Source organism: Erinaceus europaeus, chromosome X, assembly GCF_950295315.1.
Source record: "Erinaceus europaeus chromosome X, mEriEur2.1, whole genome shotgun sequence".
NCBI lineage: Eukaryota > Metazoa > Chordata > Mammalia > Eulipotyphla > Erinaceidae > Erinaceus > Erinaceus europaeus.
In genome coordinates, this window is record NC_080185.1 from 2,799,437 (window position 1) to 2,869,555 (window position 70,119).

Consider the following 70,119-nt stretch of genomic DNA (forward strand, 5'->3'; position numbering starts at 1 on the left):
GTCACGGCAGTCTGCATATAAATCACTAGTGGCCTCTCCGACTTTCTAGTGATAACTTGCATACTGCTTCTAGAACTACCTGACCCGCAGAGTTCCCCTGGAAGGCAAGAAGCCAGCACACTCTGACCCTCTTGCCCCAGTGAGCCCCCACAGAGACGCCGGCATAGCACCTCTCACCCAGGGAGAGCCTCCCCCTTCACAGGGTCACTCAGCACCCAGGCACTGGGGCCTGTGCGTGCCAAGTGCTAGCTCACGGTCAGTGGGGCATGGGGCCAAGTGAGCAAGCGTGGTGCACATCTGTGCAGTAAGGGCAGGGCTCGGCTCTGCAGGGCAGGCTAGCTGGGAGGACCAGTCCATAGACTGGTGCCTAGAGCCTGGAGCCTGGAGCCAGTAGCAGGAGAGTGCTGAGGCAATCAGCACAGGGTCCTGGGTGCCTGGGGACTTGGCTTCCTCCCCCCCCCCCCATTAGCACACACACAGGAGCTCTGGGCAGCCTGGGCGGTCAGCTCACGGTTTAGATGGGCTGTTTCTGCCCTGCCAGTCAATAGGACTCCACCTACCGAGCCCCTGGGGCCCCAGCCATTGCTCCCAGCTTCGGGAAGGCCTCTGTGCAGTAGAGTTGACAGAGCTCTCCCTGTGCTGATGAGGTCTTCTCTGGGAGGTGCTAGGAGTCACATCTTCCCAGCTGAGTGCATCCCAGTTCAGAAGCAGTCTCACACAAAGGGTGGGGGGTGCTGCTTGTTCATGGGGGTGTCCAGGGCACCCAGAGGAGGGTTTCCCAACTCCTCCTCTTCGTCAGAATGTGCCTGAGGGTGGCCAGAGCAGGGGGATGCCACCTGGCAGGGGTCAGGCGAGCTACACAAAGTAGCTACACAGGGTTCTGGGTACCCACTCACTGTAGACGTGTTCACTGTGCTGGTGGCTGTCACATGGAGTGTGTGGCCTCTGGAACAGTGATGACAGCTCTGTGCAAAGTGCTGACCATCTCTCTGCACCCCAGTGTCCTTGGCCATAAAGTGGGGACAAGAAAATCCTCTGCACACTTGATGCAAGGGTGAGCAGCTCAGCGCCGAAGGGCCCGGGGCGGAGCAAGAGCTCAAGGCCCTTCGCTGCTTCCTCACTTCTTGGTCTGCAGGAGCTACACAGCTCAGACTGCCAGAGAGGACTTCTAGGCAAGGCTCTGTGGCCCAGCAGGCAGGATGAGGGTGCGAGCCAGCCATCAGAACCCAGACACAGACCACTGTCTGCAGCGGTGGTCACAGTGGCACGCCAAGTTAAGAGTGTTTTCTGTCCAGAACGCACCCTCATACCTGCAGGAGAGGCACCGGCAGGTGCAAAGGGCTGGGGGGAGGCGTTCAAACCTCTCTGCAACTCAGTCAACAACAGCTAACTACACTAAAAGGAGCTGTGGGAAGTTGATGCTTATGGCAAATGGGTCAACTGAACATGAGCCTATGCCAGTCCCTAGCACCCAGTGTCCTCAGTTTACCCACCAGGGATCATCAGCAGTCTTCAAGCTGGCCCCCGAGAAACTGCAGGGGGTCTCCTGCCCCCAGGATCCCACATGGATTCTCAGCACTGAGAAACAGCGGGCAGGGTGTGCTGAGCCAGGCACAACAGCCACCCCACCTAGCAGGGCGCCCAGCCAGCCCACAGTCTTGCTGAGCTCCTGCTCTGGCTCACTCTGGCCAGAGTGCCTCTGAGGCAGTGTTTGCTACTCTACAGAAAGCCACACCGCCCGGGGGGGGTGGGGGGGCTGTCTGAGCCCCGGGCACACTACCGGGTGGGAGGAGGTGAGCTGCAGAGGGGTGGGAGCAGGGAGAAATAGGCCAGGAGAAGAGGGGGCAAGGGACCAGCCACTGGGGACTTGGGGAGCGCTGCACTCATCCAGACTCAGAAGCTTCTTCTCAGCCTGAGGGAGCTGAAAGGAAACAGACATTGCCGTGAGGCTGGAGACAGTGCAGCTGGTGGGTAGCTGGGGGAGGGCCCGACTGCTCCCCACCCCACTCCTTCAGGGGGGCATTATGTGCTTTGCTTACTCCAAGGACCTCGGGGCTCTGTCTTACTGGCTGTCAGCATGGATGCCTGCCCTAGCATCAGAGTCTCCCCACAACCTCACTACCCGCTGCCTTGAGCAGGGCCTGCCTGCATGGCCCCAGCTGCACTCGGCTCAGGGAAGCCCCTGGCTGCTGAGCACTGCCTGGAAGCCAGCGAGCACAGGGGAGGTGGCAGAGCCCACAGCTCAGTGCCCAGGCCAGCTTTCCGAGGCCCCAGCCCAGCCCCCACTCTGCCCTCAGAGGAAGCTAGAAGGTTCCCGGGCCCTCTTTCTACCTCCCTGGGGCTCCCGTCGTAAGAGGCTCACAGGCCTGGCTCACAACCATGAAAGGGCTTGACAGGGAGAGCCCAGAAGAGGCTGATTTGTCTGTGCCACCCAAGACTTGGGCATGTCATAGGCCATGGGGACACGAGATTCAGAGTCCCCACAACAAGGCTAAGGAGACAGTGTCACAGGCACATTCCCCTCCGGGCACATCCTCTGGCTACTCAGTATGCAGCTAGCCAGAACCCACCTAGAAGAGCTTCTCGTAGCATCTCCCACAGTGGACAGTGTCACGATGGACGAAGATCTGGTCCAGGAGCTCGCCCATGGGCTTGCTGCAAATCCCACACTGGAAGACAGAGAGCAGGCTGTGCCAGGGAAAGGAAAGAAGGCAGGCTGCACTAGGGCACAGGAGCTGGGTTATGGCGGGCAGGCAGCAGGCCCCGAGCTGGGGACCAAGGGCCTGGTGAAACTGATGCTGGAAACTGGCAGAAAACAGACCAGCCCATGCTAAAAACAGCTCCCAACTCAGGCAGGGCATGAGGCTGGTCACATTCTGGCCAAGAGCCCCGGGTCTGAGGTGGCGTGGGCTTGAACCCACCACACTGCCTCAACTGCCACTTCCTGGGCCTCTGTGAGCCCTGTCTTGGGCCTCCTCTTCCAGGTGGCTGCTGCTCTTTAGTCCTACTCCCTCTGCTTTGCCACTTGGGAAAGCACACCCTGTGTGCCCACTTCCTCTCCCACTCTGGACCCACCCCTACCCCACCTCAGTGCTGTGAGGCCTGATACCCTGAGCTGTGCCTGGCCTTCTGCCCATGTGTCACGCTCTGGCATTAAGCAACCATAAGTCCACTGTGTCTTCTAGCACTTTCCACCCATCAGGAAACCAAAGGACCCCTGTCATACCACTGCTGTGACTCTCGGTTTGAAAGACAAAGCTAAGGAGCCAGGCAGTGGCACCCATGCCACCATGCATGAGAACTTGGGCTAAGGCCCCGGCCCCCACCTGCAGTAGTGGGGGAAGCTTCATGATGAGCGGAGCAGTGCTGCAGGTGTTTTTTTTTTTCTCCTCTCTCCCTCTGCCCCACCTCTATTTCTCTCTGTCTTATCCTGGAACAAAAAGAAGAAAGAGTAGAAAAATGGCCTGAGAGAGCAGTGGAGTCATCCTGCTGGCAGGAAGAAGAAGAGGGAGAATAAGAGGAGGAGGGGGACAGACAGCTGGTCAGAATCCCAGGGACAAAGCTGGCCCTCACCTGACTCCCTGTCCCTGATTCTTCTTTACTGCGAAGGCCTGTCCCACCGCTGCCACCCAACTCTGCTGCTGGCCTGGCCAGTCACCACCCTGGGCTCCCCTCTGCCTCACCCGCTGCTCTGGCCAGACTCTAACTGGGGTCTCCAGACCACCAGCCTCTGCACGTATCAGGAACGTGCCGGAGAAGTCATCTCTCAGGTCCCATGCCAGGGGAGGCCACAGACACCACCATCACAGCAGTAAGGGTGCTGCACCCTAGATCTGCAAGTCAGATGGCCCACTCGGATCCCGGGTCTGCGTCACTACACACAGCTCCCTCTCACCGCTGCACTGGCAGTGGCCACACAGGCTCATTCCCTGGGGTGAGGCGGCCCCTCACTCTGGGACAGGTTCACACACCCTCCTCACACACTGACACTCACTGAGCACCATCCCTGTGCATTGTACCCCACCAAGGACAGCGTGCTCCCCATCTGCCTCTCTTCCCCAGGCTGCTAGCACCTTTATTCTCGAGCACCCTGTCCCATAAATCCTAGCGAGAGAGCATGACCTCTCCATGGCCCAGCCTGCCTGCCCCCACCCCCAGTCCTTTCCATCACCAGCTGCACCCCTGTCCTTCCACGGAGACCCTCAAACCTTGGAATTTCCCCAACCTGTTCTCTCAGAGCACCCCCACTGCCAGCTCCCCCCAACAAAGTGGCCATTTCTCCAGCCTTAGCTGCAGGTTCAGGTCTCCCCTTTCCACTCAAGGCCACCCCCAAACATCCCCCTGTACTAAAAAGCAGGGTACGCCCTAAAAGAGCTAGAGTTGGAACTGACAGTCCCCAGCCCAAAGCCTCTAGCACATTCTTGGTGGACTAAGGATCAAACCTGAAGTGTTTGTGTTTGCCAGGGCTTCCCTGATCTAGCCCCAGGTGTTTCCAGAACCTTCTCGCCACTCCTACTCCTGACTCAGGCCATTGCGTCACGTGGCCCTGCCCCATGGCCTTTTAACATGCCAGTTCTCAGCTGGGAAGACTCACAGATACTCAGATGGCCCCACTTCCAGCTCTTCAGAGCCCCTGGGATGGAGCCCAGCAGCAAGCAACTGGCCTTCTCCACCACACTGCACACCTCTGGGGCTCCTGTCTGTGGCACTGTCTGCCCTCACCTTGAAGCAATAGTCGTGGCAGCAGATGCCAAGGTGGTCCAGTGTGATCTTCGGACAGTCCCGGATAGCCCGGCCGCAGTAGGTGCATGTGTCTCCATTCATTCTGTGTGGACAATATCGAGAACCCCACATGAGTCGGGCAGGCCTGTGGACACCAAGGCGGCTGGGCTTTGGCGTCTGCTCTAATGCCCAGCCCTCAGCCCGACGCCTTCCTCCATGGTGTGTGATTAGCCCCCCAGCCCAGGCCATGCTGGGCCTTGGCCCTCAGAATGTCCCCATCATTTTTTCTCACCCTACTCTCAAGGGAATGCAGACATCCTGATGAGATTGTCTTTTTCAGTACTGATTTCTTTGTATATTTGTTTTCATGAGAGAGACCATGATTATCTCTGGCACAGGGTGATGGTAGGGATGGGACCTTTGGCCTCTGAGAATTCAGGCCTGCATGGCCTGTGCTCTAGCAGGCTGAGCTCTCTCCCTAGTCCTCTGAAGTGATTCTTTTATTATTACTTTTTTCCTAATTTATTGGATAGGACAGAGAGAACTTGAGATGGGAGGGGGAACGAGAGAGGGGGAGAGATGCCTGCAGAACTTCTTCATCACTCACGAAGTGTCCCCCTGCAGCTGGGGACCAGGGGTTCAAACCTGAGCTCCCTCCATGGATTTAAGTGGATGCACCATCACTTGCCCCTCCCATGATCTGATTCTCAGTCCCTGCAGCTGACTTCTCCCTGCCCCCCACCCAGCATACACGGAGGAGCTGTTCTCCCGGTGAAGAGCTAGACCAGAAACCTCTGACAGGAGAGATGGCACCAGATGTCCTAGTTACCTAATAGGCGGGCAATGTTGCCAGCCCCCACCTACCCATCTTGATGCCCCCTCTATGCCTGGGACCACTGTGCCCTGCTTCTCAGACACTACACTTCTGGAGCCGCCCTGTCACTCCTCAGTCAGGAACTCAGGGGACCGTGACCAAGTGGTCTGGTTCTAAAGTCTGCCGCACACTCCTGGGGCTGGGGTACCCCCAGTCCCCCAACTCCTGCTTTGTTCCCAAGACAGATCCTGCTCCAGGCGCTCGCCTGGCTCCTCCAGCTGACTGCAGAGACTCTGGGCCCTTTAAAAGAGCCCAGCAGGCCCCAGGTTGGTAACCTCCCCTAGGCTCTTGTCAGAAATAGACTGGGGGTGGAGAAAGCACCCCGGTTTAGGGCATCCTAGGGTCACAGAGAGCCATATCACCAGGCAGAGTCTCAGCAGGGTAGAGCAGGCGGCCCTAAGAGGAAGCCCTGACCACAGTACAGCTGACAAATGCCCTAGGGCTTGCCCTGGCCGCCGAACTGCAGCAAACTCATGTGTCTGACACAACTGTTCAGCTGCTGGACTTGGAGGAAGGAAAAGGGGTCTGTGAGGACACCTGCCGAAGCCTCATGTGTGCACAAGCACACGTCTGTGCAGAGACTAAGCCAGAGCTGGAAGTAGCGACAGTGCGGTGACCTCAGTACAGCTTCTGGGATGGTCCCTTTCTTTCCTCCAAGTCATGTGACACAGTGCAGGCAGGCAGGGGGGTGATCTGGGAGGAGCATCTTCACCTGGACTCTGGCATTTTTTTTGGCTGGCACCTGCCCAATATAGCCTTGGCCTCTGCAAGGCACTGCTGTGTCCATTCGCCTTTTAATGGCTGAGCCACCATTTCAAAGTTAGCCATCTTGAAAAAGCTCAAGTCAAAGGTCTGTGTCAGCTACTGGCTACTCAGATTGGTGGGTGCAGGCTTCCCCCACCCACAAGGCTGGCCTTTTAAGAAGCCTGGGGGGGCTGGATTCCTATCTGAGTGGCCCCACTTTTCCTCCCTGTGCCTTAACTCCCACTGCATTTTCGCTTCACTGAGGAAGAGGAAGACTGGGAAGCCCTGGCCTCAAGCCCAGCCCCAGAGAAGTCAGGACGCAGGCCCCTGCTCTCACCCATCCTTCTCACTGCCCGGTGCTGGGGGGAAGTGCACTTTTGGGGCCTGGAAGTCGCAGGCCTCATTCTTCTGGTGTCTGTAGCTACTGTGTGTCTAGTTATGGGAGCAAGGGCTAGGAGGGCTGGGCTGGGGGCTGGGCACACGAGGGCCTGTGTGTGGGGGGGAGGGGTCACCCAACACCACCTCCAGCTGACAGTGTTCCCACTGAGAGTCTGAGCCATTGGCTAGCAATGCCACCTCTACAGGCAGACAAGCTGCAGGAGGGCTGTGGTGGCTCTGGCTGTGTCACTCACTCACTCAGGCACCCTGCTTCCTTCCTGTCAGGACCTAAACAGATCCCAGCTCTGACACTGCCCAATCCGCGATTCCAAGAATCGAAGGCAGGGTTCTTTGTCACGAGGGCCTGCCTATGACAGGTGTCCTCTCCTGCGAGCTCTTGAAACCCCTCCTCCGGCTCCCAGGAGTGCCGGAGAGCTGCACTGCTCTCAGTCTCACAGCTGGCAGCCCACTGCCCTGCCTTCCCACCCTCCACTCAAGTGCCTCTGGTCATCAGTCCACTTCAGACCCCAAGGGCCTGCCCCACTGACAGAAGCCCCAGCTTTCACACTCCGTTTCTCTTCTTGGAGCTCCAAGGCTTCCATGGGACCAGGTGTGATGCCCCAAGGAGCAGTGCCCCTGCACCTTTGGAGAGTGGACGAGAAGCAGTATGGCGTCTGTAGGCAGGTGCGCACAGACCAGGCAGAGCTAGCCCCTGCCTAGCTCTCCCCTGCACCCGTGCACCCAGCGGGAGAGGGACTCACCTCTCTGGATACAGAGTGCTGGCACACACTTTCTTCTCCCTGCTGAGTGAGTTCCCAGTACTGCTGGTGCTGCACAGAGTGCTGGGGGGAGAGGGAGACAACGGAGCAGCTCAAACCCAGCCTGACCCAAGGTCCCAGCCCACATGCCCGACAAATGCCTTCTGTGACACTGAAAGAAGGGGCTTAGAAGTAGGGGTCGAGAAGGCCCACAGTGGAGAGCAAGGTGGCATGGGGCTGAGTAGGATTCCTGTCACTGGACACCAGAGCCCCCGGGCTCACGTGCCAGTAGAAAAGAGGGTGGCTCCCCTCCCACAGGTATCTGGGTTAAAGGCTACCGTCACGCACAGCCCGCTCAGCAGCACTTAGCTACGAGGAGCAGAAGCCGAGAAGGGTGAGACCGGCTGCAGCATGGCACTTGCACTGAGGCTTCAGGGCATGGCTGGGGGCAACAAGGCTTTCCCCTTCTTTTTGCATCTTCTTTTCGCACTATTTCTTTCCATGACAAAAACTGACTTCCACTCAGCACTAAGCTTCTGGAAGCCTCCTGGGAGGGGACGGTGCTTGGGGAAGGCACCTGGCACCCACAGGTGTCCCTTCCTGGTAGGGCACAGCTGGCTCGTCTTTCCACATCACACTCGACCTCAACGGTCACATCAACTTTAACATCAACAGCATAGTCACTGTGGAGGAACTAAGCGGAACAGAGCAGAGGGACGGGGCCGAGAGAAAGCAGGAAACAGACACTGTGGTGGCCAGCACCCCTCAGAATGGCAGAGACTGGGTGACAAGGGCAGTGTGCACATACCAGTTCCAGCCTCCTGGTATCCCTGAACAGAGCTCAGAGACATAGTCTATTATAGGGTGCCTGCATGGCTGGGGTGGTGTTGGCAAGGTCTTCCTTGCAGGTGGGGCAAGGAAAATGTTCTGGGAGCAGACAGAAGTGACAGCCCTACAACTCTGTGAGGAGAAGAAAGCCCACGCACTGGGCCTTAAAGCGTGATTGTGCACGCGGTGTGGATTAGACCTCCACAAAGCTGTTGAGCAAAGCCAGCCTGAGGAGTCACAGAGGAGGCTGAGGAAGGCTGAACAACTTGTCTAGGAAGAGCTGGAGCCCCACGCCAGTCTTTCACATTGCAGTTTCAGAGAAGCCAGCCAAGAAGTCCCAGAAGCCCAGTCTTGAAGTAACACTGCTCCTCTGTTCCTGAAACCCTCCCGCCAGCACTGGAATTGTAGCAGAGTGTAAAACACTCCCAGGGGACACTGTCCCAGTGAGGGGGCATAGTGGTCCCCCTCCACATGGCACTAGGAAGCAAGCAGATTCAGATGACAGTGAGTGACAAGCTGGACACATGTAGGCTCACAGAGGGGCATCTGCTCAGGTGTCACTGGCTGGTGTAGGTAAACAGTGGGCACTCGGGAGTCGGGTGCTGGGGCAGCAGGTTAAGCGCACATGGCACAAAGCACAAGGACTGGCGGAAGGATCCCAGTTCAAGCTCCCGGCTCCCTCCATTCAGGGCAGTCCCTTCCCAGGCGGTGAATCAGGTCTGCAGGTGTCTCTCTTTCTCTCCCCCTCTCTGTCTTCCCCACCTCTCTCCATTTCTCTCTGTCCTAGTCAACAACGACGACATCAACAACAGTAATAGTAACTACAATAATAAAACAAGGGCAACAAAAGGGAATAAGTAAATAAATAAGTATTTTTTTAAAAAAGTGGGCACTCAGGAGGAGAGTCCTATGTGCTGGAACCGGATGGAAGCAACTAGAAGACCCAGGAGGGTCCCACCATCTCTGGGAGGAGTGATGCTCTCAGTATTTGAAAGAGAAAGTTTGCCGTCCACTTAGAAGCAAAGACAGGCAGACAGGGGTGGTGGTGCTGGAAGTGGGGTGCAGAACAGACTAGCGCAAGGTGTACTCTAGGCAACGAGGCAGGTGAGGCAAGTACCTCTGCCATGTAGTCAGCAGGGAGTACCCAGAGCTGCTTCTGGGAACACAGGAAGGATGCTCACTCACCTGCCGTAGTGGGCAGACATCAGCTTCCCGGAAGACACCTCACTTACATTCGTGTACTCCTTGACGAACACAATCCCTTTGCTGTGGGAGGAGCAAGCAAGACAAGGGAGGGGTCAACTGGAGGGTTCCAGGACACAGGGTGTCACCCCCCCCCCCCGGGTTGGAGAAGAGAGCAGGGGAGAGTCTGGAGGGGGCCAGCCTCCCCAGTGCCCCCAGGGGAGCTCTGGGGTCCCAGGACTCTGACTGAGATCAGAGCCTGGAGGGCGGCTCACATAAAGGCTCCCTGCAGCCATGAGTGACAGGGCCCCACACCTCAGCCAGGAGGGCTCCTCTCCCTCTCTCCCTCCTGGGACCAGCATGCTTCTACACTGGGAACTGACCACTGTGAAGTGTCCCCTCTGCAGCCTCATCCCTGTCGCTCCTTCCCTCCCTCCTTCCCTCGAGGTCAGCTTGTATGGGCTTATGGTGCCCCAGACCTGGCCTATTTATCTCCATGCAGACCGTGCCAGCCCAAGGAGGCCCCTCTCTGTGTCCTCCCACCCTTCAGTTTCAGGTGGGAGGCCCCAGGACCCTTCCTGAGCTCTGGGGACATGGGGGAGGAAGGGGGATATAGGTACCAGCCTGTGGCATGAGGCTGTTACTAGGACTACACCCCAGGTTCTCAGCATGGGGAGCGTGAAAGCTCTGTGCTTGGGGGAGGGCCTGCAGCAAGCATCAGGAAAGTGGCCTGGGACAGCTCCCAGGCAACAGCCCTCACCTGGTCATGCTGCTGCAATCCAGCTTGCTCGGGGAGGCTGGGATGGAAGTGTGAGGCTTCTCCGCAGCCACTGTCACGGTAAGTATGCAGCTGGAGGGGCTTCTCCCCCTGCGGAATGAGGGGTGCTGACTGCTGTACACAGCACAAGGCCAGGGGCCCACCGTCCAGGCAGCGCTCCACATGTCCGCCCAGCCCTCAGCCTCTGTCTCCTCCGCTGGCCCCTGCTCAGAGCCCTACCTTGCCCTCACTCTGCCTGCCCCTGATCACCAGACTGTATCGAAGCTGTCACCAGAGCTGCCCCCACTGATGCCATCAGCTCACATCTGCCACTCTCCCCTAGCCTAAGGCCTGCTCGTGCTCTGCCTTGGGTACAGCAGTCTCCTCTCTGATGTGCTGCCTTTTGGAAGACGCTCACCTGAGCCAGCCTCCTGGGGAGCACCCCTTGCCAAACTCAACTGCCCAGGAATGCAGCTACCCTGAGAGTGTATGTGCGTGTGCGTGGGGGGGGGGGATCCCTATAGTCCTGGTCATCCCAATCCTTGTCAAAAGTGACTGAAGCTCTGAGCTCTCTTGTGCTACCCCCTCCTCCTCCTGGAAGCCTTCCAGGGTGCCTGCCCTGCCAGCCAGGGCCCAACAGGGTGTCCCTTCCATATGCACAGTCATCCAGGAGTCTGGGGGAAGATGGAATGGCTGAGAGGGAGGCCGCACAGAAAACCCAAACAGGTAGAGGGTGCAGAAAGGGAACAGAGAGACAGTGAGAAGGGAAGTCACAGCCTCTTGGGTGAATCCCACAACTGCCACAGTTACACCAGGAATGCCCCAGGCCACTTCCCAGCCACCAGCCCAGCCTAGCACTTCTAGCACAGTAGCCCTGGGGCTCAGAGAACCAGCCTGGGCCTGTAGTCCTTCCTAGTCTGGCCTCCTGCTCTCTAGGCACAGCGTCTTGCATTCAGGTCCTTGTCGCCCCTCCTCTCCCATTGGGGCCTCCAGACATGCTGTGCCCTCAACCAGAGTCTAGCACCTTCTTCAGCTCCAGTCTAAGCTCCAGAGGTGAAGAGGCCCCAGGCCACATGTAGCCTAGGGCCAGAAGAAGACCAAAGCAGCCTGCTGTCACCCAGGGAGACCAGACAAGCATCAGGCAAGTGGCAGGCCAGGAAGCAGCCTGGGGCGCAGCTCGAAAGCTGCTGTTGGAAGAGCTGTCTCCTCTCTACTATGAGGGCCACCTCGCTGAGCCTACAGTCTGTTTTCCTAAGGGACTTGTGCAACCACAGGTCACACCGTATGGAAGGGGTCACTGCACTTACACCATCGTGCAATATGGCGGGGGGGGGGGGAGAGAGTTGACAGTAGAAGGGCTATGCAAGTTGGGAGCCTGTGGCTCCACGTGGAGCGCAGCCACGTGGCTGTGCTTTTCCCAGAGTTTTTTCTGCAAGACTGGCAGCGGCAATCTCCCACCCTCAGGTCTTCCTGCCCCATGCTGCTGTCAGACCAGGGCTGTCTGCGCACTTTCCCTATACAGCTGACAGTCTGTATGTTGGGGTTGTAAGCCAAACCCCCTGAGTACTGACACTGAGATGCTTGGAGCTGGCTGTCCTCGCACTGGCCCTGAGTCACTTGCACTCAACAGGGTAATGGGCCTGTCTACTGCCCTAGGCTTTGTCTGGGGTCTAGACAAAGCTGCCTAGCACTCACCCCCAGCCTGGCCTCCACTGGAGCAGCAGAGCCCAGCCCCAGACGGTCCTCACCTGCTGGCCCTGCCACCCAGCTCCATCAGTTGTTCAGCTCCTCCAGGGCCACCAGGCTGCTCTGAAGTGTCACAGTCTTCTGGCTGCAGGACAGGTGCAGCTGCATCTCCATGGCTGCCCCTCAGGGCCCCAGGCTTCTCCTGCCAGGCCTCTTCCACCTTGGCAGACACGTCCTCTTCCTCTGGACCAATCAGGGTGCTGAGGATGAACAGACAGCCAGCACTGTGGACTGGGAACCCTGGGACCAGGGCTCACTGCCAGCACACTGCACATGGTGCCCTTGTCTGCTCAAACCTGGCTCCTGGAGGGGGCTAGTATGTGCACTCCACCTTGGTGGGGGGTGTCCTTCTCCTTGGAAGAAACCTCTCCCTCCAATTAATTACACCTGGTTACTTTAATGAGACTTAAAGGGCAGAGTCTTAGTCTACATAGAACAGTGACATTCCTTCCTCTCCTCAAGCTGCCATCTCTTCTTTCTCTAAATCTTCCCCTTCCTGGCTCAACTGTCATGACTAAAAATCCTTTCTGGTCCTTTTTCCAGCCATGACATCATCTCCCCAGACAATAACTTAGGTCCACCTGCATATCAGATGTCAGGCTCAGGAAAAATAATAATAAAAAAATAAAAACACTAGTATAGTCATGGGCCCTTTGGAATATAACTAAAATAAGACTACTACTACTGACTATCTACAAACCTTTATCTGCACTATTCCAGCCTTTAGGTTCATGATTAATCGACAATTTGTTAGGCTTCATATGTTAACTCTTTTTTCAGCCACCAGGTTCCACATACTACCATGTTGCAACCGGACCTCCCTGGGCAGACGAACCCACCAATTGTCCTGGAGCCCCAATTCCCTGGAGTCCTGCCCCACTAAGGAAAGAGAGAGACAGGCTGGGTGTATAGATCAACCTGTCAACGCTCATGTTCAGCGGGGAAGCAATTACAGAAACCAGACCTTCCACCTTCTGCACCCCATAATGGCCCTGGGTCCATACTCCCAGAGGGATAAAGAATAGGAAAGCTAGTGGTCCGGGAGGCAGTGTAGTGGCTAAAGCACTAGACTCTCAAGCATGAGGTCCTGAGTTCAATCCCCGGCAGCACATGTACCAGAGTAATGTCTAGTTCTTTCTCTCTCTCTCTCTCTCCTTTCTCATTAATAAATACATAAAATCTTTTTTTTTTAAAGAATAGGAAAGCTATCAGGGAAGAGGGTGGGATACGAAGTTCTGGTGGTGAGAACTGTGTGGAGTTGTACCCCTTTCATTCTATGGTTTTTGTCGGTGTTTCCTCCTTTATAAATAAAAATCATTTTAAAAAAAATCTTTTCCCAGGCCTCTGGGAAGTTTCCTCTTGTCCTGGCTGTTCTGGCGGGCCGGGTGTGACAGACACAGAACGACCTAGGTCGCCGAATTTCCAAATGGGCTGGCGAGTCTATCTTGGGGGGAAGGGAAGGAAAAACCCAGTTCTTAGGCGGGCCTGCAGTGGCCGGGCCCATTCGTGGTCCTCGCGCACCATCTAGCGGCAGACATGGGTGAGGATGCAGACTGAGCCCATCCAGGGCCCAGCGGCCCCCGGGGAGCCATTTTCTGCACCGGCATTTCCCGGCGGCCACCGCGGCCCGAGCCCGCGGTTGTAGGAAATGGCGGCATGCGCAGCCGCAGACACGCTAACTGGAAAGTGGCCTGAGCGCGCAGGCGCACACGTCTCGCCAGGCTTTTCGGTGCCCTGGCACCTTAGGGTACTCTCCTTTAGCAAGGCAGCAGCCTTTTCATTCCGTTTTCTACATATGAAAAGGCTGAGTGGGGGTCTGCTGGGGCTCCTGAGAGCAACTGGGATTGAAATTCGATCCCTCTCATTGGCTAGAGCTGATCACCTGTCTGTGCCTACACTCCCTTCCCCCCACTAAATCTACGGAGGGAGGGGGAGGAGAGTTGGAAGGGGGCGCTGCTCTCTGTTTCAAAGAAAAAGACCTCTCAAACCCTCTAGGCCACTACAGCGCCCTCTCTTTCTCCTAACAAGCCCAAATTTCCTGAAAGAGCTGACTGTATTCACTATTGCCTCTTCTTCATCCGCCACCCGTGTCCCAACTCTCCAGTGGAAGTGGTTCTACCGAATACATCAAAATAGCTGTGCTGAAGGGGCTCCCTTCTCCCTTGTGTCTAGGACCAAAATGTGGCCCCTGCCCACCCCCTCAAAGCCCTGCCCCCAATGGGAGCTCTCCAGGATCTCAGACTCCAAAAGCAACCAAGTGAGACCCCAAAACCCTAACTGGGCACGCTTTGTTACCCACGTATTTGAGCTTTGGAAATACTGATTATCTCCTTGGACCCTCAACCTACAGTTTCTGAAGCTTGCATACTCAACCAAAAACATTTTTCCCTTTAAAACCTCCTCCATAAATATCGGCGGTCTCTTCCCTTTAACAATAGGAGGTTTTACTCTTCTTATTCAGCAGGTGATTTCAATTTAACCCATCTACTAATACCAAAAGTATTAAGAATATAAACAGGATGGGGTGGGGTGGCGTATCTGCTAGAGCACACACAACATAGCGCACAAGGACCTGAGTTCAAGCCACCCTCCCCCAGTCCCCACCGGCAAGAGGGAAGCTCCACAAACCGTGGAATAAATGCTGCAGGTGTCTCTCAACCTATTTCCCCCTTCTCTCTCAATGCCTCTTTGTCCTATGAAATAAAATGTTTAAAAATGGGGTGTCGGCCCCTCCTACCCTATGGTTTTGTTAATTAATCCTTTCTTAAATAAAAAAAAAATTTACTTAAATAAATAAATATGGGGTGTCGGGCAGTAGTGCAGTGGGTTAAGCGCAGGTGGCGTGAAGCCCAAGGACCAAGGACCGGCGTAAGGATCCCGGTTCGAGCCCCCGGCTCCCCACCTGCAGGGGAGTCGCTTCCCAGACGGTGAAGCAGGTCTGCAGGTGTTTATCATTCTGTCTCCCTTTCTATCTTCCCCTCATCTCTCCATCTCTCTGTGTCCTATCCAACAATGACAACAACAGTAATAACTACAATAAAACAACAAGGGCAACAAAAAGGGAATAAATAAATATTTTTAAAAAACAATAAAATAAAAAAATTTAAATGAGGGTAGATAGCATCATGGTTATGCAAAGAGACTCTCCTGCCCGAGGTGCCAAGGTCCCAAGTACAATCCCCAGCATCACCATAAGATAGAGCTGAGCAGTGCTGTGGGGGGAAAATAGGAATAAAAAATGGTTGCCAAGAGCATTGGATTCATAGTGATAAACCTGACTGCAATAAAATAAAATAAAATAAAATAAAATAAAATAAAAATAGAAGAAAAGGATATAAAGTGGGGGAAGGAGAAGAGCCTGCTCTTATGTGAAACAGTTAAGAATTGTATTTCACTATTTATGCTTGGCTCACGCTAAACTTTAGAATTAGAGTGATAAGATTCATGTCTGTCTCTGTTTATGTAAATTATATATAGTCTAATTATTTTGTCACTAAATAAGCCTTTGCCTTCTATTCTACTTGACTTGGACATCAGTGAGCATTCATATAAATTGTTCCTAAAACTCTTGTAAATTAAGGAAATGATTTCTTATACTTACATGTAAAAACATATTCTAGTGAGAAAAAAAAAAACTCACCCAAATGTTTTAATGAATCAAATAATGTAGGTAGCTCTGTAGCAAACAATACTAGTTTAATAAGAACTGCTGTTCAATGAGGTGGGCATTCCACCTCATGAAAGTCCAAGTTCATTCTATTTGCATATAGTCTCCCTAAAGCTAAACAGATTGCTAGCTAGACATATTAGCATTACATCTACTAGGTGTTTAGGATTATCAAAGTAGAAAGTTTCCTTCAACCAGAGACTCTAATAAACCTTATTTCAAGTCCAGTTATATTGTATAGCATTACTTTCAAAATAGTAGCCAAGATCGCTTTGGTGATTTAAAATCTTATAATCATGCCAACTTATAGTAGGTATTCATTAAATATCCCTTCCTACTCGGAAGCTTCGCCACTGTTGGCCAACCTTTTCAGACAGAGACAGAGGAAGATGCCACAGCACTGAAGCTTTCTGCAGCATGGTGGGCATTGGGCTTGAACCTGGGTGCGTACACGGCAAGCAGGCACACCATCCAAACGGATTCTTTCACTGGCCCTTCATTATAAACCTAGGCCATTTATTTACTTTATAAATTTCTTTTTTATTTCGTTTGACAGGACACAGAAACTGAGAAGGGAGAGGGAGATAGAGAGGGAGACCAAGAGACACCTGCAGCGCTGCTCCACCACTCCTGAAGTTTCCCCCGTGCAAGTGGGTACCAAGAGTTTGAGCCTGAGTTTTTGTGCACTGTGATGTGTGCACTCAGACAGGTGCACCGCCACCTAGCACCTCTGGACCATTTCTAAGTTAGATAAAATACTGAATAGTAGTCCCTAAACCAAACGTAAATTTATATTCTCTGTTTCTTTTCCTATGTGGTAGAGACACTGTTTTTGTATATGTTTATAAATAAGCTCATTTAGCCATAGTGAAAGTTTCTACTATGAACATATGTGACTATAACACATCTAAGAAATCTATCTATAACCTAGATATACACCAGTTTCTGTGAGAGAGAGCATATGTTCACACGTATCCATAAACTACTGCAAAATATATACCTGAAAGCAGAAGTACACTAGAGTTTGCAGTGAGTACCCCCCTAACACTTCCTCTCCACTATTCCAAGCTTTGGGTCCATGAGTGCTCAACAAAAATTTGTTTGGCTTTGTATGTTAACTCTCTTTCCAGTCACCAGGTTCCAGATGCCATCAGGATGCCGGCCAGGCTTCCCTGGATTGAAGACCCCACCAATATGTCCTGGAGCTCCGCCTCCCCAGAGACCCACCCTACTAGGGAAAGAGAGAGGCAGACTGGGAGTATGGACCGACCAGTCAACGCCCATGTTCAGCGGGGAAGCAATTACAGAAGCCAGACCTTCTACCTTCTGCAACCTACAACGACCCTGGGTCCATGCTCCCAGAGGGATAGAGAATGGGAAAGCTATCAGGGGAGGGGGTGGTATATGGAGATTGGGTGGTGGGAATTGTGTGGAGTTGTACCCCTCCTACCCTATGGTTTTGTTAATTTATCCTTTCTTAAATAAAAGAAATAAAAGAAATCTATCTATAAACTCTTCTAGTCTCCCAAGTGGTGAAGCAGAGCTGCAGCCGTCTCTCTGTTTCTCTTCCTCTTTATATCCCCTTTCCCACTTGGTTTCTGGCTGTCTCTATGCAATAAATGAATAAAGATAATAAAATAATTGTTTAAAGTTATGATCAATATATACAAATGAGATGAAAAATAATAGCAAATGGGAAATCTGTATGCAAGGTGTGCAAATGTCTTTGTTAAGGAAAAAAAAGAATAGTTTTCTCCTTAATTTAAATAATGAGCGGTTACAAAATATATGTAAGAGGAAATGTAAATGAATATTTTAATAATTACAGAAGTTACACAGAAAGAAAAAATGTGACTGTCCAAACAGACTCAAATCCAGTGAGATCATATTATTTTCAGAAAGAGCTGAAGCAGAAAACCCCTTACAAGGAGCAGCAGGAGCTCAGGGCAACACTGCTTTGCTTCCACCTGGGGCTCTTCATTCCCTGCCAGCAGACTCCATGGGCCTCCCCGCCCAATGGAGCTTGGCTACTGGATGCCCTGCCAGTGGCCAGACACAAACACAGGAACTCGGAAGGCCTGGGGTCTGGGACGGGGAGGTGACTGGTCCAGAGCCACCTCAGGCATGTTGCAGGGCTTGGGCTACCAGCAGGCAGACAAGGCTGCCGCCACCCACCTTGAAGCACAGCCTAGTGTGCCAGGACCAGCCAGGCAAGCTGCTAGCTGGGAAAGCCAGGCCTGTGGAGCCTGCTGCCATGGCCTGGGTGAAGGGGCACTGGTACACTGGCCTGTGGACAAAGGTTGGCAGCTTGGAGCTCCTCCACCTGCCAGTCTGACCAGGAGGGTCACACAGTCCACCCAGTTCGTTCTGCTGCGAGTGGGACTTGCCGTGTCTCTCCGCCTTGCTGCCTCCCAACACCAACCAGTTCTGAGTGTAGCTGACTTATTCAACTTTTTTTTTTTTTTTTTTGCCTCCAGGGTTACTGCTGGGGCTCAGCGCCTGCACCACGAATCCACTGCTCTTGGAGGCTATTTTTCCCCTTTTGCTGCCCTTGTTTATCATTGTTGTTGTGATTATTATTGTTGTCATTGTTGTTGGATAGGACAGAGAGAAACTGAGAGAGGAGGGGAAGACAGAGAGGGGGAGAAAAAGACAGACACCTGCAGACCGGATCACCATTGTCTGGGAAATGGCTCAGTTCATAAAGCATCGAACTTGAGTGCTTGAGGTAACTGATTCAATCCCTGGTGTGACATGCACCAAGAGTTGTGTTCTGACTCCTTTGTCTCATATGGAACTCCTGATAAACAAGTAAATAACTAAATAATAAGGTGGGCAGACAGCATGGTGGCTCTGAAAAAGACTCTCCTGCCTGAGGCTCTGAGGTCCAAGATTCAATCCCCAGTACCACCATCATCCAGAGCTGAGCAGGGCTCTGGAGTCTCTATCTATCTATCCATCTATCTATCTATCTACCTATCTATGTGTATCTCTCTATCAACAAAATAAAACACATTTTATGTGGCTGAGGAGACAGCACAGTGATTCTGCAGCTCACCTTAGCATGTGCCTGCTTACAGCTCCTCTGGCTTTCTTCAGTGAGAGCATAAAAGGTACAGCTGTTGTGAACAGCAGCACACAGGTGCCACAAAACATTAAACGCAGATGCTGCATGATTCACCAACCCTGATTCTGTGTGCATAGCCCCAAGGAGGGAAAGCAGGGTCTCAGAGATATGGCTGCATACCCATGTTCAGAGCAGTAAGCTTCCTGATAGGCAGAAGGTGGAAGTGATGCAAGTAGCCCGACAGGCAAACACATGAGCAATGAGCCCAGTGCACATAAGGAGACCTACGCAGCATGATCCATGACGCCACTCAGTCCCAGAGGGACAAAGCTGCCTGAGGTCAGTCCCTCCTGTGGTCAGACTCATATTGAAAGAAGAGAAGAGGGTGACAAGGACTGAGGGTGAGGCCCTGGGGAGTTGTTCAATGAGGCAGCTCCAGTTTACATGCTGGAAAGCTCTGGGGAGTGGCTGCACAGCAGAAAGAATGTACTTAGTGCACATCTGGCAGTGGCCAAGATGCGGGCATTGAGAGCTCAACATCAAAATGAACACAGGACTTGCACACCACAGATCCCAGAGACCCTAGCTTCAATCAGGAATCTAGGCTCTGGCCATGAGAGGTAGGCCCCCTGGGGCAATGTGTGTGGGTGGCCGGGATATGTGTGACCCTAACTAGGACATGAGCCCCATCTCAGCCCCCGCTGGAGCAGCAGAGCCCAGACCTAGATGGTCCTCACCTGTTGGTCTGGCCACCCAGCTCCACCAGCTGTTCGGGTCCTCCAGGGCCGATGGGCTGCTCTGAGGTGTCACAGTCTTCCGGCTGCAGGGCAGGCGTAGCTGGATCTTTACAGCCACCCCTTATGCCCCCAGGCTTCTCCTGCCAGGCCTCTCCCACCTTGGCAGACACATCCTCCTCCTCCGGACCAGTCAGGATGCTGAGGACGAATAGACAGCCAGCGCTGTGGACTGGGCGCCCTGGGACCAGGGCTCACTGCCAGCACACAGTCCCCTCCTCTGCTCAAACCTGGCTCCTCAGGAGGCAGGAAGAGAAGTCCAATGACTATAACATAGCAGCGGCTGTCCATATTCTTGGTCCCCTCCCCTCCATCAAAGGCAGCCCCCACAGTGCCACTCCCTTAGCCAGCAAGATGCTGCCGTGTCCATCCCTCAGCCTGTGACACACACATGGGAGTCAAAGACAAACCTAGAAGGCCTACGGAGCTTGGCTGTGGACGCTGGGAACTCAGAGCCAACTGTAGCCTGAACTTTATCACAGGTCCTGCCCACCACAGTCCTCTAAAGAAACAGGCTAAAAGTGACTAGGAGGGGCAGGTGGTGACTCACCTGGTAGAATGTAGATGCTACCAATTGCAAGGACCTGGCTTCAAGCCCCTAGTCCCCACCTGCAGGGGGGAAGCTTTACAAGTAGTAGAACAGTGATGCAGGTGTCCTCTCTCTCCCTCTCTCTCTCTCTCTCCCTCTCTCTCTCTCTCTCTTTCTCCTCTATCACCCTCTACCAAAAAAATAATCACTGAGAATGGTGGAGTCATGCAGGCACCAGATCCCAGCAATAACCACAGTGATCAAAATGGAGCTAGAGATAAGCCATCAGGGAGAGCACTCTTTGTTGTGTGTGACTCTCTGGCTTGGAGTCCCCAAGCACCTATGTGGATGGCACGAGGGAGTTACATGGATGGTGGAGCAGTGTCGTGGTATATGTCCCTCTCCCTCTCCCTCTCTTCCTCTCTCTCCCTCTCCCTCTCTCTCAAATGAATAAAAGAATGAAATAAATGACCTCTCCAGAGCCCTACCCCATTAGGGAAAGATAGAAATACGCTGGGGGGATGGATCCACTTGCCAACACCCATGTCCAGTGGAGAAGTAATTACAGAAGCCAGAACTCCCATCTTCTGCTCCCCATAAGAATTTTGGTCCATACTCCCAGAGAGGTAGATAACCAGAGGGCTCTAAACTCCGATTCCATCAGGACCCAGAGAAAGAAGAGGAAAAAAAGCAAGGACATTCAGAAGTAGTAACAGATGTCAGTATGACTTAGAAAGTGATCGAGGTTGAGCACCCACAGTACGAAGCACAAGGACCTGTGCAAGATTCTCAGTTTGAGTCCCCGGCTCCCCACCTGCAGGAGGGGGGTCATTTCACAAGCAGTGAAGCAAGTCTGCAGGTGTCTATCTTTCTTTTTTTTTTAAGTCTAATTGTTTAAAGATTTTTTATATTTATTTATTCTCTTTTGTTGCCCTTGATGTTTTATTGTTGTAGTTATTATTACTGTTGTCGTCGTTGTTGGATAGGACAGAGAGAAATGGAGAGAGGAGGGGGAGACAGAGAGGGGGAGAGAAAGATAGACACCTGCAAACCTGCTTCACTGCTTGTGAAGCAACTCCCCTGTAGGTGTGGAGCTGGGGGCTCGAACCGGGATCCTTATGCTGGTCCTTGGGCTTTGCACCACCTGCGCTTAACCCGCTGTTCTACCATCTGACTCCCAATGTCTATCTTTCACTCACCCTCTCTAGCTTCCCCTCCCTTCTCAATTTCTCTCTGTTCTATTTTTAAAAAAATGAATAAAACGGCGACCAGGAGAAGTGGATTCATAATGCAGACACCAAGCCCCATCCATAACCCTGGAAGCAACAGCAACAACAACAACAACAAAAATCAATGGGAAAAAAAGGTGAAAGCAGGACCGTAGGGGAAAGTGGGCAAACATATATATAAATATAGTTACAGAAATAATATTCAATCCATATTTGTGATGCTGGGGAAACCACTGCAGTTTCCAGTGGAGGGTGGTGAGGACACAGAACTGTGGTGGTAGGAATGGTGTGAATTTTACCAACGATCACATAATTTTGTAAATAAATATTAAATCACTACTTTATTTAAGAGTGAAATAAATGGGTTTGGGAGACTGTTCAGGGGTGGTATTGCAATTGTGCAAAATCCTGGATTTAACCATGTGTGTGTGTGTGTGTGTGTGTGTGTGTGTGTGTGTATGTGTGTGTGTGTGTGTGAGAGAGAGAGAGAGAGAGAGAGAGAGAGAAGAGGCAGAAATCGTCTCGCCAAGTTTGTGAATACAGCCAAGATTCACTGCAAAGAGCAATTTGAAGGTCAACCGCACACAGAAGCAAGTGGATGAGTAAGGGGTCTCAGTCAGTCACTGGAAGCATGAGTGAGCAATGCAACATCCCAGAGGTTTTCCAGGCTCAGATGCCTGGGAGTGAATTGTTTATATTGAAGTCCTGTGCCTAAGAACAAACAAGGTAGCCTAGGAGGTGGTGCAGAGGATAAAGCACTGGACTCTCAAGCATGAGATCCTTAATGCAAAGCCCTAGAACTGCATGTGCCAGCGTGATATGTGTGCTCAGTCTCTCCGCCCACACCCCCACCTCTCCCTCTCCTTCCCTCTCCCTCTCTCTCTCACACACACACACACACACACACACACACACACACACACACACACACACGTAAATCTTAAAGAAAAAATGTGAACTGGGGGAGACAGCATAATGGCTACACAAATGACATTCCTGCCTGAGGCTCTGAGTTCCCAATTTCAATCCCCTGCACAATCAGCCAGAGCTGAGCAGTGCTCTGGTAGATTAGAAACATATTTTTTAAAAGTTAAAAGTAAATAAACATGTAAAAGCAAGTTCTGACTGAAATGAGATGAAGCCCCCAGTAACCTTAACAGAGACAATGGCAATCACTGATTCAGTCATAGCCTATATATGAAAGAGAATATCCCCTTCCATTCTCGCAACACCTCAAACTGACTTGCTCACACTGACAAATGTGTATCTGCTCCCTATGCATAAAGAACAGAAACCTGGAAAGCCAACATTAACATGACAGAGAAAATCAGCATCTGTTTCTAGTGGTAAAATAACAGTCCAGTGCGGGAAGGATGGGCTACTTGTCTGACATTGCCACAGCACTTTGTGCCACGACATGTGCAACACGCCTCCACATGCAAAGCCATGAAACCTTCATAACGGCCCCATGTGGAGGAACTATTACCGTCACTATTTGAGGAAAACTAGGCACAGGGGAGATGAATGAGGCACTCAAGGCCACAGAGCCATTAAGTGACAGAATCTGGTTTTGAACACAAGCAAGAGGTCCATGTCCTGGATCACTACACTCTGCAGCATCACCAAGGACTTATGATGAAGCAAAATCAGAGTAGGCAGAGTCCCTCCAGTCCTGGGTCCCCCCGCCCCCACCCAGCTCAGCAGATCCCTAGACCCAGCTGACCTGGGGCCCAGGGCCCGGTGTGCGGGGTGACCAGAGACTGGGCCCCTCCTCCCCCACCCCGGTGGGCGGGGTGCAGTGCCCAGAGCCCCCCCTCCCCCCAACCCAGGACACGCTTCCCGCCTCCCGTCGCTTGGGGGCCCCGATCCCACCCCCCGCCCGTGAGCCTGGGCGGGAGGGACAGGCGCGCTCCGAGGCGAGGACCCGGCCCGGCCAGCAGGCCCCAACCCGACAAGCGAGAGAGCGCCCCCCCCAGCCCGCCAGCCCCCTACCACCGCCGCCCGGCTCGGCTCGGCCCGGGACCTGCGGAGAGGGGGCGGGGAGGGAGCCCGGAGCCCGCCCGCAGGGCCAGAGGAGCTCCGCGCCTCATTCGCGATCCTCGCGCGCCCCCTGGAGGCCGGCGCCGGCGCCGCAGCACCACGGTCCCGCCGAGGATGCGCCGGCGCCGGCAGACATTTTGCTGTGCGGCCGGTCGCCCTTCCCGACGAGCATTGCGACCCCAGCTCGCGGCTCGAGCAAATGGCGGGGCGCGCAGGCGCACAGAGGCCGAGACCGCGCTCATTGTGGCGCGCGGGCCCGGGGGTATACTTTGCGCAAGTGCACACAGGACGGGCTCTCTGCCCCCTCTGGCGCAAGTGCACATGTGCATGTCACCTCTAGAAAAGCAGCGCGGAAGTTTTGCAGGCGCTTCTTTCTTGCTCGCCCAGACTTAGTAAACACTCTTGCGCAGGGTTGTGGCTCTCAGCATGATGGGCATTTAGGACCAGATAACTGATGAGGCCTCTGCATAGTCCTAGCATACTAGCAATCCAAATGCACTGCTTCTCAGTTGTGCCAATTAGAGAGGCCTTCAGGCAATGCCTCCTAGAAGGCGGGAAAGAGCCCCTGGGCCAGAACCACTGCCCTTGAATGTTAAATAATCTGGGCGCTTTTACAGTATCATGAACACTTCCTGGGTGATTCTCAAGTACAGTCAGTGTTGTGAAAAACTGATTGAGAAAGGTTGTAATAGTTTTGCAAGTTTTTAAACAACACAGAAAAGTAGTCCCATGTTTGGTCTTTACAATCACCTGGATCTGGGCTTTGCTTCTCACAAGGTTCCCTCAGTTGACTTCACTGTCCAGCTCAATAGTGAACACCCAGCTCTATCCCAGGGGATACTGTTAGAGACCAGGCAAATGGCTTTACTTTACATGTTGAGCAGCTGAGAGTTACTCTTTCTGTTCCAAAGAACAGATTTTACAAACAAGGGTTCCCCCCCGCCTCTTTAGAGTTCTTGGTCGGAACTTGGTTCTACCATTTGTAAGAATGGACAAGTCAGTTATTTTTTCTGTACTTCGGTTTCCACATCTTAACCAATTTCACAATGTGTCTGGGAAGACTGCAAAAAAAAAAAAAAAACCTATAGGGAACAGTTACTACTTTCACTCTTGTCAGTGAAATTAGAAACAGGGAAAGTGACATAATGGGCTCAGAAACCTAAGCTACAATTCCCACCCTCAGCCTCCATCCCCCAGCATACTGGTTTAAGTGATGGTGACAGGTGTTAAAGCAAACAAACAAACAAATTCAATGTGGTTTCAGTGTGCAAAGCAGCATCCACCTTCTACGCACCTGAATCAAATCATGTTCTTCTTTGGCTTAAAACTTAAAAAGAGATTCATATAAGTAAGATGCATAGCAAAGCTTCAAATAAGATGCAGAGTGCAGTTTAGGAAGGTCTTGCTCCAACTATCTCGTCATGTTCTAGGTGCTGACCACTATCACACTTTGGGACAAGCTAAGCATGCTCCTGCAGAAGGACTTTACGATTTGCACTTCCTTGTCTGCAGCCTTGTCCCCTTCATAGCTCTTGCTGGACTTGATTCTGCCTTTGAGGATTCCTTCTGTGAACTACCCTTTCACTCATCTGTGTCAGCTTGCTTTTCTGTCTCACACTTGGCTGTTTCTGAGGTCTAGCCTTTCCCAGAAGTACAGACAACTGCTCTCCAGGCCTTTAAGTGTCTACCTCATTTGGCACACACCTGGCAGACAGAACTGTGGGCTGACAGGGAGAGACTGAGAGTGGAGAGCTGCTGTGATCACTAGGTGTACCTGGACAATAGGCTAGTTAGCCCTTTACTGCCTCAACAAGTCATTCTCTCACAGGGACCCTTAGAGTCAGACACAGCGGGCTGCAGTGGGTGCCAGGACCCTGGGAATCTTCTGTTCCCTTTGCTTGAAGATAGGTTGTTGCAGCCCAGGCTGAGTGTTGCTCCTCATTAGCTGGGCCAGATTTGCCTGTGGAACCCACCCTCCAGGAGGTAGGGGCCAGGCAAGAATATCAACACAGGGCAGGAGTGGTGCTGACTGAACACCTGGGGGACTTCCTGGCTGGAGGCAATACAGAAAGCCCTATGGCCCCAGAGACAAAGGCCCCAGCTTGCAGGTGGGTTTCCAGCCCTGGCCACGAGCCTCCTACCAGCTCAGGGGCCTTGCTCATCTTTCTGTCCACCCCAGAGCTTCTCCATACCCCAGATCCCTTACCCCTTCTGGTCTGTATCTGCTGCCTCCAGATCTGTGGGGCTGTCACTCTTCCTGTCATCCAGGGTGGCAGAGGCCATAGTGGCACTGGAGCTGAGGGAGAAAGCACACAGGGCCATGGAGACCTCAGATGGAACCCCAAGACTTCCCCTGCCTGGCTGACTTCTTGAGGGGAAGGGGACCTAGCTGTGCCATCAGGTGTCTCTGTGTATAATAATATTCCACGATTCCTGATTCTGGCCTTAGCACCTGACTTCAAGGCCAGGTGTGATCCCTGACCAGCTCTGGGTCTTTGGGGAGGTCTCCTGGGTTGAGGATCCAGTATCTACAGGCATGAGCAGAAACAGGTGGGTGCAGCTCCAGGTCAGGAGTCTGACCAAGCCTGTGCTACCCCTCACAATCACCTGCTAGGAAAGTCCCATGGAGCTATGGAGCTCAAGGGTATCCTGGGGCACTGGAGCTGAGGCTGAGGCGGTAGGCTAAGCAGCCACCCACCCTTACCTGGCAGCCCCTGGTGCAGACTGGTGGGGCTGGGGGTCTGAGTCGTGTCCTTCTGGCTCTTCCGGGGCTGGGGTGACTGCCGCAGCTGAGCACAGCCTGTGGGAGGAGGCCATGTCAAGCCTGAGCTCAGGACTGTCCCTGTGTGCCCCTTCTCTCCCAGACAGGATGGCACTGAGAAGCTTTAAGCTCCTTGGAGGCACAGTACCTGCACTCTAGTCAGCTGTGCCACCTCCCTGGGGGAATCTGGGCATGGCTCCTGACCTATTTGAGCTTCAACATGATCACTGTGGGGAGTGGGGCTGGGGTGGAGGATATGGGCGAACAGTGTCATGGGAGACCACTATGAAAGGCACCAGGGCCTGCACCACGGATGGTGGAGAAGTGCTATGGAGACTCCCCTATTTCTCTCTCTATATATTTTTTTTTAATTTTTAATCTTTATTTATTTGATACAAACAGCCAGAAATTTAGAGGAATGGGGAGATAGTGAGAGGAGACAGAGACACCTGCATCACTGCTTCAACACTTATGAAGCCTTCCCTCTGCAGGTGAGGACCAGGGGCTCAAACCCAGGTCCTTACACACATATGTGAGCTCAACAAGGTGTGCCACCACCTAGCCCCCCCCCCCTTTATCAAAAGAAAGAAAAGGAGGGAAAAAAAAAAGGAGAGCCAAAGCAGTGGAGCGTCTGGCTGAGTGCACAGGTTGCTATGCAGGACCCAGGTTCAAGCCCCTGGCTCCTACCTACAAGGAAGAAGCTACTCCAGTAGTTAGGCAGGACTGCAAGTGTCTCTCTTTCTGTCTCCCTATCTCCCTCTTCCCTCTCAACTTCTATGTCTCTATAAAAAAAAAGGAAGGAAGGGAGGGAGGGAGGAAGAAAAAAGAATTGCCAGGAGTAGTGGTTCTGCCATGCAGCCACTGAGCCCCAATGATAACCTCAGTGGCAACAAAATAAAGAAAGCAAGAAGAAGGGATTGGGCAGTAGCACAGCAGGTTAAGCGCACATGGCACAAAACACAAGGACCGACGAAAGGATCCCGGTTCGAGCCCTGGCTCCCCACCTGCAGGGGAGTCACTTCACAGGCGGTGAAGCAGGTCTGCAGGTGTCTCTCTTTCTCTCCCCCTCTCTGTCTTTCCCTCCTCTCTCCATTTCTCTCTGTCCTATCCAACAATGATGACATCAACAATAACAACAATAATAACTACAACAACAATAAAACAACTAGGGAAATAAATAGTCTTTTTTAAAAAAGAAGGCAAGAACAGAGGAGAGAATGAGAAATGGGGCTGAGGCCAGGTGGTGGGAGACCTGGTTAAGTGCATGTATTACCATGCACAAGGACCCAGGTTCAAGCCCCTGCTCCCCACCTGCAGGGAGAAAGCTTCACAAGTGGTGAAGGAGTGTTGCAGGTCTCTCCCCCATTCCTCTATTTCTATGTCTCTGTCTCTCTCAATGTCTCTGTTCTGTCAAACAAAATAAATGATTAAAGTCTAAAGAAAATTGAGCCAGGGAGACATTGTGCAGCCCGAGACTGTGCTCATTCCTTGGTGCCAGGAAACAGCTTTTCCTCTGGGAAAGACAGTGCATCCATGTTTCCTGAGAACCACGGTCAAGGTCACTGTGAGCAAGACAACTGAAAGAGCAGAGCAAAGAGCACACAAATCATGTGCTGTGACAGCCCAGTCCCCAGTGCCTCTGGAGCTGCTGAGGTTCAATGCTTGGAGGCCGAGGCCTGTTGTCTCTTCTTGTGTGTCCCTGTGCCACTGGATGCAAAAGCTGTGAGTCTGGCTCCAGACCTCAGATGTGAAACAGTGATGGCAGGCAGGACGGGGCCTGGGTGGGCAGGGGGATGCAGGGGACAACAGCGGGTTGGGACTGGGTGGAAGCTGTTCTCAGGCCACTTGCCTGGCAAGACTGTGGCAGCTGGCAGCATACGTGTGGCCTCTAGCCACCTGCCTTTCCCCCAAGGATGACTTGGGTCTGCTTTGGAACCACTTGGGGACAGGTGGGACTGTGAAACTCGCTGTCTCCTGAGAAAGTGGCCCTGACTCCAGCCAGTGTGAAGTTGAGCCATTTCTTTCACTGCGCCTGGCACTGGCTCAGGGGGCCTCTGGAGGGGCAGGAGGGGCAGGGACGAAGCCCTCCCCTTCTGGCTTGTCCTAGGCACTCAGCCAGAAAGCAAGCACTGGTGTCATTAGTTGGGAGCCCTGGCCCCCCGGAGATCTTGGAGGGTAACGGCAGGAGAGGGATCCAGATTGGGGTACAGGGGAGGCCACACAGAAAGCCAGGGCCAGGGATGGCCACCAGGGATGAGAATGCCCGCAAACAGGAGAGGGGCCTGGCTCTCCACACACACCCTCAAATCCTGGGTCCTGCGCTCGGCCCTGTGACAGGAGGCAAATGCCTGTTGGCTCCACAGTTTCCATTCCTGGCCCAGAGTGGCTCCTGACTGGAGTCCAGGCCTCAGGCCTCCCTGACAGCTTCCATGGAATCTTCCCACCACAGAAGCAGAGGAGCAGAAGGGAAGCCCACACACAGCAAGGCGGCAGTGCCCAGCTGAACCCTACTGGGGGTTCACATGCAGAAGAGGGGCAGGCAGACCAGGCTGTGGGCTCTGATCCTTTGCGATCCCCCAACTGCCCCCCGCCCCGGCTCCAGATCTGGGCAGGTAGCACACAGATGAGTGGAGGGTAGTGGCTGGGTGTAGCCATAGACTCCCTGGGCCCCTCAATCCTTCTCATCTAACTGTGTCCTGAGCCCACAGCTGTTGATCCCTGACAGAGGGAGGAGGGGCTGGCTGGTGTCCCCCTCCTCCGTTCTGCCCCTCCCCCCCATGTGCTCAGGGCCTGGCATGCTGCAGCCCACCCCCACCCACTTTGGTTCCTTCTGCCCACAGCTGCGCTCTGGGAACTGCACTACCCCTCGTGGGGCCCTGCTCCAGTGCCATGTGCCCAGACAGCCCACCTGGCAGAATCGGACTCCACACCCGCCTTGCCAATCATGTCTTTCTTGGGATCTCCAAAGCTAGTGGTCTCCTTGTCTCTGGGACTCAAGGGAGACCTAGGAAGAAAAGAGACATTAGCAGAGCACCCCCACTTTTTCTTCTGAGGGCAGCCAGCTCCTCTGCAGGTGTCCGCTGAGCCCCAGAGACCCAAGAGCTGAAAGCCCCATGTATATCACCAGGAGCTGTCGACTCTGGAAAGCTGGCCTCTGCCAGTGCAGGCCAACTGTCCCCCAGACACCCACCCCAGGATCTGGCACTGCCATCTGCACCTACTCTAGGCTGCCACTCCTGTACTCCTGGTCTACCCACTGGGCACCGGCATGCCCACCTGCCCACACTCCTGGCCCCTCCGCCTCGTCTGCCACCCAGATGTGGGGGAGGCTCTGGGGCTGGTGGGGACGGTCACAGGCATCACGTAGGTGACAGAGGAGGCCTGGATGCAGGTGAGGGCACTGGGAACAGAGCAATCTCTGAAGCAATGACGCACAGAAGAATGAGGCTCATTGGCAACTGGGTAGAGGGTGGTCCTTCCCCCTCCAAGGAGCACAGTTGAGGAGTCTGCAGATTGCTCAGCACTTGCCTTGGATGTCAATTCCTCCAGGAAGCCTTCCCTTGCCATGTGTGTGCCCACAGTATAATGGGTCCTGCTGGATCTCCCACTGGCCCTGAGTGACCCCAGCCCAGTGGCTGTTGAGTGAATGACTGAATGGTCCATCCCTCCACTGGTTCAGACCCCCTGGATACCACCCCTCCCAGGCCCTGCTCCCAGCCCACAGTCCTGCCTCTGGCTGTCACCTGGCTGGTTATCCCCACCAGGGACATAGCATGCTGCCGGCAGACTAAGGGCTCATCACTTGTCTCCCTGGCACCAGGCACAGTGCTCCCTCTCACCAGAGGACAGCAGCCTTGGGCATTAGGCTGAACAGGGCACTCACTGTGCCTGCCCCAACCAGGGCATATCAGCACTTCTGGCTGGGGTGCTGCACAGGGGTTCCGGGCCAGGCTCCCACAGACTGAGCCCACAGTGTCGAGGAGCTGGTAGCCGGGACCCAGTGCAACTGAGCTTCTCTGGTGATGCAGCCACTCGGACGCCTCTCCACAATGTGGGGGATGGCTGGGATAGCCATAGGGCCCGTACCTCATTCCCTCCTGGTCGGGCGCCAGCAGGTGGAGTCCAGCTCCAGGGGTGCTGATCTGCAGGCGAACGATCTCCTCGCCTCTCGCACTGCAGAGAGAGGTCCGTGAATCCCTCCTGCCGACAGGCCAGACCTGTGTTCCCCTGTGCTCATGCCCCCTGACCTGCACACGCCTACAGCTGAGCCTGGACCCTGTCTAAGCCTGACCTGAGCTCCCTCCAACTTCTAACGTGGCGGGGGGGGGGGGTCTGAGTCCCTGGGCTCTGGGGGACTGAACACAGCCCAAAGGAGGAGCAAGCAAGCATGGTAGGCAGTACTGTGGAGAGAGCCAGAAGTGAAGGCCCGCAGCACTCTCAGACCACTAGGGATCACAGGGTCTCATGAATCCTCTGCTGCTTTCAGGCCCAGAGGTCCGAGCCACAGTGAGATCCTGGAACTCTATGGGCCACCCTTCACCCCAAGCCACACCTCTGGGATGCACAGAGTGAGGTTACAAGATGGCTATGCAGGCTTGCTCCCATGGCCAGGTACTGAAGGCCCCTCTAAGTGGGGACATGTGCAGCCAGTGGAAGGCCTGAGTGCTGACCCAGAGCACTGAGAAGCTTCCTGGAGGAGGAGCCAGGCCACAACCAGCTGTGGGTTGGGGTAGGCAGAGCCTGAAGTGCCACAAGAAGAGCTGATTTGGCCACAGAAACCAGGGTTCAGCCTGCAAGAGTGTGACACGAGCACACTGGCACTTCGAATGGCATGTCCACAGGCATACGGGTCTCTGAGGGACCAGAGGGGAGACAGGCAGGTGTCCTTGCCATGGGTGACTCAGCTGCTCTGTCTCTGTGAAGGTGACACTGGCATCTGGTGCTAGCCTAAGTCAAGTGGGCAGAGGGCTGCTGTGATACTTAGGCCCCGGTGTGCTCAGTGTACTGGCAGGGTTGCCAGAGGCAAGTGTTCCCCCAAAATGAAGCAGAAGGGGCTCTGATCTCTGCTTGTCTCCTCCCGGGCTTCAAGGACCAGGCCTGTTGTGTTCTATCTAATGCAGCACTTAGCACCAAGCCCGGGGATACACTCAATTCAGGAGCATTCTGGGTAAGTAAGCAGATGTCCTTATTGGAACTCCAGGTCATGTCACAGAGGAGAAATGGTGGTGGGAATTGTGTGGAGTTGTAAGCCTCCTATCCTATGGTTTTGTTAATGTCTCCTTTCTTAAATTAAAAAAAAGAAAAAAGGAAGGGAGGAAGGGAGGGAGGAAGGGAGGGAGGAAGAGTGTTGCCCTGGCCTGCCCAAGCTGCCCCCTTCCCACTCCTCTTAAGCAAGTCCTTCTTAATCACCCAGATCAGATGGCATCTCTTCCAGGGAGGAGTCTCTCTGCATTGCTTTATACCCGCCCCCCTACAAGCTACATGGCAGCCCTAGCCTCTGCTTTCCGTGAAAGTAGGCTCTTTGCGGATGGGAATAGTGCCAGTGAAGTGGCACTCTAGGGTTGGGGCCACAGGCACAGGGAAAAGGCCGTGGAGGACTGAGGAGTGCCAGTACACACAGTGGGAGGGAGCATGAGGTCCAGCCCACAGCTAGGTTAAACTCTGACCTCGAGACCTGGGTTTGAAGCTCCATTGCTGGGCCTCGTCCCGTCCCGGCAGCCTCAGCTCTTCACAACTGAGGCTCCTGCCACTCCCTGCCAGGCTCCCTTCCAGCCCCTCCTGGATCCTCAGAGCCCGAGAATTCCAGGCTCATCGGAATTTTGTCACTGCTAAAGACCAGGGACACTCGTTCACCAGGGTCCCAGTCACTGGGGACGGTGGGGTGCCTCCTCCTCAGGCAACCACAGCTGCATTTTCCTGGGTGGCCAGCAGGCGGCGATTGTGACCTCTCGGTATTTGAAGAGGAGTCCTGCTCATTCCAGAATCTACCAGGGTAGCATCACCCCAGTGAACTGCCTTCGATTTACTCATGGGGAAACTGAGGTACAGAGAAGCAACAACGCAGCCAGTAGGGCTTGGGTTTCTGCTTCATGCTCAAAGCTGCATTCTCACTCACTGTTCACTACCTGTTCTGCCTGCCAGCCAGCAAGGTGGGGGCAGCCTACAGAATCTGTCTTCATGTGGGGGTGGGGGGAGGTTGCTTGGGCGATCCTTTTGGTGGCCTGTGGTAGGAGCTGAGGAGCTTTCCTGCAGAATTGAGCCTACTAGTGTATGGGGCTAGGCGGGGGTGGGGACCAGCCTCCTTGAAGACCTCCTTCCTGCTGGAGGTTGCCCCATCAGGAGACATGGCTGACCTCTGGAACATTCCCTAACCTGGCCTCAGTTCTACCTCCTGGGGCCACACAAGCGAGATAAGCTTGATACAGGCTCGTAGCCTCTAGAACTGGGAGACAATACCTCTCTGTTGTTTGAGTCACAAGCCTGTGACACTGTTGCAGCAGCTCAGTAAACTGAGCTGGCCACCTCACTCTGACAGACAGGGGATGTGCAGTGACACCCCAAGAACATTCTGGAACAAATAATAAAATCACGTTCCACTCCATAATGTAGCACAACCAAATTCGTGTCATTTTCTCTTTCAACAGTATCAGAAACCATTGGCTCCTATTTTTTCAAAACAGAAAAACAGAAGTGAGGGATGTGTATTGTTTATGACTGAACTATGTCTCTTCCCAAGTTCATGTGTGGGGTCCCACCCCCAGGCCCTCAGAAAGACTTGATTTCAGAGAGAGGGTGGCTGCTGGTTGAAAAAGTCAGATGAGCACGTGCTGGATTTGGGGGTGGGGGTTACTCATCTGACTGGGCTCTCTGGAAAAAGAGAAGCAGATTCAGTTGCAAACAGGGTCACCGCTGTGAGAACACGGGGGTGCGGGGAAACATAGCTGTCTCCTTGCCCACATCAGAGGCCTCTGGAGAAAGCAGCCCTGGGACAAGTGCACCTTGACTTCTGGCCTCCCAGGCTGGGAGGGCATGCATTTCTGTCACTTGAGCCCTCTGGTTTGAGACTTGGTTACAGCACCCAGCTCCTATCAATGGCCATGTCTCATCTGGCGGTGTGTGTGGGGGGAGGAGCACTCAAGTCTGTCTTCTCCTTGCTAACTTCTCCTGGAGAGCAGTTTGGACAAGGAAAGGTGGCTGTCTTGCCATGAAGCCATAGGCTGGGGCCCACACCCACTCCCTCTGGACAGAAGCTCTGTATCCCTCCTGGCATCCAGGCCCACCACAGAGGAGATGGCCCCAAGAACTAGAGTCTTCAGGAGTCTGTAGCACTGACGTGGGGAGGGAAGGGGACTTGCAGTGACTTTGGGAACACTAGAACTGGCCCTAAGGCCCTCAAAAGTGACCTTCTGGGACAGATGCTTCACGCCTCTGGCCTCAGGGCCTCCCAGGGGGGTCACAGACACCCAGTGCTCAGCAGACCTGGCCTCTGGATTCAGGCCAAGCTGCCAGCCTGGCAAGCTGTGGAAACCACACCCGCTCTGGGGCGGCAGGGCGGTGGCCGATGGAGCGGTTCAGCAAAGGACAAGGAGGCATTGACGGTTTGACTGCCGACAAGAGAGCCCCATTCTCCGAGGGACAGCGGGCTCCGGCTCGGGGCAAACCAGGCCACACCTGGAGTGAGGTCACCAGCACTCACCTGCCCCTGTCCAGTCACCCCACAGACCGCCCTGCCCCCTGCCAGCTCGCAGCACCTACCTGGGCTCCCAGCTTGCAGAGGAGCTGGCCACACTGGGCATGCGTTCAATCCAGATGGCCCGAGACACCTTGGCTCGGCCTCCATCAACACTGGAAAGGAAAATGGCACTGAGCAGCACAGGGGGCCACGGAGGGGCATGCAGGGCAGCACTGGCACTGCAAACTGGACCACCTTCCAGGAGGGCCACAGAGAAGCTTGAATGTGGCAGGACTGGTGCCCGAGAAACACAGCCATCAGACCCCCTGGCTGACACTGTGGCTGCCACTAGGCTGAACAGATGAGAGAGGCACCCCTCCCCAGAGCAGAGGCTGTGTGGCTCCTTTCAGCACTGCGGCATCTAGCCAGGTTGCCCTTAGCAACTGCTATACTGCATCCTGCCACTGAGTACTTGAGGACACTGATCCTGAGACCCAGTAGAAAGGTGGCCTGGCAAAAGTTCCACAGTGCCAGGCCAAGATGGGCAGCAGTTACCTGCCCGAGCCTGAGGAAGGTCTTGCCAGAGCAGGTGACTCCTGGTTCTTCTCCATAGGCCCTTCCTCTTCCACCACCTCCACCCTTTGGGAAAGAAGAGAAAGAGATGCACCATCTGTGATGCCCCTGCCTGCTGGGTTGCCCTCAACAGATACACTTGCTTTCAATGCTCTGTGGGCCATGAGGTGGCCCATGTCTGGGGGTTCAGTGGCTCCAGCTTGGAATTGGGACAGCCTACTGGGTTGAATAGTGCCTCCTCCCTTAACTCATATCCCCCTCAGTCCCATGACTGTGAGCTCATCTGGGAATAGGGTCTTTGCAGATGTGAGCAGGAGGAGGGAGGTCCTAACTTGACAAGGATACAGAGAGGTCCACACAGACACAGTGACTGGTCATGTGAGAATGCATATGGAGATGGAGTGATGTGGCCACAAGCCAAGGACACCAAGAGCTGTCTGCAATCCCCAAAGGCCAGAACAGAGGACCACGACAGACTGTCCTGTGGTTTCCAGAAGGAACCAGTCTTATCTTACTCTTAGACTTGAAGCCTCTAAGACTTTGTTGCTGATTGTGACACCCATTTATGGTGTCTTGTTATATTGGCCAGTCAGACTACACTGTCATCTGTCCCGTCCTCCATGCTGCTGGAGATATGCCAGCTGGGTTCTCTGTCCTGAGCCCCTGGCATGCTGGCCCTCATTCTCCCAGTTCCTCAGGGCCCGGCCTTCCAGAAATGCCCTCCTTGTCCCCTAAGTACTCTCCTCTTCCAGAGCACTCCTGTCTCAGCTGATATTGACACCCTTGCCTTGCTTTAAAGGGATTCCCTCATCATCCCCCGTTAAACCATGTCATCTCTTTGAGGCCCACTGCCAATGCCATGGTCACTCCCCAGGTCCAGGCCAGGTTAGGGCTCTCAATGGCAAGGCTCTTGATCCCAGCCCACACAGAGCAAGCACCACAGCCATACAGGAGCCTTCCCGGCCTCCAGACAGAAGCTGCGCCTGTCCCCTGCCCCTCCAGCCCTGTGGCCAGTGGCTTTCTCCGTGACCTCTCCTCAGACAGACACGCACCTCTTAGCAATGAACGGGGCCTGCGCCTCCTGAGTTGGGCTGCTGGAAAGAGCAGAAAGGGGTGTGGGCAGTAGGCTCCCAGGGCCAGCAATGTCATGGCCACTGAGTCCCCAGGCTCCTGTGGCCCTCTCTCTTCTCCCCCCACACCACAGCCCTGCGGGCAGCAACCAGGCACCAGTGTTCCAGAAAGTGCATCTGACAAGCCCGGAAGGCTCAAATCTGATGCAAGGCAGGGGATGCGCAGTGTTCCTGGGTGTGGGCCTGGTGGGCAGCCCTGCTGACAACTCACCTGCTGCTCTTCTTGGCTGCCGACAGCACATACGAGTGTTCCCTTGGTGCCGACCTCCTCAGCACGCTGCTGGCAGCCTCCGACCTGGGGTGATATAGGGTGGGGGCCTGCTGGGCGGCCGGTGGGACTTGTGGCTGCCCGCGGAGGCAGAGGGGAAAAGCAAGGCACATGCCCACTCCCAAGACAAGCCAAGGGCTGCCCTGGAGGATGCCCACTCATGTGGTCTCTCTGGAGCCTGACTTCCCAGGAATGTGGGTGTGGAATGCCCCGTCATGACAGAAGAGGAAACTGAGGCACAGAGAGCTGGTGGTACAGTGACTGGTGGTACAGTGGACAGTCTGCCACCATAGACTCTGCCTTTAGGACGGGCAGGAAGTTGGCCTGGCACTGGATGGGTGGCTCTGGGAATAAAGAAGTGACGCTTGCTGCAGACAGCCCACAGACCAGCACCAGCATCCTCCCACGGGGCACAATCCCTCTCATTGGTCTACAGGGAACTTGCCAGTCTGTGTGCGTAGTGGTGAGGGGAGGAGCTGTTACCTCCGTTTCTGCTCATCGGAAGAGAAAGGCACTTCCTCCTCTTTAATGTCCCCAGAGGCTGAGCTGCGCCTAATGTTGTAGGGTGCCCTGGAGGTGGCAGGCAGCAGAGTAAGGTGCTGGTCCCCAGCCCCACTTCAGGGCACAGACTACCATCCTCAGTCACCAAGCTTTCTGCTCATGACTCCTCTCCCCGCTTCCCTCAAGCCCACCCTAACTGCCCCCTAACACCTGGTATGAACTTTACCCCTTCTGCAGAATGCCCTAGCTGCTCCTTGTCACTGAGTGATGGTGACAAGGAACAAAGTATATCAAGATGTGGAAGGGTCAAGAGAGCCAGCATAATGGTTCTGCAAGAAGACTCTCGTGCATAGGGGTCAAGTGGTAGCACAGCGGGTTAAGCGCACGTGGCACAAAGCGCAAGGACAGGTGTAAGAATCCCGGTTCGAGCCCCCGGCTCCCCACCTGCAGGGGAGTCGCTTCACAGGCGGTGAAGCAGATCTATCTTCCTCTCCCCCTCTGTCTTCCCCTCCTCTCTCCCTTTCTCTCTGTCCTATCCAACAACCAACAACATCAACAACAACAATGATAACCACAGCAAGGCTACAACAACAAGGGCAACAAAAGGGGGAAAAATGTCCTCCAGGAGCAGTGGATTCATGGTGCAGACACCAAGCCCCAGCAATAACCCTGGAGGCAAAAAAAAGAGGAAGAAGAAGGAGGAGAAGGAGAAGGAAGAGGAGGAGGAGGAGGAGGAGGAGGAGGAGAAGGAGAAGGAGAAGGAGAAGGAGAAGGAGAAGGAGAAGGAGAAGGAGAAGAAGAAGAAGAAGAAGAAGAAGAAGAAGAAGAAGAAGAAGAAGAAGACTCTCATGCCTGAGGCTTCACGGTCCCAGATTCAATCCCCAGCACCACCATCAGACAAAGCTGAGTAGGGCTCTGGTAAAAATAAAACAATAATAATAAATAAATAAATAAATATATATATATGTTGGGCCATGCCTAGGACCCTGGGAAGATCCCACACTTCTACCCAGACACTTTCATCAGGACTACAAGGGGAGTTCCACCAGGAACCCTAAGGATTTGCATGTCGATTGTGTTGGGGATCCAGCAGCAGGTTCAGGTTCAGCCTTAGGATCATCAGATCCTGTTGCAGGGGGAGGGGGCATTTTTAGGAGTCACCGTGGCTGCCAGCCTGAGGCCCAAGCCCATCTGCAAGCCCATAAGCCCCTTGCAGGAGCTCCCGCAGCCCCCTGTGTCAAGATACGAAGTGGAGTACACAGTCATCTGACTCGCTGCCTCTTGTCAGCACAGGGACACCCCAGGCCATGCTGGGAACAGAAAGGTGAGCGGTGATACTCACAGCTTCTTGTAGTCCTCCGTGGTCATCTTGTAGCCGGAGGAGGACAGTCGGGGGCCCCCAGCCAAGGCTCCTCTCAATCCCAAACTGCTGGAGAAGCAACAAGTTTCCATGTGCCCTGCCCCTCAGTGCCCGGCTCCTCTAGCCACCAGGTGGTCCACGCAGCCCAGAAGCAGGTGGCAGGTGGCCTCTCCCCTTTGCTCTCAGACCCTCAGTTGCCCCAAACAGTGGTCAGTGGTCAAGCAGCCCTCACTCCCCATGTCCCCTTCATTCTGATGCAGCCCCAGTCCCACCAGATGCCAAGCTCCCTCTCCTAGTCCCTCCCCATTCCTGGCGACCAGGGCAAGTCACCACTGGGGAACCTTCAACTCTGAGTCCCCAGGATAGGCCATACACTCACCCAGAAGCTTCTTCCCAGCTCCCAGTTTCTGATGAGTCCTGCTCCCACAGTCACCTTGTGTGGCCCCCTAGTGTTGTTGCCCAGGGCAAGCCCCCTCATATACACACAGGACAAAAGCTTTCACCTACAACCCTCTTGGGTGGCAGCCTTGAGTCTGGCCAGGACCCACCCCACCCCATTGGCTTGCCTACACCTGAGAGACAGACATACCTCTTGGGAGCTCCATTGGTCTTAGGGAGCTGCTGCTGGGGCTGGCATGAGCTGTCTATGGGCTTGGTGAACACCCCCCTAGAAGAGACCCCAAAGAAATAGGTGAGACTCCCCTGGAGAAGCAGTGTGTGTGCAGAGGGGAGGAAGGGGGAGGGCAGCACAGAGCTGTGGCCAAGGTCACCTACCGAATGATGTAGCCTGTGGGGGCCCGGATGCTCGTTCTATGGTGGAGAAAGAGGCAAAGGCCCAGCGTGAGGGAGGCCTCCTGGGGGCTGCCTGGAGGAGGACCCAGAGCTCTCCCAGGGGGAGCTACCCCCTGACTGGGACCTGGTAACAATCCCATCCAGGACTGCTGATGCATCGCACCCCCTCCCCTAAGTTGACCCAGCTCGGTCCCTAACCCAGAAAGGCTCACAGAGGGCGAGGGGCAGAGCCTGGCACCTCACTCCCTTCCTGCTGCTCTGAGGCCCCCCAGCTCTAGCCAGGGCAGGACATACTGGTGGCACATGTTGAGGCAAGGAGGACTGAGAGGGGCAAGGTGAGTGCTGAGGACAAGGGTGTCAAAGCTGCAGGAGAGGAGCATGGCGGCGCAGTCCCTCTGTCCAGGAACAGATGGGCTGGTCACATACTGAACTTGGGATGCCAGGAGTGAATGCAATGTCTTGCTGACTGCCAAGTGCACTCAGCACTCAGGCTCAGCTAAGGTGGGGTGAAGGGTGCCCCCTAATTTCCTTCCAGGCTGGCAGTGGAGGCCTGAAGACCCAGTGGAGGGCAATGCCAGGGCCACACAGGGGTGGGGGAGCTGGCCTTCTCTGGCTTGAGTCCTTCCCTGTCCCAGAAGCACCAGCCCCTGCTACCACTTACCTGGTTTTTGGGACATCCCCCACTGATGAGAAGGATGTGGTCCTGCTGCGGCCAGGGCCTGGGGGGGGCAGCTCTCTGCAGAAAGATGGGGAGCTGATGAGTGAATCCTAGTCTCCAGGCCACCCACCCGGCTGAAGATCCCAGCCCAGAGACTGCCTGCCCCTCCAGAAGTGGGGGATTCCAGTCTTGCACTTGGGTGGGTCGTGCCATGGACTGAAATTGTCCCGCCCGCCCCCCCATCCCACCCCGCAGCGCAGTCCTGGCTGCCATCTTGGCCAAGGTGGCCTCTTGCTTACAGTGTGCGGCCCTCCGAGTCAGCCTGCTTGGTGATCCAGCTGTTGTCGCCCTTGAGTGTGGTGCGTACCTTCATCTGCTTCAGGACATTTTTACGCTCCTCCTCAGCTTGTGGGAGGGCCTTTCCTGGGGGCAAGGCCAGAACCTCAGCAGGGATCAGCCTGGGATCCCAGGACATGCCCTGCAGCCCCGCATGACTCTGGGCTCACCTTTGGTACTACCTCCGAGAGCTGATATGCTCATGGTGCTGGCTCTGCAGCTGCTGTTCCAGGGGGTCCAACAAGGGTCCTGCAGTGAGCACACGCCTGTTATCATTCGGATGCCATCATTCGGACCCAGGCCAAGACCAACCTGGGGCACCTCCTGTCTGTCCAGTACACTCTTCAGCCCACAGGCTGAGTGCTGGAGAAGGCCCTCCATGAGAACACTAATGGACCAAGTGACAGCCATGGCAGGGAAGTGGCTGGAGGCCTCAGGCCATGGGCAGTCAGCTAGCTGTCTGTTCTGGGTTGCCTCAGTTTCTCATTTGTGAAATGGTACTGCAAATAGCCACTCAGGATCTCGGTGAAGACAGCACTTGCCCTGGTCTTGGGGGGAGAGGGAGGAGCTCCTGTTGGCACAGCCAAGAGGGGAGCCCGCAGGACAAGGCACCAGCCTAGTATTTGATTCCTGCAGGTTGGTGGGGTGGGGTGGGGTATTGTAGCTTGGCTCCAGCTCATGTAGAAAGTCTCTGGTCCCCTCACTGGCAGCCCTGAGGAAAGCAGGAGACTCCTGCAAACAGCACTTCCCTGTGCTCTGGTCTTTGCCTGGGAGCCAGAGGAGGCCCACCCAGGTAAGCCAGTGAGGGCTGAGTGCCTGCCCAGAGTTAGGGGGCTGCAGGCCTGAGGGGCTGTGGTGTGGTAGCCAGGGCCAATCAGCCCAGACACAGAGCAGCCTCCCTATCCTCCTCAGGGGCCAGCACCATTGGGGCTCCTGTGAGGCCTGCCAGCTGGCAAGGCTAGGCATGTTTCCATGGAGGTCAGGGGCACGCTCCAGCCGGCAGGGCACAGAGCCAACAGCAAGCTAAACCCACCACGTCAGCAGAAGCTGGCTTTCCCATCAACGGCAGAGACGCGCAGCCCGGGAGGCCCCGCCGGCAGAGGGCCAGGACCGGCGCCTCTCCACTGAGCCTGGGGCAGCCCATGTGTGGCCCTGCCTGCCACCATGTCAGAGGCCAGTGACAGCACCTCCACAGGCGACTCTCAGGCACTGCTGCCCCATACCTGGGTGCTGGGCCCCTTGAGTGACCCCGAGCCCCGTGGCCTTCCAACCTTAGGCTCCTCAGGAACTCAGCCATTTGCCTGTGACAATCTCTCTGGCCTCTCCACCCCTAGCACAGTTGAGAGGGATTCAGCACACACAGTGACAGAAGCAGAATCCTTGGAGGTGACTCTCTGGCCATGCACAAGAGCCCGTAGCTCTTGTGGAGGAGGGCAGAGCTGGGGTGCAGTGCCACTGGCCCTGACTTAACAGCTTAGGACCCCCCACACCCCCACCCAGCCAGGAAGTTCTGGCCAGGCATGTCAGCCCCGCTAGACACTACTGCAGTGGGACCTGAAATCTGATGGAGGCAGGAGTAATTCTTCACAGGGAAATCAAGAATAGAGTACATAAAAGATGAACTGCAAAAGTTGAGGGAGCTGGAGTGAAGAGTAGAGGGTCAGCTGGGGTCTGGGGCTCATGAGGCGAGACGTCACAGCCTGAAGAATGGACAGACGAAGAGAAGTGAATCCTTCACCCTCCCTCCTCCCTGCTGGCACACAGCGCAGGCAGACCCGGTCCCCACACATTGCTCACCCACCCCACCTGGGATGTTCTGCCCCTTTTCTTGGGGAGCTGAGCAGAGTAGCTTTCAAAGTCAGCAAAAGCCTTCAGATGGCATGTTCCCCACATCCCCCTTGCATGGCTTCACACACACCCATGGCCCTAACACCCAGGGCCCCCTGTGTACCCACGGCCTCCCAGAAGGCAAGGCTATTATTGTGAAACCATGGTCCCTAATCACCCACAGTCCCTGTTGCACCCACTGTCCCTAAGTGCCGGAGGTCCTCATGCACCAAGGCCTCCCTGCATGCATCCAGGGCAGGGCCCCAGCTGCTGGTTTGCACCTGTTAGAGGCAAGGGACTCCTGGTATCAGGTCAGCCCTCCACAGGCAACCTGTCTGGTGCTCAGTCAGTTCCAGTCGGCAGACATCCAGGCCCAGCAGCCCAGAATCTTAGGGGGAGGGAGCTGCCAGCACCCCTGTAGACACAGCTTCGAGGCCTCTGTGTCCACCACCAGGCTCTCCCACAGTCCAGTGCCGAGGGGATGAGCCACTGAGGTTCCTGTAGTTCCAGGGTCACATCTCTCACATGTCATTGAGCCACTAATGGGATTTTGGTGATGAGGACTTGTGTGACAGGGGATATCCAGTTAAGTAACTAGCCTTTTCCCAGCCTGGGTACAGGAGAGCAGGGGGTGCTGGGCACCAGGCAGGGGCTTCTGAGGAAGGGACAGTACACTATGGGCCCAGCCCATGGGAAGGGGTGGGGCATGAGTGTCGGGGGCAGGGAGTTTTCCCCAGATGCAACCTGTGACACTGACCTTCTGCAGGCCTGATCCCTGCCTGTTTAGCCCCAGGGTCCCCAGAGCAAGGGACTGGCAGCGATGACATGCAGACCCACCTCTAGACCCGCAGCCCAGTCCTGGGTGTGGACCCATTAGAGGTGGGTGAGCAGCTGGCATGAGGAAGCAGTGGGACAGGCCAGTCGGGCACAGCCCAGGGCACTGCCCATGAAGCCAAGCCCAGACCAAATATGGCTGAGTCAAGTGACATCTAGATGTCACTCGGAAGTGTGAGGCTGGCTGACATCTGGGTTAAGCTCAGGCCAAGTGTTGTGAACATTTTTGTGGGGCTCAGGACTGGGGAGCCCCAGGAAAGCCCCCAACATGAACAAGCAGAAGCCAGCTGCTTCAGGCCCCACTGTGAGCACAGAGCACTAGACTCAGAGACTTGGTGATGGGCCAGCGAGAAGCAGATCACTGGCCTCATGGCGTGTTCTGACCATGATGTACCATGCCCGCCAAAAAAGCAGTGCCTTTCAGGAAGCCCCGTTCTTGTGATCTGGGCAGTGGCTTGGAGGACAGACTAGTAGCATCTCCAGCATGAGGTCCTGAGTGTGATCCCTGGCATCAAATGTAGCTGAGGTGGTGCAGTGCAGTGGAAAAGGTGTTGGATTCTCAGGCATGAGGTCCTGAGTTCCATCCCTGGCAGGATCACATGTGCTGGTTCATTCTCTCTCCCTCTCCCTCTCCCTCTCCCTCTCCCTCAACCTCACCCTCTCCCTCCCTCTCTCTCTCTCCCTCTCCCTTTCTCATTAGTAAGTAAATCTTTTTTTAACTTTTTAATATTTACTTATTCCCTTTTGTTTCCCTTGTTGTTTTTTATTGTTGTAGTTATTGTTACTGTCATTGTTGTTGGATAGAACAGAGAGAAATGAAGAGAGGAGGAGAAGACAGAGAGGGGGAGAGAAAGAGAGACACCTGCAGACTTGCTTCACCGCAAGAAGTGAAGCGACTCACCTGCAAGTGGAGAGCCGGGGGCTTGAACCGGGATCCTTTCATCGGTCCTTGTGTTTTGCGCCACCTGTGCTTAACCCACTGCTACCACCTGACTCCCAATAAATAAATCTTAAAAGAAATGGAAGAAGGAAACCCTGTTCTCCATGAGCACCCTGAGCCCTGCATCTGGCAGGGGTGGGGCAGGCTTGGGCCTCAGGTGCCACAGGACTATGGTACCATTTTCAGAACTTCCCTGTCCTGTCCACCCTCTGGATACCCCCTCAGGTCTAAGGCCCAGACAATGAGAGTATCAGGCTGAGGGGCAGCCACCCCCAGGAGGCTAGAGGAGGACCCTTAAGGGGTGGGGGCTGGGAAGCTCCCATCCCCGGCTAAGACAGAAGTGGACAAGGATGAAAGGCCCTGGTCCAGCCCCAGGCAGGGCATGCTAAGACACATGAAGGGGCCAGGGGACCTAAATAAGGGGCACCCCTCCGCTCCTGTGGGGGCCCTGATCTAGTCCTTACAGTGCATACTTGGCAGCTGTCCACCCTAGGACCCAGACAGACTGAAACCAAGCCCATCTGGTGGGGCAGTATCGTGTGGTCAGGCCACCAGGATGGGAACACCCTGCTTCCCGCTGTTGGTGCTGAAGCCTGCGGGGGCAGTGGGGGCCAGGCTGCTTCCTTCTGCAGAAGGGCTGGAGCCCTCGCTGCTGGTGCTCCAGGGGGCCCTTGAGATCCAGAAGGTCTCCAGCACAGTGGAGGCGGTGGGGGCGCCAGAGACAGGGCCCAGCAGCCGGCTCCTGTCCCGGCTCCTGTCCCGTCCCGGCCAGCTGCTCAGAATGCAGCCCCCCGGGGGGGGGGCATCTTTGGCATGGGCTGCCGGGAGGCTCCGACCTGCCCTGGATGCTCCACGGCCAGGGGCAGGAAGGAGGCGCAGCAAGTGGAAAAAAGCACTGGAGAAGACTTGAGTTGCAAAGGGGAAAAATGTCATATGGAAAAGAACGCACGCGGGGGGTGGGGGGGGGAGAAGGATTTGTAAATGTGCTTTACAGGTAAATGACTTCTGCATGAAGGTCTGGAATTCCCCCTCCTTCCATCCACCCTCCCCAACACCCCAGAATCTAGACTTCTCGGCATCAGTGTTGGAGGGGCCCTGGGAAGCCATCTTCTGAGGCCGGCCAGCAGCCTACTGAGACTGGGGGTGGGGGGTGTAGTTCTATATCCGGATCAAGGAGGATCAAGGCCACCCATCCCTCCTGAATGAACAGATCCCGCCCAGCTCTCTTGTGCCCATTTTCTATTGCATGGGGGGGGGCGTGTTTGGGCACCTAGGTCTTTCAGAGGTAGCTTCTGGGTAGGGATTCTGGAGCATCTCTCTGGCACCCTGGGGCTGGGCAGAGCCAACAGGCTAGGGACTATGAACCTGCACCATAAAGGGAACTCCATGCCAGAGTCACCCATGAGCTGTTCCTATTATTCTCAGGCTTCCACTGTACCTGATTTCCTGAGGAAATTGGGGCAGGGGGTGCTGCATATCAGACACCCCGAGGAACTACAAAGCCTTGGGCTTGTGGGGCACACACCCCCACCGACTTTCCCTCCCAGGAGGACCCCTGTATTATCCCTGATGCCCACTTAGCCTTTGCCAAGCAGGTGGCCTCTTCCCTGACCCGAGCTAGCACTGGCCAAGACGACGCCATCTTGTTTTGGTTCTGGCTGCTCACACCCGTGAATAAAGATGCTGAGGACCACGCCAGGCTCTCTCCCTAACTGCACCCACCTGACTTCCAGTCAACAGGCTTCCTCCCTGCTTCACCCTCCCTCTCAGGCCTCCCAGCTTCCTCCCTTCTCACCTGCTGGATCCAGATACTGTCCCGTGAGCACCAGTGTCACTTATCCCTGGCCCCAAAGGAGATCAAAACAAGAGAGAAATGCTTGCCCAAGGCCACGTGTTCCATAAGCACTTATCTAGACTGGCTGCTGGGGAGACAGACAGACTGACAGGAACCAGCACTTCCCCCCTCCCCAACCCTTCGACAAGAATTAGAGGGAGCACTCTGGGCAAGTTACACTTGGATATTAAAACATAGGTATGCATGAGGTACATAAGAAAATGATTAGGGCTGGGGCAACAGCATAATGATTATGCAAAAACATTCATGCCTGAGGTACCAAACACCCCAGGTTCAATCCCCAGCACCACCATAAGCCAGAATTGAGTATCTCTTTGTATCTCTCTCATTAAAATAAAATAAAATAAAATTTCTGTTTTATCTCTTATAAAAATACATGTTTAAAAATAATTAAAAGGGGGATGGGTGGTGGCACACCTGGTTAAGTGCGCATGTTACAGCGCACAAGGACCTGAGTTCAAGCCCCCAGTCCCTACCTGCATGGAGGAAAGCTTTGCAAGTGGTGAAGCAGGTCTTTAAGTGTTTCTCTGTCTCTCTTCTTCTTTATCTCCCTGTTCCCTCTCAATATCTGGCTATCTCTATAAAATAAATATAATAATAAAATAATAATTTAAAAAGGAAATGATGAGCATGGTTATTTGCACAAGTCCCTTGCCGCCTCAAGCTCTAAACTGTATGTGGATGTGTAATGTCATCTCAGAAGCCCCCTCCTCAAGGAAGACTGTGCATAGCAGCTTGTACAAGGCCTAACCACAGGGTCACACAGTACAGCTGATAGACTGGCTGTGGACGTGGCTCAGTGGATAGAGCAAGGGACTTGCATGCTTGAAGCCCCACATCCCACATTGGGGACCATATGTGCCAGAGATGAACTCTCTTTGAGAGAATAAATATGTCCTGGAAAAAAAAATATATTTCAAGCCTAAGCCCACATGACCCACACCTGTCACTGAGTGGCCGCACACACTTGGATGCAACCTGGCATATGCCCCTCGACAGCAGCAGCTCGCCCAGCCCACAGCCCTAGCTCTTGGCTGCAGTCAGCACTTTTCCGCGGGATCTCTGCCCTCCCTCTCCATAGCAACCCTCTGCCACATCTAACTGCCTGGGAAAGTGACCCAGTCATCAGAAAGTAGCAGCTGAGCCAACAAGCACAGGGACCCAACAAGGAGTCCAGGTGGAGCAGTGCACGGGTACCTGCAGGCAGGACCATGGCCAGGAATCACCAGGGACAGGCTCCCCAGTGCCCCCCACCCTCTCCTTTCATGACTCCCTGTGGAAATAAAGTGATCCCACTGCCCCACCCTGCAGCCACTCCACTGTGCTCCTGAAAGGGACTCTTGGGTCCCCTTTGACTTGTCAGTCCACCTTCTCCTCCCGGAACTGCCTTCCCACTCAGACAGAGCCTGCCTGCATGTCTGTGAGTTACTCTCTGTGCCCTGGGAGTAAAGGCTCCTCTGAGCCTCAGTGTCCCTGGGGAAGAGTGCCCTGGCCCCAGCCTGCCCACCTCCTGACCCATAGCCACAGAAAACAATCCAAAGCAAAGCCTGTCAGTCAGTGCTGGTGGGCACCAGACATACCACATATTCGGGCTAGCAGCGACTCCAGTTGACACCTTCTCCAGTGATGGACACACATCCCCCACAGTCTGGGGATGCTGCTATCACAGACCCACTGGCAGCTCCACAGCAATTGCCGCCAGCTTTGAACCCCACCTGTCCTAGCCCTGGGCAGGAAGATGCTGCCCTCGACCATCACACACCATGCTACCAACAACATCTGTGCCCCTCTGCCAGCCACCTGCCACTCTCTGACCCTCTGAAGCAATGACGCCAAGCTCCTCTCAGCAGCACTCTGGGTGGCTGGGTCCCCAAGGCTGCTGCCCTTGTTCTGGCACAGCCAGCACATGCTGGCACAGTGGGCATTTGTGCAGTCCCCAGGGGGAAGCCAAGCAGAGGGACCTGAAGATATCCCCACTTCCCTAGCCACCACTCTATCCCAAACCACCATGCTATAAGGCCTGGTGCTGGGTGCAGCCCTGGGCCAGCAAACAGAAAGCAAGCTGATATCACCCAGTAGTCAGCACCTTCTAGGCTGTTACCTCGAGCAGGTGCTGACAAAAGTGCCGTCTGGGGCTGGAAGGAGACAGTCCTACAGCCCCAGAGTACCCAGGCCAGCTCTGCTGGTGAGGAAAGCTCAGAAAAGGGGGGTGGGGAGGGTGGGCAGGGGGTAGGCCGAGGGCCAAGTTTCATGGATTTGCTGGGGACAGTAGTAAGCCCAGGGCCTCTAGGCAGGCATTCCACCCCTGGGATCGCTGCTCCTCTCAGCCAGGGTGCTCTCTGGGCCTGAGGAGAGAGAGGAGGCCAACTGTTGAGCAACTGTGCCCCCACCCCCCAACAGATGGTGAGGCAACAGCTGATTTCTCTGCCCCCACCCCACCCTCAGCTCTGGGTGGCACACAGTGTCCATGGAAGACCTGATTTTGGCCTTCCAGGGCCAAGGGGGAGGCCAGATTTGAGCATCTCCAAAACGTGTGCAGGCTTTGAATTGGTCGCTGTGGAGCTCCCCTCCTGCTTCCCAGTCTTCCTCCTCCAGGAAGCATACCCAGATAATCTCAGCCAGTGTTGCTCCCCTGCTCCTGTCCTTGTGTTGACAACATTTAGAACCAAAGCACCTGATACAGTCACTAGACACCTCTACCACTGATGTGTGAGTGTCCAGAGGGGCATGACCCACATGAGCAGCTGCCATGTGGCCAACAAATCATCTTCTTCCAGCAGCTACCCCCAGTGGGCTCCAGAAATGCCCACTGCCCCCTCCAGCCTCTTGACTTCCAGAGCCCATGTGGAATGGATGGGAGAAGAGCCAGAACTTTCTGTGCCTACCTAGCTGAGGCCATGCGGGCTCTCACCACTCTGTAATAGCCCAGCCTCCGGCCCCACGAGTCCTGGGGCCAGAGGCACCCAACACTGGCCCTCAGGCTGGACTGGAGATGCTAAGTGCGCTCACTTCCCACACACCTCTCATGTCCCACAGCATGGACACACCCACCCCCAGCCCCGACTCCCAGCAACCTCCAAAGGCCTTGGGTGGGGCAGCCTGCTGGGTGCCCCCCTAACGAGGTGCACATGCTGCCCGGGTGTCCCCAGCTCAGAAGTAGCAGGTATCACCCTGCCTCCCCACCCCCAGCCAGGCGGGAACAATCCAGCCACAGAGCCCGCTGGCTGCGGATGGAAGTGAGCGCACCCGCACCCGCGGACACTTGATTCGTTGCCTTCGGTCTGAGCAGCTCCCTGCCGGGTCAGGAGACACCGGTTGCCTGTTCTCCGCTGTCCCATGCCCCAGAAAGCCGGGTTCGCTTGAGGGGCTCACCGTACTCCTCTATAAAATAGACGCCGAGACCCCTGCTTCCCAGCAGCCAGGTGGGTAACCATCCCCGTGCCCACCTGGCCCCAGGCCATCGTCACCTCTGGGAGTCTCTGTGGTGGCGGGGACCCGGGGAGCCCAGCGCGCTGCCTCCGTCGGACGCACAAGCAGGATGCTCTCGGGCGAAGCCCGCACCTGGGAAAACTGAGGCCCCTAGTCGTCCGCGGCACCCGCGAGCACCCTCAGCCAACGCGCCGGCCGCGGCGGCGGGGACCCGCAGCCCTACCTGGCAGGAGGCAGCTCGAGGGACGCGGGCTCCGTGGGTGCAGCGCCCGGCTGGCGGGGCGCGGGCTCGGCAGGCGGTGCGGCTGTGGAGGACCGACTGGCTCTGCCCTCGGGAGAACAAACAGGTTTTCTCACTGCGCCCGGAGCCTCGCCCCTCGCCCCTCCCCTCGGCCGGCCCCTTCCCCTGCCCTCTCCTGGGGTAGGTAGATGCGGCTGGCACATTCCGCACATTCCCCCGCCAGTGTCCCCGGCGCCGCCCCTGCGCGCCCCGCCCCCGCCCGGGGCTGCTGGAGAAATCAAGGCCGGCCGGCTAGCTGCAGAGGCTGTGGCCCGCTTCCAGGCGAATTCCTCGGGGCTCGCGCCCCCGGCCGCCGCCGCCGCCACGTGAAGGGCCGGGCTGCCTGCGCCCCTGCCCGCCCGCCGACGGCCAATGACTTCCACAGATGCCGTCGGCGGCGAGGAGGGAGCTGCTAGATCCATTCTACAGATGGAGCTCCAGACAGGCAGGAGGCCCGGCCCAACAGCGTGCCCCATGCCTCCGGGCTGGGGAGCCTGGGGTTTCTGGCAGCCAGCACCCCGCCAGGCAAGGGACACACACCGCCCCCAGGGCCACCGCACTGCGATGACCCCCCGGCCCTGTGCCCTGAGCCGCTGCACCGTTCTTTCGCTCCTGTTCTTTGAGCCTCTATCCCAACATCCGGGCATCAGGGCAAGGCCCTCGAATGGGGGAGCAGGAACAGAAGGGCCCTCCCTATACTTGTAGAGCCCTCCAAGGGCCCACTGGCAGGTCAAGACCTAGCTCCTTTGGCCCCAAATGACTCTCGGGTCCAAGGCACCGATGCCTTCACAGCCAGACCTCCTGGTGCAGCTCTGCACACTGGCGCCACACTGCTCCCAGGCTGGACACTCAGCTCTGTAAGGGGACCCTGGTCTGTCCCCTGGTCTGGCTACTGAGCAACTATTTAGTCATTCTTCAAGAACCCCCTGAAGTCAGAAGACCGATGGTTTCCTTCTGCAGGCTTGCTACTTCCCCCTGGTGAAACTGACCTGCAGAAGCTAAGGGTGGGTACCCTTTGCTGCCACCTCTGGGAGAGTCTGGTCATCTCTGAGTCATCCCTGGGAAGCCTGTACAGGGAGTCGGGGGTCGTCTGTAGAAGAAGACTTTGGGCTTCATCACTTGGGGATAAGCCGAGTGCTGGGGAGGGGGGGAGGGTGGTACACAAAGTCACATCAGGTTGGGGGGAAGTTTCACCAACAGTGGAGCCGAGCTGCAGGTGTGTCTCCCTGCCCATCCCCCCTTTCTCAGTGTATCCAGCTAATAAATAAATACGTAAAACCACGTCACATCCAGTACTCCTGGTCTCTGGCCAGCAAAGATGTCTTTGCTTCCAGACTGGTGGCCAAATCTAACACCTCCCCCTGCGCCACACCCCCACCACCCCAGTTTATGTGCCCATAGATTTGACATGATAGCTCTGAAGCATACTCATGACTGCGAGGAAGCGTCCCCTTCCTCTCCAGGTCCCCATCCATGTCAATGGCCCTAGCTTAGAGAGGTTGGATGCAAGGAACAGGGTGACAGATGACACACAGGTTGAACAAGGTGGCTTTTGCCTGCCAAGGTGCCACTGGGAAAGACAGTTGGCTCCAGGGCACTGGGCATGGAGAATGAGGAGTAGCGACGATAGTCACCAGTGCCCAGTCAACTGCCACTGCTCTGGGCTGGACTGCCCCAGGGCCCGGGCATCTTCCCAGGGCCCAGGTGATTCAGCCCCTGCTCAGGCCAGACCCGCCACAATAGCGCCAGCCAAAGGGACCGGCCAGCCTCAACTCCTCCCTCCCCGCCAGGCCCTGCAGCTGATATTCGTCTCCAAACGGGTTTGACTCGAACAGTAAGTGCCCTGCCTTGCCTTGCCCTGCCTTGCCCTACCCTTCCCTGCCCACCTGTTCACTGCCCCCACAGGATCCCCCACCCGCCCCCTTCCAGGGCCACCCTCAACCACCTCAGCCAGGCCTCAGGGCCCCTGCTGCCTCTGGAAGACACATGTGCCAAGTGCTCACACACCAGCGGCCTACACATGCCAGACCCCTGGGTTTGCAATGATGGCTGTGCCCACTGGCCTATTTGGTCACCTTCTTCTTGGACTCCCTCAGGCTCTAGACCTAGTTCCTGGTGGACTGACTGAAGCCCTCCCTCCTCCCTCCTAGCCTCTCTCAGGGTCTCAGCCCCATTCCCCTCCTCCCAAGCAGGCTCCAGCTGTGGGTGCAGGTGTTGCCTGACTAGGGTGGGACCAGGCTGGGCAGCTGGGTGCTGGGGGCCCTATGCTGTGGGGCTGCAGCTCACAGAGACTCCCTGGGAGGTCGGCCTGCCATGTAGGTGGGGTTCCCCAGCAGCTGTGGAGAAGAAGTAACCAGCCACAGCACCCCTGAGCACCCAGGGAGGCCCTTCCTGTCTCCAGGATGGCAGCACATAAGGTTGAGCAGGAGTAGGCCCACTTCCCAGACCAGGGAGGGAAGCAGAGGGTAGAACCTCAAACTGAGTGCCCCCACCTGAGAGGGATGGGAACCACTGACCCCAAACACTGTCACTGTCCCAATGGAGAAACAAAGACCCCGAGGGTGATGGCATCCCAGAAGAGACAGAGTAGGCACTAAAACCTTTAGCACAGCTGCTCTGGATGGGCCTCAGCTGGCCTGGGTGCTGGAGTTCACTTGTGGGGAGGGTTGGGCTCCTCTTCTCACCCTAATCCCCCTCCTTCACTCCCCCTTCCAGGCCCGCCCTGCTGCCTCAGCCTCATAAGTTCTTCAACCAGTTTCCACTTGCTGGGTGACTGCACTGGCTCTAGGCAGGGTGAATCCTTGGCGGGAAGGGGTCTCTAGCCCTGGCTGTACCCAAGGGGGCTCCAGGGGCTCCACAGCTGCCAGGAACCTAGGCTCCTGCTCAGCCAGCACCACATCGCTGGTGAGTCTTATGTCTGCATGTTCCAACCACACCACCTGCAGACTGCACACCTGTGAGGGGCTGGCTCCCTCCCACTACCTGTTCTCACTGTCCAAATGCCCCCTGGGCCCCCTGTCCCTCACCCAGCAAGGACACCAATCAGCTCTTATCCTGGCTTGGCGCTGCTCTTAGCTTAGTGCTAGGGGCCAATTCTATAGCAACCCCCCCAACAGGGAGGTCCCCACTACATGGGCCTCTCCCAGCCCTGCAACCTGGCCCCCGCTGCCTCCTGATTGCAGCGCTGTGAAGAAGCCCAGCAGAGGCTGGGCCGCAGCCTGGCCTGCGTGACCCAACGCCCCAGAATGCAGACTGTGCACCAGGCTCTGTGCCCCGTGGGCCAGGCCTCTGAGCACGAGTGCATTGGGCGGGCCAAGGCCGAGCTGGCAGCGCATCCCGTGTGCCCTGCAGAATCATCCCCAGATTGGAAAAAGAATGTTCTAATTGGAAAACCTCCCCGCCATGGTTTTCCGGAGTTTTAGTACAGTTGGCCGGCAAGAAGACTCCTGGGATGAGGAGGAAGGGAAGTCAGGAGCAGCAGACAGTGGGCTCCCTGCCCAGCACCCCTCGGCCCCCAGCCCCGCCGCTGCTGGCCAGGGAATCCAGAGGCAGCTGGTCTTGTAGGAACCCCTCCACCAGGAGGCCCCACACCTGCCCCCCACCCCACCCCCGCCAGCAGCCCAGGCTCAGGAGACTCTCCAATGACATGGTGGACAGGTCCAGAGGGGGAAGTCAGAGAAGGTGCTGGGGCTGTGGGGACCAGGGCTTTGGAGCAGATGGGCCCTCTGGGCCTGGCTGCACTCCACCCAGGCCAAGGAGCCCAGGACACTGTACCCTGGGAGCACCCGGCTCTAAGAGTTGTGACACTTTATCCGCGGCAGAGCAGGTGTTGGGATTCGTGTGTGGAATGACTAATTCTGGGCTTCTTTTTCCTTTCTTTCTTTCTTCCTCTCTCTTTCCTCCTCCTCCCCCTTCTTCTCTCTTCTTTCTTCTCCTTCTCTTTCTGTAAACATCCCTGAGTGCTTAGCTGCCTTAGTTTCCCCAGGGGGAGCAGCCTTTGACAGAGTAGTTGTGGGGATAGCACTTAAGGGCTACCTCCTGGTCTGCCTGAACATATCCCCTTCCGGGGGGTGGGGTGGGGATAAAGCTCATGTCTTCTTGGTGTGGAGCCAAGGGACTGGCTGTCATCACTAGGCAATCAGGGATAGAGGTGGGGGCTCAACTGTCCACTGCACCCAGGTCCTGGCAACCTGGGTGTGGGGACTGAAAACTAGGTCAAATGGTTGTAGGCTCCATGGCATCATGCCATGCCCCCCCCCCCCGACTGAGCAGAGGCAGTGTGTCCCACCCACCCTGCATGGGTCTCAGAACTGAGCAACACATGTAACTGCTGAAATTTCAGTGAATCACAATTCACTTCAATGGAAGCAAACTCCTCAGTAACAGGACCCACACTGCAGGTGTCAGTGGTCCTATATGCCTGGGGGCTCCAGGAATGGACAGCAGAGAGGCCATCCTCCTTCCTGCCTGCAAACCAGGGCCTCCCTCCACCATGCACCCCCCCCAACACACACACACACACATACACACACACACACACACACACACACACACACACACACACACACACACACCCCGCTATCCTGCTTTTTCCTCTGGCTGGAGCCTTTCCTTCTCCTACGAAGATCAGGCCAACTGGTCAACCCACCATCATCCACCATCACTGAGTCTGCCTGGAGCTCCATACTCAGCCCAGGCCTCACCGGAAGTGAGTGAGCAAAGAGCTTGAGGGAGGTGAAACTCAAAACTAAGCCATGGAGGGCCACCTTAGTAAAAGCCCTGCTGAGCCTCCACAGCCACACTTCCCATCAGCTTCGTGTTCCTTCCAGTCTCTCTACTGCTGGCCCACCACTTCCAGACCCCTTTTCTTATTTGCTAGTGAACTTGGCCAACCGCCTAATGGCTGATAGTGATGACTGTCTCTTGGCTTTGTGGGGACCTTCCATCACTGGACCACATTCCTCCCACCTCAGTCCTTTCTTCACTCCCTCTCTCTCCAGTTTCGAGTCCAGGCTCAGCCTTCAGCCTGTCTGTGTCTACATCCCAACCCACACTTCCCACTGTTCCATTATTAGCACCTGCATCCTTCTCACTGTGCAGAGAGGTCCACAGTCAGTCTCTCCACTAGGAGAGGCCTCTGAGATATCCCCTTGCCCCTGCACCACAGGAGTGCCCACATTTAGCAAGGAGGACTATCACTGGGAAAAGCTCCCAGCTCCTGTGGCCTTGTATGTACATAGTGTCCACCTTGCTCCTTACACCCATGAGCACTGGATCTCAGCCACCACCCGATCACAACTCCGGCCAGCTATCCTGGTACCTCTGTGGTGCTGACCCTTGCACTCACATCTCTGCCCTTGGTTTCACTGTGAGGGAGCACTCCTCCCTCTTGGATTAACTGCTCCTCTGGCTTCCCCGACACCCCACTCACCTCTAGGTAATGAGGTCTAGCAGCACAGACTCCAAGTGCTAACTGTGTGGTGAGGACCAACTCCATTTCTTACCTGTACCCCAGATGGAATAACAGCAGCTCCCCCTTCACCTACAGTGGCAGATGGGAGACTGACACAAAGGCACATGGACCAGAGCTTGGAGAAGGGAGAGACAGCCTATGGAATCACCACAGGGACTCAGGTAGGGCTCAGGATATATCACCTCAAAACACAGCAATTCCCCCATCTGGACTTGTTCTTCTGTACTGCTGGGGAGTGAGTTTGGGGCTGTGTGCATGCAAGATATTGGTGAGCTCCTGCCCAATCATAACTCAATACTTATAATTTGGAAGAGAGAAAGAGAGAGAGAGAGAGAGAGAGAGAGAATAGCACCACCCCATCATCCACAGAGCACTCAGCACTGTCCATGGTGCTGTCATGTTGGGATGCCAGGGATGGAATTCAGGGCTTCCTGCCAGTCATCTCCTGAACCCCCTGTTGACTATTGCAAGATGAGGCAGATTTAGAAAGGCCTCTGGGCCTCTCCCTGGAGTATGGTCAGCCCTTCAGCCAGAGGAGAGGAAACTTTTTTTGTATTTCTTTATTGGGGAATTAATGTTTTACATTCAACAGTAAATACAATAGTTTGTACATGCATAACATTTCCCAGTTTCCATATAACAATACAACCCTCACTAGGTCCTCTGTCATCCTTCTTGGACCTGTATTCTCCCCACCCACCCACCCCCAACCCAGAGTCTTTTACTTTGGTGCAAGACGCCAATTCCAGTTCAGGTTCTACTTGTGTTTGCTCTTCTGATCTTGTTTTTCAACTTCTGCCTGAGAGTGAGATCATCCCATATTCATCCTTCTGTTTCTGACTTATTTCACTTAACATGACTTTTTCAAGGTCCATCCAAGATTGGCTGAAAACGATGAAGTCACCATTTTTTGTAGCTGAGTAGTATTCCATTGTTTATATAGACCATAACTTGCTCAGCCACTCATCTGTTGTTGGACACCTGGGTTGCTTCCAGGTTTTGGCTATTACAAATTGTGCTGCTAAGAACATATGTGTCCACAGATCTTTTTGGATGGGTGTGTTGGGTTCCTTAGGATCTATCCCCAGGAGAGGAATTGCAGGGTTATAGGGTAGGTCCATTTCTAGCCTCCACTCCCCTATCTTCATGCTCTGCTGGATTCCTGGTCCTCTCAGTGCCCTCCAAGACTTGCCACTCCTCCCCAGTGACAGGGGGTCAGCTCCCCAACTGGAGCACTTGCAGGGTCTCCCGACTTGACTAGGCCCTAGACTCATGACTCCGTGTCAGCACTGCACTGAATCTGCCCCCCCCCCCTCCTGTGGCCTGAAGCCCCAGCCAGGGCTCCTCGGAGGCTAAGGGAGAATGTGTTCCTCCCCCCACGAAGTCTAAAGTTCAGCTCAAAGGAAACACTTGCAGAGGAAACTTCACTCCCCCTGCCCCAGGCCTCCCACACTTCGCTTCCCGGCTCCTCATCTCCATCCCAGACCTCTCCTGTAGGGCCAGCCAAAGGCCAAGGTGGCTCACCTGCTTCCTCCCCTTCCTGCGTCTCCCCCATGCTGGTCCCCAGCACAGTCCCCAGCTAGGTCCAGCTCCTGTCCCTGCTCACCTCCTGCCTGGGCCCCAGACACCTCTCCTGCCTGCCCCTATGTCACGCTGGAATTTGGGGTACCACTGGAAGCCTCCATTGCTCCCCACCCTGGGGCTGCTGCCCACTGTGGCTCTGAGCGCCTGTCAGCTGTCTTCACACAGCCACATTGGAGGCTGTTTTCTACATATCCTGGCATGGACTAAGCCTCCCTCCCCAAAGCACCCTCTATGCTCCTGCCACCAAGCCCAGGCCCGCCTTCCCTTCTCTCCCCAAACACATTACCACGCAGGGCCACCATTCTCATCTGTTTATTTCTTCCCCCAGGCTGTCCAAAAGACACATCTGCTGCCCAACTGCTCACCGAAGCACCTGGAACGGTTTGTGGGCACCTGAGAAACATCTGTCCAGTGAGAGAAGGGGGGGAAGCCCCCTCAGATGTGAGGTCTGAGCAAGGTGGCAGTTCCAGTCGGCGAGCAATGCGGGAGCAGCCAGCCATGTGGAAAAGCGAGCTGGACAGCCTGCATTGCTCTCCACATTGAAATCAACTCCAGATGGCTCAGAACTCTAATGTGAAAAAAAACAAACCATAAAAGTACTAGAAGGAATCCTGGGGTGGGGACGGCCTTTCTAAGTATGTCATGAAAACCAGAAACCATAAAAGGAAAGACATAAATTAAAAACTTCTGCATAGTGGAACCCACCAGCACTGTCACTTGGCAAATGACAAATGCATCTGAGGGTGAGAGGTGAGCAGTGGGGAGCAGGGCAGTCCAGCCGGGGGCCTTCAGCCCGACATGAAGCCCAAGGGAAAGATACTGTCTGCACACTCCCCGAGCTTTCTAGAAAGCCTACGCTAGCCTGGGTGTGGGAGAACCATCTGTCTCTTACCCCACGGAGCCTGGGGGAGCAGTGCTAGCTGCTGTGGACATCCTGGGGTGGCACTCGGGACATCTCTGGCAAGTACCCCAGAGCGCTTTAACCCACAACAGCAACCTCCTGCAATTTTTCCCATGACCCCACGTGCATAAGAAGGTCCATGGTTGGGAGTCAGGTGGTAGCGCAGCGGGTTAAGCGCAGGTGGCACAAAGTGCAAGAACCAATGTCAGGATCCCGGTTTGAGCCCCCAGCTCCCCACCTGCGGGGGGAGGGTCCCTTCGCAAGCAGTGAAGCAGGTCTGCAGGTGTCTATGTTTCTCTCCCCCTCTGTCTTCCCCTCCTCTCTCCATTTCTCTCTGTCCTATCCAACAATGATGACATCAATAACAATAACAATAATAACTACAACAATAAAAACAAGGGCAACAAACAAGAATAAATAAATAAATATTATTATTAAAAACAGGAATAAGAAGGTTCATGGTAAAGCACGCGCAGTGGCTCACGCATTTGTCATTGGCTACGTCTCTGTCATCTGTGCAGGTGCCCCAAGGACCTGGCCTGACATGTGTGGAAGGCCTGGCTCTGTCCTCATGTCCTAACTCTTGCCACCTCCTGGGGACACCTGCTACCATTCCTCCCCTCTGTTCATAACTTACTTCCTCCTGGCTGGTGGTTCAGACCCACATGCAGACATGCAATGACTTTTTCTCCCTTCAAGCCACGCCCCACTCCCTAGCCCCCCTTCTCCTTGTAACAGACTCAAGGGGCTTCTCCACATCTCTGCCTCTACTTCCTTCTCTCCTACCTCTCACTGCCAGCTTGCCACAGAAGTGACTCGCTAAGAACGCCTTGCCCCAGTGCAACAGGGCCCAGAGGTCAGGCTGGGTTTCTGGGTTACTGGCACGCCAATCATCATCGGCACAGGGGATCACTTCCTTCTGGAAGCAACTTTCTCGCAGCTTCCGGGTCTCTTCTCATCCCCTGTCATGTGCAACCTCTTACTTTGGGGGGAAGGGATCAGACTTGGTCCTCGTAACTCTCCTCTGTGACACTCACTGACATGTCCCATCTTTTTTTTTTTTTTTTTAAGACTTTATGAGTGGTTTAATAGTGGTTTACGAGGCTCTAAGATGACAGGGGTATAGCTCCACACCACACCCTACACCAAAGTTCTGTGCCTCCACCCCAGTGATAACCACCATAGTTGTCACAAAGCCTGAGTGGCCATGACGTGTCTTTAAATACCATCAGAAGTCTGGCGACTTGCACACTCATATTTCTGACTCAGTCCTCTCCCCAGAATTCCAGAGCCCTCTATACCAAGTCCTGTTCAACAGCTCTGCCAAAGAAAACTCTCTCTTGACCTTATCAGTGTCCTTCCCTGCCCTCCCAAATTGTCCCCCACACAGATGATGGCCAGGTTGTGGCTCTGGCCCCCACAGCTTGGTGGAATCCTGGAATATTCATTTTCTCCTCCTCCTCACAGTCAAGCATGAGGAGAGCCACTGGCCCCAACTTCCCCATAGGTGCGGGAATTGCACCACTTCTCCCCACCTTCACTGTGGTGGCTTTCTGGCTCTCACTGTAAAGAGCTAGGCTGCTCTAAATATTCTTGCTCACACTTTGCAGGCAGTCATCGTAATGCCCTGGAGGCCTTACCTCCTACCCCTCAGCAGAGTCACAACCCTGCCAGGCATTCTCCAAAGCACTGCATGTGGGGCAAGGTGCAAGACAACGTGCAAAGTGCTGCTGCCTTTCTGTGACAGTGAGACTCAGCGTCTCTTCGGGACTTCTCTTAACTGCATGCTTTGTCTTTTCTCTTTCTTCTTCCTCTCCTCCTTCTTCTTCCCTTCCCCCTCCTCCTTCTCTTTCACTTTCTTCTTATTGCCAACAGGGTTATAACTGGGACTTGATGCTAGCACTACAAATCCACCACTCCTGGCAGCCACTTTCTTTCTTTTCTTTCTTTCTTTCTTTCTTTCTCTCTTCATGTTTTTTTTTTCTTGCTGTTTTATTGCATAGAACAAAGAGAAATTGAGAGGGAAGGGGGAGGTAGAGAGGAAGAGAAAAAGAGAGACTCTCAAAGACCTCCTCCACTAGTGAGGGTTATAATCTAGGGCCTGGTGCATAGTAGTGTGCTCAACTGGGTGTGCCACCGCCCCACCCCCTGGTTTGTCTTTTCTAGAAAGTTAGACCAAACATTTGTGTATGGTACGAAGACATGAGACCACTGAGCCACCTCCCCAACCCAATTTTTACTGTATATTTTTAGGAAGGAGGGAAGAAGGGATGGAGGGAGGGAGAGAGAAAAGGGGAGGGAGAGGAATGACAGAGGGGAAAAGGAGCACCCAGACCACAGTGGATAGTGCTCCCCTGGGGCATCAGGGCACACATCCAGGACCTAGAATGTTAGTATTCTTCGTGTTGCTTTGTTCCCCTTCCCCCGACCTCTGAGAGAAATGGTTTGGCCCTTGCTAGTTTCACGCCCCTCTTTCTCCCTGCCCCGTATGCTAAGGACGTCCAGAGTCCCGGCAGCAGTGGCAGAGGGAGAATGATGGAGAAGCACATGGTGTGGTGATTTGCCCGTTCATGAATAAAGATTAAACTGCAGCTTCTCAGCCCAGCCGTGTGTCCCCGAGTCTCTCTCTACTGCCGCGACGCTAGCCCGGCCTGCTGGAGCCCCCGAACTTTACCAACACTGGAACATGGAGAGGCGCCTCCCAGTCCCCAGGGAAGCACTACTAAGCCCGTGAAGAAGGACTCTGGGGAGGAGGAACGCCCACAGCATCAGAGAGGTGTGGCAATGGTGGACGTGAGCAAGCTCACCTGTAAGACAGCTCTATAGCAGGAAGGAGGGTCACCCCAGATTGACAGGAGGTTAGTTAGCTCTGCAACAGAGACAGCACACAACAAGGGCTGGCTGCACCATGAGTCTGTCCACAGCGGCAGCTTCTACATGTCCATCATCAGGGGATTTGTCCCCATCATGGCAGCTGACGTGCCTCAATGGGCCCTCGGCATGCCTGTCCCCTGGTGCAGCCAGGGGCTCAGGAAGGCAGACATGGGCTCCAGGCCTCCCTGTCACTTCACACTGGCTCAAGGTGGCGCCCACTGAGCCCCAGGAATGGTTTAGGGCACAGAATGGGACCACTGTGGGTGTGGGAAGGAACCAGGATGTTCTGCACATGCCCTCTGGCTCCTAACCCAGAATGGGCCTTCTCACCCAGATGTGTCCACCTACAAGGCCCTGTTGCGACCCTGAACTTCCTGGGGTCAAACCTCTGGGGTTAGAGGTGGAAGCAGTGTCCTTGAAACAGTGGGTGCCTCCCAAGGGATGAACTTTGGGAAAGGTTCATGGCCTTGAATAGATTCCTTGTTTCTAATATCACAGCTCCACACACCCCAGGTTAAAACTGAAGAGTGGGCCCTTACCCGCTTCACCTGACACAGCAGACAGAACTAGCCTGTGGCTGCCCTGGGCCATTTTTAACCTTCTTGTGAGAGTTCCATCTGTTCTCTGAGGGAGGATCTATCCCAGGCCACTCTCCGGGCTACTGATGTCACTAAAGTCTTAGTGTCCTTGGCCTGTGGCCATATTAACCATTTTCACCTTCATCCTCACATGACTACCTCTCTGTGTGTGCGTCTCGACTTCCTCTTCCTCCTTCTTCAGTATTTTTGCTGGGGTTTCACCATCCAGGCCAACTTTTCCAGATAGAAAGAGGGAGAGAGGGGAGTTGGGCGGTATCACAGCGGGTTAAGTGCAGGTGGCATGAAGCGTGAGGATCCCAGTTCGAGCCCCCCAGCTCCCCACCTGCAGGGAAGTCGCTTCACAGGCGGTGAAGCAGGTCTGCAGGTGTCTATCTTTCTCTCCTCCTCTCTGTCTTCCCCTCTTCTCTCCATTTCCCTCTGTCCTAGCCAATAATGACGACATCAATAACAACAACAATGATAACTACAACAATAAAACAGCAAGGGCAACAAAAGGGGAGAAATAAATAAATAAATATTAAAAAATAAAGAAAGGGGGAACAGAAACAATGAGAAAGAGTGGGAAACACACTCTAGCACTGAAAGTTCTCTGAGTGCAGCAGGGACCAGATTTGAACCTGGGTCATGAGCCTTACAGAGAAAGCACTCTCCCAGGTGGATTAAATTGCCAACTCAGTTTCTTCCCTGTCTTTCCTTCCATCCATCCTTCCTTCCTCCCCCCTTTTCTCACTTTTTTTTAAAAACTATAGCAGCAGCACTGCTCAGCTCTGGTTTATTGTGATTCCAGGCACAGAACCTGGGACCTGAGACATAAGTCTCTTTTCACAGAGCAACTAAGCTATCTTCTAGGCCATTCCTGTCACATTCTTATCAGGACACTGGTCATTGGGCCAACCTCCCCGTCTGACATGACCTCCCTTTACTGATAAGACAGACTTTGAGTCCAGCGGGTATGACTTTGGGGAGGAGGCAGTCTTCAATCCTGGCAGGTAACTGTGGCCCTCTGGAGATGGATGAGGCAGGCTTACAATATCCTGGTGACATAATGTCTTCCTGGGGTGACCCAGCACCCCTGAAGGCCACCAGTCTTTGTCCCTTGGCTGCCCACAGAGGACTATGTTTTGTCTGCGTTTGCAAATGGGGGAGGCTGGGGGTGGGGTAGGGGGAGAGACATGGGGAAGGGAGGAAAATGACCTGGCCCTCTGACTTCCCACCCTGCTGCCCTGAGCCTGTGTGCCCAGGGAAATTGTTCAGAAAGCCACAAGACTCTCCAAGACCACACACCCACCCTCGGTGGGGGCCCTCAGAGGGGGTGCAAGTGGGAGCGGGGTAGGGGGTAGGGGGCGGGGCCAGGAGACAACCGCCTTGGATGAAATCAGTCTCCACAAAAAGACATGGAGCCACATCCCTCTGGCTCCCCATGAGCTCATCTCGTGGCCACTTTGATGTCTGAACCTTCGTGCATGGCAGGGAACCCCTTTCATCTGCCCTTGCTGGCCCCACACCCAGCTTTGCAGGGGTGCAGGCATTGCCAGACCCAGCTCGGGGGCAGAGCAGAGGGGCAGGGCTGGGACACAGCTGCTGTCAGAAGTCAGAGAAGCCATGTCAGATAACGGGCTGGGATCACCAAAGCCTGGCTTCCGGTGGTGGGCAGGCAGTGAACTTTCTTAATAAGAAAGCTATCAGTTTATGGGATGGGTAGAGGAGGACCTAGTGGGGGTTGAGTTGTTATATGGAAAACTGGGAAGTGTTACACATGTTAACAACCACTTTATTTTACTGTGAACTGTAAACCATTAATCCCCCAATAAAGAACTTTTTTTTCAAAAAGTCACCTCTCCTGGAGAGAGAAGGCTCCAACCAGCCAGGGCTGAGTCCAGAGGCCCTGGGGCTCCCAGGGAAGTCCTTCACAAGAGGACCCGTCCCCGTGGCCGGCAGAAGGACGCTCCTTCCAGGGCCGGGCAAGGCTGAGCTAGCACATGTCCCTTTGTTCTACAGGGGCTGTGGCTGGACAACACCAGGTACCCTTTCCCCTCTGGCCCAGGATGCCGTGTGGTCCTGAAGTGGACCTTGAAGCTCAGAGAAGTCACAAGGCCATGCCACAGAGCCCTCAGGAAAGAGTGTCTGCTGAGTCTGCCCACTTGTCCAGTAGATGCAGCTCTGGCCTGAGAGCCCCGGAAAGGAGCACACACCCCAAGTGCAGCCCTCTGGTGTGGCTGGGGTGCAAATGGTCTCTGAACCTCATCACCCTACTTCCCCTCAGAGAGTGGGAGAGCCTTTGCAGTATGCACAGCCCAAGTTCCACCCTATGCTGTTAGGTAAGAAATGAGCTTTGTATATCTAGCTTATGGGACTTTGTTAGAAAGTGAACCACCTGAGATGAAATTAGAGTTAATTACTATAAAAGGAAAGGTCTCACCCGAGTAATGAAGCTGAAGGGTTGTCATTCCACACGTGAAGTCTCTGGACACAGTCTAAGGTGAAGCATGTTGAGGTGGCAATCGTTGCGTTGGTTAGGTTGTGATAGGCGTATGCAATATTATTTGGTATGGATTGGGAGAGGCATACGGGAAAGTGGGCCCTATCCCAGAGGGATAGAGAATGGGAAAGCTATCAGGGGAGGGGGTGGGTTATGGAGATTGGGTGGTGGGAATTGTGTGGAGTTATACCCCTCCTACCTTATGGTTTTGTTAATTAATCCTTTCTTAAATAAAATTTAAAAAAAAGAAATGAGCTTTGATGACTCACATTTGGGGGTGGGGGGTGCACCACTCAGCTCTGGCATGTGGTGGTGCCGGGGACCTTACATATGTGAGCCCTGAGTGCCATCCCTGAACTATCTCCCTGGCCCAGCAATTCACATTTTGAACAAATATCTTCAGACAGTAGCATGTGGTATGGAGACCAGGGTCTGTGGGGTTGGGGAAACAGCACAGTGGTTCTGCACAATGATTTTCCTGCCTGAGGCCCGAAAGGTCCCAATTTCAACCCCCAACACCACCATAAGCCAGAGCTGAGCAGTGTTCTGGGCTTTCTCTCTTTATCTCTCTCATTAAAATAAATAATAAAATACTTTCAGAATTTCCCCCCTTTTGTTGCCCTTGTTGTTGTAGCCTCATTGTGGTTATTATTATTGCCATTGTTGATGTCATCGTTGTTGGATAGGACAGAGAGAAATGGAGAGAGGAGGGGAAGAGAGGGGGAGAGAAAGATAGACACCTGCAGACCTGCTTCACCGCCTGTGAAGCGACTCCCTTGCAGGTGGGGAGCCGGGGGCTCGAACCGGGATCCTTACGCCGGTACCTGTGCTTTGTGCCACATGTGCTTAACCCACTGTGCCACCGCCCGACCCCCTACTTTCAGAATTTTAAAATAGAGATTGGAATCTGTGGCTCTGACAGCTGGGAAGGTACTTGCAGGATTAAGATGATGGAGGCTGAATGAGACCCTCCTGGAGACCTTTCTCCACCAGGCTTTTTTCTGCCTTGCCTCCCAGTGAGTGGAACCATCTGGAAGCCAAGACACAGATGCATCCTGTCCCACTGGAAAGGGACAGGGTGCCTGCTACCACAAACAGCCGCACTCAGGTGGACTTCCACCATCGCTATCACAGGCGCTCATGTCGCCAGGCTCATTCGAAAGCTGCTCCCCTTGGCAGCACCATTTCTGTGCTCAAACATTCTTCCACTCTATGGCTGATATTTCCTGATGTTTAAATAAAGTAATTGTCCCGGTTCGAACCCCGGCTCCCCACCTGCAGGGGAGTCGCTTCACAGGCAGTGAAGCAGGTCTGTAGGTGTCTGTCTTTCTCTCCTCCTCTCTGTCTTCCCCTCCTCTCTCCATTTCTCTCTGTCCTATCCAACAACGACAACAATAATAACTACAACAATAAAGCAACAAGGGCAACAAAAAGGGAATAAATAAATAAAATATTTTTAAAAAACTTAAAAAAATAAATAAATAAATAAAGTAATTGGGTTCAGAGACAGCTCAGCAAGTCCAGTGGCCAGCCCCAAGTGGTAAAGCCATGGATAGCACCACTGGGAGCTCCCAGGATGGGTGACTGTTGCAGTGGTGTCTCTGCTCCTTCCCTGTCTATCCCAAGGAGGTAGAAATGAAAAACTTGGGCAGGGGAGGCCATGTGGTAGGATGTACACACCCGATGGCTTGGCTCCCTTCCTGGCACCACATACACTGTTGTCTTTCATAGGTAGTCTTACACTTAATGCTCCCAAGCAGGGTCTGTCATTAATCCTTTCTGTTCTTGTTTAGAATGTGTATTTCTATTAGGGTTGTTGCTAACAGGGGCTCTGTGCCTACAATCAAGAGGGAAGGTGGGGATACAGAGGGAGAGAGACAGAGAAACACCTGCCGCCCTGTTTTAGTACTAATGAAGCTCCCTCCGTGCGGGTAAGGACCAGGGCCTTGAACCCAAGTCTTTGCACATGGTAATATGTACACTCAACCAGATGTACCACCACCCGGCCCCCCTGTCCTTTCCACTCTGCTCCCATTAAATGTCTTCCTTCTTGTCTTTGTTTCTGGAATCGATTGTAAGCGCAGTAGACTAGTTGGCATGGAATCATGGCGCCTGGAAGCTCTGTCAGGGGGAGGTACACTGACAGAGTTATGCCCAGGATACACAGCAGCAGGAGGTTATCAGTCTGTGGATGGCAGGGAACTGGTGGTGGGGGGGGTATGATGGTGGGAAGGAAGCAGCAACTTGAAGGGCAGGCGTATCGGGAGGGGCTCACTCACTGGGAACCCTTGGCTCTGCTTCTAGTCCATTGGAGTTCATCCAGGCTCAAATCTCTCACAGACAATTGATTATGGGCACCAGTCACATCAAGAAAAGACCTGAGGACAGCAGCTGAAGGTGCCATCTGAGTGACTGACACTGACCATCACTGACCATCACGGAGGGACATTTCCAACTGAAGAGTTGACTTCTGCAGGGATTGTGTGGACTTCCTCAGGCTGTACACTTTCTTTGAATGTGCTTTTGACTTCAAACTCCCTGCCTTTGCTCTTGGCACGCTCTCCTTTGTTTCAAGGCCCTGTCTGTATATATGCAATGTGGCCTCGCTTTCATTCCTATCGCCTTTTTCTCTCAATTAAGCTCAGCAGAGTTTTTAAAGTTCTTTCTGTCTTTTATTTCTTTTTAAAAGACATTTATTGATTATTAATTCATTGGCAAGAGGCAGAGAGAGAAATGGAGAGGGAAAGGGAATATAGGAAGAAAGAGACACTTGCTGCCTTGCTTCACCACTCGTGAAGTATCCCCCTGAAGGTGGGGACTGGGGGCTTGAACTCAGGTCCTTGGGCATGAGAATGTGTGAGCTCTACCACGTGTGCCGTCACCTGGCCCCTGAAATATTTTATCTATCTATCTATTTATTTATTTATTTTGGCTAGAGACAGATAAATTGAGAGGCAAGAGAAAAGAGAGGGAAGAGAGAAAGAGAGAAAGAGAGAGAGAGAGAGAAAGAGAGAGAGAGAGAAACACTCGAACTGCTTGTGAAGCTTCCCCCTGCAAGTAACGACCAGAGGCTTGAACCTGGATCCTTCTGCATAGTAATGTGTGCCCTCAACCAGGTGCCTGGCCCAAGTTCTTTCTATCTTTTCAAAGAATGAATCTCTTTTCAAGTCTGTGCTGCATCATATTTCCCCTAAGTTTAGGCCTTGTCTTCATGCTCCTTTTTTATGTATTTTGCTCCTCTTTTACCAATTTCATTATTTTTCATGTGGCACTGGCTAAGGAACCCAGGGCCTAGAATACACTTGGTACCAGTGAGCCATTTCCCCAGCTCGCTGTTTGATCTGTAGTTGAGAGGGAGAGGGAGAGAGATCATAGCATTGCTACACTATCCATGGGGCTCCCCCGTCTCTTTCCATGGTGCTCCCAGTTGGTGCTGGGGTTAGAACCCAGGGCCTCACACATCGTAAGGCATTCACTCTACCCACTAAGCCACCTTCCGGCCCCCACTATGGCTTCTAATAAGACAAGGTCAGGACACAAACACACAGAGAAAGAAGCAGGAGAGGGAGAGCCTCACTGTGTACTAGTAAAGCAGAGAGGCGGACCAGCTGAGACAATCTCTGTCCAGCGACTAAGCCCCACTTCTGTAGGACTTTGTATTTGTGACCCAAATACACCCATGTGGTCTTCATTAAGCAAAAGTGCTTGGACCAGAAAAACAGCTCACTTGGATAGTGCACCTGCTTTGTCAGGTTCAAGCCCGGGTCTCATGGCACTGGGGGAAGCTTCACTGTTGTGAATTTGGCCCACTCTGCCTCATGCTTTCTATCTGAGAAAGTCAGCTCAGAGCAAAGAAGCCCTGGAGGCAATAGCAGAAGCATCTGCTCAGCCAAAGGCAGGTCCTGGGCAGAGAGGCATCTGCTGACAAGTCGGGGCAGCCGGCTGCCCAGAAAGGAGAGACTGAGTCAGTAGTCCCTTGGCCACTGGCACACTCGAAGCAGCAACAGAGGAGGACAACCAGAAGCAGGTGGGAGAGGCCAGGTGACTCCATGATGTAAGGGAAAGGTCTCTGTTGCCGGACATCAGGCCACAGCGACCCTGGAGGGGGGCGGCAGGAGGGGCTGGGGTGCTGGTCATATCCTGGGAGAGGCCCTTAATCTCAGATCCTTCCTGTGGATCATAACACTTATATACAAAGTTTCAGGACCCCGGCAGCCAGGGTTCATGGCTCAGGAAGGCTTCTCCCTTTGATAACGTGCAGGCGTGGGAGATGAGGGCCTGGTGTTCTTGTCCTCAAACAGCAGTGATCTGGGTCAGCAGCTCAGACCTCAGATTGCTGGGTGAAGGGCACAGATATTCTGGATGATGCCAGGAAAACCCGGGTTAAGGAGACAGAATCCATGCAGCACAGCACACCAGGTATCTGCCCACTGAGCCCCCACCCAGGCTGGCCTGCTGCTTTGGCTCCGGCCTCTCCTGTTAGGATCACGGCAAGCTCCTGTCTCTAGGCCTGGCGAGCAGCTACTTGCCCGCTCAGCTACCACCCCACCTGCTGGGCCTGCATGTCTGGCAGAGGGAGTCCTCCTGGTTCTACAAGGTGGGAGTTGGCAGACACTGGCCCTGAGGGGCACCACCCTAAGGGCCTGTCTGTGGAGTGGCCACAGGCCCATCTGAGGTTTGCAGGGCTTTGCTTAGAGTCTCCAAAAAGGTATAACACACACACACACACACACACACACACTCAGATGAAGTAAGACACACCCGGAACAACAGCTCCCCCCAAAACACGGACCCTGCACACACACACATACAGGCGCATACACACACCACACCCCCACGTTACGTGCATACACATACTACACACATGACCACACACATATACAGACACATCATACCTCACAGCACACACGAGATTGCACGCTGACAGACTGCACAAGCAACACCACACCCACTCAGCAACATGCTCTTGCACGCGCACGCGCGCACACATGCGCGCGCACACACACACACACACACACACACACACACACACGGCTGACCACAGAAGGTGTTTGTGTCACGTGCGCAGTTTCTGTCCACTGCCTGATGCCATGGAGCTGAGGGTGTGGAGGGCCACCCGGACCAGAGTTCCATGGGGCAGTTGTGAAAGTCACAACAAGTTACCACAAGATGAGACTGCTAGCCCGCAGCCACCAGACTTGGCTTGTGGCAAGGTCTGGGCACACAGTACAGATGATGTCACTAGAGCTTCATAGCATTTCATCCAATTACCCGGGTGTTAATTAGTATGTCCAAAGTGCTTTGAAGCTGAGGCACTCTGTTTACTCTCGGCCAGGGTGCAAGTGGCCGGCTCGCTCGCAAGAACTGGACAGGGAGGCAACCCCTGAGATGTGCTGTGGGCTGCTCGGAACTGTTTGAGGAGGTGTCAGTAGGAGTGTCCCCATATGCTGGGTGGCTTCAAACCATAGCCACCTTCCTGCCAGTTGTAGAGGCCACAAGTTCAAAGCCAAGGTGTCAAGCAGGCTCGAGAGGAGGAGCTGCCTGGCCTCACCCAGCCTCTGGAGGCCCCAGGTTTCCTTGGCTTGTGGCCACAGCTCTCCAGTCTCTGCCTGGGTCTCCACTTGGTTCTCTCCCTCAGATGTCTCTACTTCCTCTCTATGTAAGAGCCCCATCAGAGTGCATGTATCCCCAAAGGACCTTGGGCAACTCTTGGGGCCCAGTGGTCTCAGAGGGTAGGTGCTGAGGACAGAGACATTGCAGGCATTTGGCATTATGGGGGCCTTGTATCTTGCCCTTCCCAAGTCACCTGAGAACCAACAGACTTCACAGCAGCTCAGGGCTGACACCATCCTCTCTGGCCTTGCCATTCCCACCGGGGCTGTAGAGACCTGCAGACTTGCTGGAAGCCCTCAGCCTGCTCAACACGAAGTGCAGGGACACTGAGTAAGATGCCCCAGCTTGAACACATTCACTAGGAGCTGCCCCTCTCAGCTAGCTGGCCAGGGGTTGCCCCACCCTCAGAGCAGGTCTCATCCCTGAGACCGAGGGCCCTCCAGGCCCCATTGCCCTTCTCTATTGATGTCTGTTTGCAGTGAGGCAGTTCCATACATTTGTGCCTGCCCTGCCACTGCTCTGCCACCAGATGCTGATGGGCCCTCAGGCTCCTGTAGAATGTGGAGGCCTGTCACTCTTGCCATACCAGCCCCACCTCAGGGATCCTTCCAGATCTCATGGATCTCATTAGTCAGTGTGGAAAGCTTATTGCAAACCCCTAAAGTGGGTTCTGTCCCACCCTCTGGAAGCTGTGACCTTATGTGGCAAAAGGGACTCTACAGATGTGATTCCTATTAGGATCTTGAGATGAGGGCCATCTTGGATGATCTGGGGATCCATAGTCATCACCAAGGTCTGTATGAGAGAAAGTTGAGGGAGATTTCCCTGCAAAGAGGAGGTGTGATAGCAAAGGTGCAATGTACTGGCCGAGGAGGGGACCCAAGACTTCCAGGTTTGGCACGGCCTTCGGCCACCCCACTTAGCCCGAGTCTGAGCTTCACTGTCCCAGCAGCCTCACGCTGCTCCATGCTGAGGTCACTCAGGAGGCTCCTCAGAGGGGACAGGGCCTCAGGACAGCATGCTGGGCTACAGGGTCACCTGCTGGTCCTAAGTCCACCGGGTGTCCACACACAGCCCCTCCCACCTGGAGCTGTGGGGTTTGCTGTACCCAGTGAGGCACATAGCCTGTAGGCTCGTGGTGAGACACTGAGGACAGGATGTCCGTCCACACCCTTTCTGAGTGTGTGTAAGGGGGGCTGAATGAAAATCAGTGCCCTTCTCTCCTTTCCTGTGCTCATTCCTCTCCTGTATAGGGCCCAGAGTGCCCACCCATGTGCCAGGACTGAGAGTCCCCCAGTCTGAGAAAAGTCTGCCTAGGGGAAGGAAAACTGCCATCAGGCAAGGATCTGAAGAGGAAGATGGAGGGAGGGTTCGAGACTCAGGGATAGGACATAGACACTGGCCTAGTGGGATGGTGCTCCCTCTTGTGGCCACCCGCAGTCACAATACACTCTGATTCTGCCCTTCCAGACACTTCCTAGAGTCACTGGGGGGCACATCTGGTCAGTACCAGCATCTGCTAGGCAAGTGTGGCATAGTCTGGGCACCTGCTGAGTGTCTGCCTCCAGAAGGGACTGATTCGACGCCATCTCCCCCAAATCTCCTGGGGTTCCTCCATGAAGTAGTAGATGCACCATGGCCAGAATGGAACCCACCTTTCTTGCCGATGCCCAAATTTGGCCCTCTCCTGCCTGGGGGCCAGGCCCAGAGAGAGGTGTTGTTAGCTGGCAGCTCAAGTGAACATGACCATGGCCTCTAACTTAGCACGTCCGCATCCATCCAGAACCTTCCACTGATTTCTCCTTGACTTCCTGCAGAGCCAGGGATGACATCTAAGGCCTCAGTCAACGTCTGAGTGATACACTCAATGTCTGAGCCATCTCCCCGGCCCATTAGGACACTGATCCACTGTTTGGGGCAGACACCCCAAGTGGAATGTCTAGATCTCACAGGAACTTCCAGAGTTTCCCAGAGCAAGTAGACAGTCTAAAATTCCCACTAGCAGTGTGGAAGGAGCCCAGTTTCTCCAATCCTCACCTACACTTTTTGTTTTTGCTCTTTATTT

At 54.6% G+C, this 70,119-nt stretch overlaps 1 protein-coding gene across 7 annotated transcripts; it reads right to left on the reverse strand.

Moving 5' to 3' along the window:
• Positions 1-1,655: 1,655 nt before the first annotated feature.
• On the reverse strand, positions 1,656-48,609 carry ZNF185 (zinc finger protein 185 with LIM domain). 7 transcript variants are annotated; one of them, XM_060183485.1, is made up of 24 exons: positions 48,475-48,609; positions 39,537-39,615; positions 39,330-39,453; positions 39,034-39,108; positions 38,355-38,390; positions 38,170-38,247; positions 37,563-37,646; positions 36,203-36,289; positions 35,663-35,746; positions 35,374-35,415; positions 34,304-34,387; positions 33,832-33,921; positions 30,163-30,249; positions 28,985-29,080; positions 26,020-26,115; positions 25,522-25,611; positions 19,461-19,658; positions 11,992-12,189; positions 10,247-10,354; positions 9,490-9,570; positions 7,480-7,560; positions 4,723-4,825; positions 2,571-2,669; positions 1,656-1,921 (listed from the first exon to the last, which is right to left on the reverse strand). In XM_060183485.1, the coding sequence occupies exons 2-23, from the start codon at positions 39,568-39,570 to the stop codon at positions 2,571-2,573; spliced, it is 2,055 nt and encodes a 684-aa protein (XP_060039468.1). In that variant the 5' UTR covers positions 39,571-39,615; positions 48,475-48,609; the 3' UTR covers positions 1,656-1,921. The 7 variants fall into 7 exon arrangements, with proteins under 7 accessions (XP_060039468.1, XP_060039467.1, XP_060039466.1 ...); XM_060183484.1 differs by having other exon boundaries at positions 35,374-35,412; positions 37,563-37,649; XM_060183483.1 differs by having other exon boundaries at positions 37,563-37,649.
• Positions 48,610-70,119: the final 21,510 nt, after the last annotated feature.

What these genes read in the sequence shown, in the direction of transcription:
- ZNF185 (XM_060183483.1), bottom strand. Translation starts at nt 39,570, where the DNA reads ATGAGCATATCAGCTCTCGGAGGTAGTACCAAAG. An exon ending in GCAGATACAGACCAGAAGGG is followed by an intron (nt 19,659 to 25,521) that starts GTAAGGGATCTG and finishes ATTCGTCCTCAG; the next exon opens with CATCCTGACTGGTCCGGAGG. An exon ending in GATTGCAGCAGCATGACCAG is followed by an intron (nt 9,571 to 10,246) that starts GTGAGGGCTGTT and finishes CTCCTCCCACAG; the next exon opens with CAAAGGGATTGTGTTCGTCA.